The sequence below is a fragment of the Paramormyrops kingsleyae genome, chromosome 12 (assembly GCF_048594095.1).
Source record: "Paramormyrops kingsleyae isolate MSU_618 chromosome 12, PKINGS_0.4, whole genome shotgun sequence".
NCBI lineage: Eukaryota > Metazoa > Chordata > Actinopteri > Osteoglossiformes > Mormyridae > Paramormyrops > Paramormyrops kingsleyae.
In genome coordinates this window covers 13703772-13775261 of record NC_132808.1, presented here as the reverse complement: position 1 = coordinate 13775261, position 71490 = coordinate 13703772, and the positions used below count along the sequence as shown (strand labels likewise).

The following is a 71490-nucleotide window of genomic DNA, read 5'->3' as shown; positions in this document are numbered from 1 at the left end:
CATGGGTAACCGTATGCATCTTTGCACACAAGAGCTGACAGGCCAAGTACCAAGATAAGGAACCAGGTGGGAGAGAACGACAAAAGCGTACCCTTGCAGATCTGCACGATGCCCATGATGATGATGAGTGCCAGAGCCAGCAGCTTTCCAGCGGTGAAAATGTCCTGGACACGCGTTGCCCAGCGCACACTAGCACAGTTCACCCATGTCAGCAGCACTGAAGAAAACCGATAAGACAGAAGTTATTGTGAGAAGTTGGCATGTCTTTAAGTAGTACTTCTCGATTAACCGAAACCAAACTTTTACTTGATCAGTATTGGTTTCATTGTTTGCATCCTTTGTTAGATTTTTTTAAATAATTTTTTTAATAGTAGTTCTTAAAAAGCATCACAGTTCACTCAGAATGGAGGCATAAAAAAACAACGACCATAATCCTACAGCTATAAGGCGTAGAACATAACACGCTGATGCAAGACTGAATGCTAAATTTCATAAGTGGCATAATATATAATATACAACTACACCACATACATTTCATAGCACTTCACACACAATTTGTACTCAGCAGCATGTCATCTGCTTCAACAATATATTATAAAATACAAGCCACTGTTGAGAATTAAGTAAATGATAGTAAATAAGAACTATCATTGATTCATGCTACCTAGACAACATTGCAGTTGTGGTTCTTTTATTTGTCTTTTTCTTATGTCAATAGCACGTTACTCCTTAAGTTATACATTTTACAGTTTTATTTGATGACTTCATAACATTTCCCAGGCTCAGCTTTCACCGGCCTCAAACAGATAGTAAAGGTCTTCAGCTGCATACCTGCACTGTTATTTTGCACTTTCGATTGTCTTTATGTGTATATATTGTCTATATACACACTGTCCTGCACAATTTACTTTGTGTCATTTTTTCATTGGTCAACTATGCAAATACTGGATATTTCTCCTAGCTTTCCAGTGCTCTGCAGAAATGCACTATTATTTCACATGTGAAATGACAATGTGACTTAAGAGTTAATTTTCAAAGAAATTTTCAAAGAAATTCAACTTAATATTTAAAAAAAAAAGTTAAAAAAAACAATTTCAAAACCAAGCCACATTTTTGCAACGCAGCATTATTTCTTAAAATCTTTTTTTATTCCAAAATGCCAGAATGCTGACACACAGGAAAGTAACCTGACAAGTTGCTTCCTCAACTAACAACCGTTTCCTCTTGCTAGTCTGACCCCAGCAATTCAGAAGGTATACTGGTGCAATTTTGTCTCTGCACAGCATTAATTGATGACCACTTCAATACCATTCCTATCCAGAAGGGGTCAGGAATCGCAGCAAAAAATAGTGACAGGGACAAAAGAAAAATTAACTGTTCAATAAGTAATAAAGGTTTGATTAGAAATGGCTCACAGAATGACTTAACCATATTACAGAGAGATGGCATTAATATACCCACTACATTAAGTAGACACTATAGAATTTTAGTGTCAGGGTGTGCACAAGATTTGCCATAAAATAATTAAGTTTTGTCCTTTGCTCATTCACGGTTCTATTACAATGAACTTTATCACTCTTTATTGTACATAACAGCAAACCGTCACTTTATGAACAGTGAACTTGTTCACTTTTCAAAATATTAGCCTTTGTACTTCAGCCAAGGTCATTAGTTATTGTTGCTATTAACTCTACTACAAATGACACGTTCTTGAACTACTTCCTGAGCTGCACGCTTTTAAGTAAGATCACACACGGAGAGCAGATTTAACATATGAAGACGTGAGGGTAACGTGCAGCATGAAGGGTGACCTACAGCGAAAAGCTGCACAAACACGAGACTTCACCCGTCATTATGCTGTCGATTCATCTAATCTGAGGATGCCTGCTGCAGCCTGGCAGACATGCAAATGCCCAACGCTCCTTTACAACTTCTCCATAATTAATAAAACCCTTTTGTTGTTTGGGCAATCAACAACTATCAGTGAATCATGTTATAATATCTGTCTTGTGAAGAGATCACCTCCCCGTAACATCACACACCAGTTCTCCAGCACAGTAAACAAATGTCGTTTATCTGAACATGGTAATATGGAAATATGGATTTCAGTACCCAACTCTGTGACGAGTAAAATCGGCTGAGCAGCCACTGAGGTTAATCTGCCGCGCTGCCAAATTCCACAATTTTAGGTCACGCTCACTATTAAAAATAGACACCCCTTTGAAGATCCGAATCAACATGGAACAAAGCATAGCGGAGACAGTATGGGGGGGAAGGAAGCGTCCTTTGTGGTCAGGAGTAACTTTTCACCTACTTTCTGAAGCCACCTAAGGGGAGTAGGGGGATGTATGTAAAATGTACTACTCAGCCTTTTTCTTTCCATATACAAAAACTGTCAAACAGACCCTATCCAATTAAAAGCCAGCACTCAAATAACTACTAATAACCAGGCCAATCAGAACTAGGTGTCCCACTAGTGCCACTAATCCACTGGTCCCACTAATCTACATTTCAGAAAGCTACAAAACAATATTGCATTGTTAACTTATCGGGACAAGTACCTCTAAATCAATGTCCATGTTAATCTGGCCAGAGGAAAAAAAAACAAAAAAAAAACAGAATTAGCAAACCCATGTTGAGTCACACAAACGTGGAACCTTTAAGCACTGCAGGATGAATACGATCTAGTGGTGATCATTAAGGCAAAGATTAGAGTCTGGTGGTATACCCCCCACTCAAAGTCCTCATGAGATCAAAGGCCTGTTTATTGGGAATTACGCCAATTTTGGTGGTGGTTTAATTTAAAGACTGTAGTGGTTGCATGACAGCTGCATGTTTCAGAATCAGAAGGTAACGAAGGTGATAGAATTCCACTGGCAAAGACTGAACTGCTAATGGTGCTGCTTTCACATTACAATGTCAGTCTCAGTCCAGCTTCTCTCTGTGATATTCTTACATGTGTGAAGTTTTCAGATGCTCATCTCCAAAGATCACAGCTAGGCGTGGACGACTTAGATTATCCGCAGTCTCTCTGTCTTACTCGCACAGACATATACTAATACACATGCATGCGCACACACACCTTCCAGCCTAAACCCAACCTGGCCCTTTAGCACTTCTCTAAACATTTCTATCCCCTTCCAAACAAGCCTCTAGCAACATCCCCCTTCACTCACACAAGCAGATGGCGGCCAGCAGCCGGAGCCCGCTCTCAGGGGGAAAGCAGGTCGGGAAGAGGGGCTGCAGGACGTAGTTGGAAAAGGTGAGAGCAATCACAGCCTGGTTGGTGGGGTAGATCACAAGCACGGCGATCCATAGGCGCAGGAATCTGACAGAAGTGAGAGCACAATTAATGACATTCAAAGAGGAAAGCAGCAGGTCTGAGAGACAGACGCTTCTAAATAAACAAACAAAATTGTTTGCACTAATTGAACTCATCTTTATTCAATGTTCCATACCAGATACCCAAATGTTTAGACTAGTCTGATTCGCGTAATCGCTCCCTAACAGCCTTTTGCTCTCACCCAGCGAGTCCTCCAAAGATATCCTTCACATAGGAGTAGTCTCCACCAGACTTTGGGATTGTGACACCCAGCTCAGCATAACACAATGCCCCGATGGCTGTGATGATTCCGGTCACGATCCAAACGATCAGCGCCAGGCCAACTGAACTCGCATTCTCCAGAACTCCCTTTGGGCTCACAAAGATCCCTGACCCAATAATGTTACCTACAAGACAAAAAAAAAGTAAAGAAAAATGAATGGTGATAAGACACATACTGAACACCACACAGTGGCATGAGCTAAAGTATAGGCCTACAGTAGCTGTGTATTTGCAGTTTGTGGCATAACCTTCTTAGCATGGAAGTTCTTAGCCTCAGGTCCCCCCACCCCAAGCAGTTTTAGGGGGTCTGCAGAAACATTTCATAATTTATGAAAAGCAGCTCTCCATATTAAGTGCTCCACGCAACATAAGTAATATTCACAGAAGGACACTTCTTGTTTGGATCTTAAATATTGATAGCGGAAGCTCGTCAACCCCATTTAGAGAAGAAGAAAAAAAGAAAAAGAAAATACAACATTCAAGGCTGAAGTTACATTTAATCACACATTTGCAATATGGGGTCACTAGCTCTGGTGTATTTGTCTTTGGAAGTTTAAGAAAGGTTGAAAAGCATTCCCTTAACAAAATGTTGGGACTGTCTCCCGGGTATATGGGAAATCTTTAGTGTAAAGTCTTGCTTTAAATTACACCGAGTGAGACTAACCTATATGGATAATAAAAGGAAAATCAGATGGGAGAATAAAGGATTGGGGCTGGTGGACATGGTGAAACCCAATGAGATTTCTTCATAAGATGCCATAAATGCTCTAAAGGAAGTTGGACAAGTAATAAGGAAAAAAAAAAGAACAGACAGTTTGATCAGGACAGTGGGAAAGTGAATATGAAGCAAAGAGAGGGGGTGGCAGGATCCCCAAAGAATCCTGAGACTCACAGAGAAGGCAGCTGAATTGTAGGCCCTGCTGAAACAGGAGGGAGAGATGGTGAAGTCAAATGGTGCAAGGCAAAGGGGAGCCTCAAAAGTACACAGACAAGTGATTAGTATTGACATGACAGAGATAGTGAGGTAAGGCGGCAGGTCAAAAGGTTAAGTGTAGTCTGGCAGGTAGGAGAAGAGATGGGACCTTATTTTGCTGACCTGACAGGAAAGGCTTGAGAAAAGGAATACGGGCAAGAGGGAATCAGAAAGCCAACTTCCATAACAAAGTGGCGGGTGATTTCTAGCTCTATACACTTCAGAAAATGTGGGTGCTATGAACTGAAATTGACAAAGCAGAAGAGTAACAGGGAGCAGTTACAGTGAGGTCAAAGCCGCAGGCCCGCGTGCAAGGCTGCAGTGCGTGTTTGTAAACTTCACTTGCTGAAAAACGTAGAGTGGGACAAGACATCAGTATTAACACCAAGTATATTCTATTTCCTTGACCGAATTATAAAATCTGCACAATGATGCTGCAAAATGAAGTGGAACGACCACAACACACTTTCCCTGCAAAATAGGCTGTTTTATAGTTCACTGAAACAGGTGCCTGTGGGAATGATTATTTTAGCTGGCAAACAACATATGTCATATGGGTCTCTATTTTCTTATGGACAGAATATATTTCTAATAATACAAATTACACCACTTGCTTATGTAACCATATGCCTTACTTAGCTATGGACAAGTGTGTTGTGCTTGATTTTCCAGTTGGGTTGCACTGTTACTGCTGGTAAGAGAGTGGGATTAACATTTAATTTCCTTATAAATACAAAATCTCCAAGCAAATTCCAGACCATACACCATTACAAAACCCATCACAGTGCTATAATAAAATTTTAATTCTATGGTGCACCAGCTAAGAGAATGCGCAAGCTGGAATTCCATCATCACTGCTAAACCCCTTTGATTGGATTTCTTTAAGACATTTTGGTCTCCTTTCATTATGTCCCACGGATTAATAGCGCGTCAGTAGATATTCTGAAAGTTGCTGACATTACATTTCATGCTCTTCTGTTCACCACTGTGAGAATTGTGGTAGGAAGTTTAACGAAGCACATGTGGCTACTGAAGGCAGTCTGGCTGTCAGGAGAGCAGCTCAGACAAAGACCATGGAGACTAAGTACCCCGATGTTTGCTAAGGTTTGAAAAAGGGCCCTGGGTACTCTGACAGTTAACACTCAACCAGATAGGCCTGGTTCATTTAGCAAAATGTATTAATTCTTGTCTGTACACCATGCAGTGGGTACAGGTGTCAGCCGTCGACTCCCACTCACTGCTTTTCAAGAACAACATAGCACCAGTTCTCACACAAACCATTGCACCAGCGATCTTGTTACTGACATTCTTTAATCATGGCTCGTGTTGTGGTCTACATTTGGTCTAGAGTGCAGGGACAAGAGTCCACTGGCGTGAGGATGCCATTAAGCAGTGAAAATCACAAGATACCTATCTGGTATTATCTGCAGGAGCATTTCTGCAAGCAGACCATTCTATGCGGCAGAAGCTGATCATAATGCATTTTATCACTCACTGCTTAGAGATAGCTGAAGAAACACTGCTGGGGGATTTCAAAGATAGGTGATTTATGTGGAGAACAGATGACTGAGGCTGACTGATTGCACCAATCAGTTTTAATTAAGCCTAACACCAGAGTGGGAATCACGCATCGCAAGTGTAGTTTAAAAAAACAGCAGCTTAAGCAGTCTTGGCTTCCGACTGCGCCAAAGTGATGTGTACAGCTGCTCTTAGAAAGCCACGGATTGAATTTCCCAGCTGCCAGGCTTTCAGGGAAACGTCTGCTACCAGAAGTGGAATAACGGTACACAACCGGCCTGTAAACGCGATTTAAAACGCATCTGCACGCTTCATATGAAACCACAGCAGCCGCCGAAGATCTGAGTAAAGCTCATTTCTCATCCAGACTTACCTACAATAATGCCACAGGCACTGACGAGGCCGATCTCCTTCTTGAGCGCCACGCCGCCGCCCCCGCTGTCCTTCCCGCAGTCCGAGGATCCGTCTCCGTCCACAGCAGCAGCCGCGCTCCCCCGATGCCTGGCGCCCTCCATCCCCGTCACTTTCCCCGTATTTGTGTGTCTACTGACTAATATGCCAACGCCTTTAATATTACCCACGTGTGGTATACCACCGATCCAGTACTTAACGCTGCAAAATTTTAATTGTTAATAGTGTTTTCAGTATAATTATCCATACCATAAATATCCATCGAAGCAGTGCATTTAGTTGCCTCGCTAGGTAAATCAAGGACGGGGCGTCTAACAGGCAGCTTTTCGCCAGACAAAAAGATAGGGGATACAATTTGGCAATAACATGTAAAACGCTTATCCACAGAATATTCTCACGGATTAGTATTACGCGGGTATTACATAAGGCATTTTGTCGGCAGCTGTCTTTAAATAGCTGGTTTACTATGCTTCAGTGTAGTGCAATTACCCTTGAAGCAAGACCCTGTGTTTTTATTTTACAAATAATGCATTATATGCGAGGCAAGCTTTGCCTACATGAAAGACTGGATAGGCAGCAACTTGTAACCATGAAAGGAAACGACGGTTAGAAAGCGAATCACGCACAGACGTCTAGCACCAACGTGTTACCGGCTTTTCTGCTACTATATCTTCTTAATGATATTTTACTTAAGTAAATCTAAAAGTTAAAATGAGAAAAATACAGAAAATAATTAATACTGCCAGATAGTCTAGAAACACGAACGGCGTTTTCCGATCGAATCTGGAGTCTCCGGCTATAAACTCTCAGCTTCTAAATCCCACCAGTCCTGAAACAATGCGTCGGCATTGTATCCGTGCAAAATTTGAGGAATGGAATGAAAATATATATTTAGTAGTGTCCAAAATCCATTCCCATATTAGAAAATGGGAATATCTATACGCCACTTCCTACGTTAGACTTGATCTCCACAATATTAGAGAACGACTGATTTCGCCCTATATGTGTATCCTTTCCTCCATGCACCGCCCACCCAACATTAACACCGCCCTCCTCGACATTGGTTGCTCTCCATGCTGTGTATGTGATAAGCAGATAAATACGCGTTTTAAATCTCCCCCATGTTCTCACTCTCTCTGTTTAGTTACGCTTGTTCTGGACGGGGCGCCTAATTTCAATATAGCAGCTCCTTTTCTGATTGTGGTGTCATGTGAATGAACATTTCTTGAGCTTTGGAAAGCAGCAGCGCCTTTGATCTGATGGTGAAAAAAGATACACAGATATAGAGATATATGTCACAGAGAGCGAGGAAGGTGCAATCAATGACAATTTTCAAGTCACAGAGAGAGAAGAAGGTGCAATCAATGACAATTTTCAAGTCACAGAGAGAGAAGAAGGTGCAATCAATCACGATTTTCAAGTCACATATCTTTCTGGATAAAGATGACAGACATATTACAGAAGTGCACAGTTATCTAAATGATACCGACAGAGGTATAAAAATGCCCATGTGCTTTATGCTCAATCATCAAGAATTTGGACCTTGTGTTTCTTCCTCACAGACATTGGATGCTGTGCATTTTCTTACAGTGGTGCTAGCTAGGAGGACAAAGGTCTGTAATAATTGTCTGGCAGCATGGAATTCTAAGGGCCCCTGACAAATGATAGGCTGAGAAACATGCCAATCACAGCTAATAGGACGTATGCAGCACCCACACCAGCTATTTGATCAGAAGGTGTAAAAATGCAAAGGGAATTGGATGGGGAAAGCCTGTAAGTCTACTCACAACATGGTACAATCAGTCTCAGGCAATGAGACTATTACCAGACCTTGCTTTTGGTATTCTGTCCAGTAGTTTGGAGTTTTGTGCGTCTGTGGTCAAAGCTGTGAGGGGTCTTCTCCTCCAGGAAGTTATGGATCAGTTGGAGCTTCCTGTTTTGCCTGTTTTTGTCTGGAGCTTAAAACCGGCATGGAGTTTAACAATATCCTAACACTCATTGTGAACTGATGGCATGCATGGTGGGGCCAATGGTGGTTTGTTTAACTTGTTTCTGAATTTGTTTGATCTTCCTAGTCAAGAAGACTGGATGAGTGGTTCAATGATGAGGATGTTCCTGATTAAACATAGTGACCCAACCTGGAGGGAGAAGGAACAAGTCTGTTTCTGCACTTCATTGTTTGGGGTGCTAGATAAGCTGAGACAGTATGTGTTTATAGGAGCGGGGGGTCAAGATGCATTTAGGGAGAACAATTGATTGAACAATGCAAGTAAGTCTACTGAGAAACTGGGGAGAGAAGGTTAGGACGATGGATGAACAGGAGAGTAGAAGTGGATTATACTAATTTACTCTGAGATAAAACTGATTTACCCAAATCAAAAGTTGAAGACATTTCCTAATACTAATACCAAGCAATATTCTACTTCTCTGGTGCATGCTGCTGCAAAAGTAGCATGTTGATTTCTAATATTACTCACAAAGACACAAATGAAATAAAATGAAATTTCTCAATTTATGGGTATGCACCTGTGTAATTTATTATTTTTTTTGCTAACTCCAGCCGGGCTGATCCCTGTTTCTCATTGATGAAGGGCTCCTTCCTTGCTTTATGGGACTTCAGTCCTGCTTCTAGGAGCCAGTTATGAACTGTCCTAGCAGTGCACTTCACACCACTTAATGTTTCCCATTATTTTTGAAGGTCACTTTGAGGTCATCCTCTGATTTATGTATCAGTGCTGGATAAATTGACAGTCTTCTCTAGCATTAGAAAGCTGCTTCTGCCCTCTACCTGGCTGGTTTTCGGTTATTGCCAGTGTCTCCTGCTTCTCTGTACTGCTGTCTTAGAAACTCTGAGCCTGGAAGCAGCCTGCCTCGCAGTGTAGCCTTGTGCCGGCAGAATCAGGATTAAACCAGGATTTAAAATGCAGATTTTTAAAAAATATAAAATGGTCTCTTAATTTTTTGCAGAACTCTGTCATTTTTGAGGCAGTCATTGTGCACATCTAAAAACCGTTGATTGAGAAACATAAACCCGAGTTCTTTCAAAGTAATTTACATCTTTATACATGTGCAGAAGGAACTGGAGTTTATTTGTCGTGGATGTCTGTTTTGCTGTTAGCAATCCATTGCCTGGAAGATAGGGACAATAGGTTGTAAACACATCGGTAATGAATGAGCACAGAGCCACTAAGCCAGCACTAGGGGATTTCATGGCCCCATGGTTTATGGTGGAACAGTGACATTACCATCCACTTGTTTGGCCTGTATGTAGGCCATTCATGTTGTCATCTTTTTGATTTCCAGCTGTCTTCTCCTTCAGTGTTTTCTTTCTCTTCTCATAATCTCTCTGCTCATTCGTCTTCCTCAATCCTTTTCTCTGGGGCGTTTGTGCGGTGCTGTTGTCCTGCACTGTTTACCACATATTCTGGAATTAATGATGTTAGTCCATAAACTTTATTTGCTGTAATAGGATATGGGCAAAGACCTCAATGAGACTGTTGCACAACTGAGTAGAGATCTGACAGCAGGGCCGGCTGGAGAAAAGGGAGTGAGGAATTTGAGTTTATTGGAGGAAACCAGAAGAGAGAAAACATATCTTGGGGGGGGGGGGTTTGCATAGTATGGAAGCAGAAGGTATATGAGAAACAAAAACATGCTGTGGCTGTAGATTGAGATGGAGAAAATCAGGGGAACGCTATGCACTTACACTGATGGGACGGCAGGATGGAAGAGAGCAGTGGGAGGGATGATGAGTGAGGGGCGTGTGTACTCCAAGCTCAGTGTAACATGAGCTGCGTGTTTACCAGGCATGCTGAAGCACATGGGCCGCCAGTAGAGAACAATGTGTTCAGGCATGCGGTGTTTCTTCGAACTTCTCCTCATGGCAGACGTGTGTCTATCCATTGGCTTGTTCCATGTTGTTTTCCTCTCGGTGTCTGTTCTGCTAGCCTGTCCATCTGCCTTAGCATTAGTAATGGGAGATTTGCTGCTCCCTGTTGCATCACTCGCGGTTACTATGTGCTGGTTTGCAAAAGATGTGCTGTCACCATCAAAGCATCTCCACACTCATTTTCCAGCTGCTTTTGTGATAAAAAATTGCTCGATTGCATCGGTGTGTAACTTTGTCACGAGGTCACCTGACTGTTAGCCAATGTATAAACATTTCCTTCCAGGCTGATTTCCACCCTCCCATTTCAATCGCATCACATCGGGGTGCATGTCCATGACAACAAATGATGAACACAGTGAAAGAACCGCTCAGTTCCAGGTAACTGATAGACATGTGTGAAAAAAAAACATACATAGGCCTAGACATATGCATTAATTTACTTGACTGCAGTTTCAGCTAATATCACTGGTACGTCCCCTCATAGTCAAACCCCTCCCATGATAAACAGTTTAACATGACTGTTTTTATGGAAGTCTGGATGGATCCAGTTCTTACCGCCTTCCCTACCCCCTCACTCCCTCCCCCTCGTGCTATGTGACTTTTGCACCACTGTGAAGATCTCTTGAGTCAGCGATTTGACAAAGTCTATTCCTTGAAAAAGAGACAAAAGCCAAAGAGAGAGAGAGAATTTAATCCACTGTTTTTTTACATTACTGGACAGTAGTATGCAGAGTGTGTCTGTGTCGTGTGTCTATTTATGCCGGCCGCATGTGGCTCTCTGTACTTGTCCTAGTTAGCTGAGGCATGTTTCTGAGCCAGGGCTAGTTATGAATTTAAACATGGTAGGCTTCCTCCAGAACATCCGTATCTCTCAAAAAGTAGATGACTCTGCAGCTGAGATGTTTTTCACATTTTGACATCTTTTGGGTGCCATACCTTCCTTCAGTGTTTATTTATGTGTTTATGTGTCAAAATATTTTATGCTTTGCTCTTCTAACTGCCCAATTAAGTATTCCAGCTGCCATCTGACCAAAATCCCAGAAGATCTCTACATCAGATCTTTGTAAGACAACATGTTGCCTGATTTTCATTATGTCCTCTGTTTGCTTTCATGATTAGTCTTAATACTGTATAATATTGCTTTTTACAAGAGGTGTAACATCTGTTTTTCCTAGATTCAGCCTTTTCTCACCCTTGTTCATTATATTTGCTTTCCTTTTCATTTTTTTTCCAGTTTAAATTCCTTCCACGTCTGTGTGGCTTCACCTCTGCCTTGTACACTGCTATTCATACTGCCATATTGCATTTCATTACATTTCACTGCAGTGTCATGTGAGACATTCAATTCTTAATAAAGTATTTCAATTGCTGTTTAATTAAACCCAATTTAAACCCGAATTTTTATTTTTTTTGGGGGGGGTGGGGGGTGGGGTTCTTAGTTTGCTGTTAAAACAACAACAACAACCTACTTTTCAAAATAGCATTTAGCCTTCAGAATACATCAGTCTTTCACAACACTCCTTTTCTTTAAATGTCATCTAGTGGATATTGTGTGTTACTGCATCATGACATTACAACAACTGTAATACTTGATTCTTTATCATAATCATATTATTTTCTTTTTCTCAGTCTCTTGCTTGTGCTTCATTACTTAATGATTTGATTGTTATTTTACTTACTCTTACATTTCTTTTTTGACTCCTCCATACAAGAACTGATATCTCTCCCTTATGTTAAGGTATCAGCCTTGGTATTGACATATAAATGTTCAGAGAGCTCACCACATGTTACCTCTAAGCATATAACCCTTCAAAGTCAGCACGTTTCTCCTTTCTTAGGGTGTCAGACCTGAACAGAATGCCTGTCAGCCTACAGTCACATTTTCTCCATCCTCCCTTCTGCCATACAGTACAGAATGATAAGCACCTCCGAAACGTTTCTTGCACACAGGGCCGTAGCCAGGATTTGAAAAATACTGAGGTCAAAAGTGTTAGCCCTTCCTAATTGTACCCCATAATGGACTGCAGTTATTGGAGGACTTGAGCTCAGTGTCCTCAGTGGTAGGTACCAACATGCTTGTACTTATACTTGCTGTGCTTCTTTGTCTGTGGTGGTGGTATTTTGTTATTTATTGTTATGTTTTGTATGATTGTATTTGTAGTCTTACACTTCTCTGCCAATGCAGGCTATAGGAAGCACACAAGTAGGAACGTATTGTACTATGTACACTTCAAAATGAAATACCTTGAACCTTGAACTCTTAGACTGCATGAGGCAATTAGGGTGCAGTGAAGTTGCCTTTGTCTTTTGTTTGATGTCATTATTATCTGCACTAATATGTAAGTCAATTTTCCGATAAGGGACACAGATATTACTTTTTAGAAAGGAAATTAAACACAGAAAAAGATACATCCCATGACTCCGACCAGGATAAGCAGTTGGAAAACAGATGAGTGCATCAGGACAATACTTGCACAGCATTTTAGTTTACATTGAGTTCTTGCACGACTGTGATGTCTTTGTGTCCCTTTTACACTTATATTGTATAGTATGTAGCTTATTTTCTAAACCAACGGCGGCCAATCTTTTCCGCAAAGGGCCGGTGTGTATGCAGGTTTTTGGAGTAACCTTTAGGTCAGCTGTTCAAACCCAGGTGTGAGGACTCCTCAGCCAATCAGTCCTCTAATTAGTAATATGATTAGGGAGCTGCAATGAAAACCCACACACACAGTGGCCCTTTGCGGATAAGATTGACCACCCCTGGTCTAAACAGTGCGTAGATGTATTATGTGAAATATATTGCCTAGGCGATGTGTAAATGTTAGTATATTGCTTAGTAAATGTGTGAATGTAGCACCATGAGGAGACAATAGTGCATCCCGGATGTACACATGCATATTGATGGACTGAATAAAGATCTCATGAATCTTGAAACTTGGATGTTTATCAATATTGTAGCAATGTGCCGTATACGTCTGTGTCTGAGGTTCACATGTTCTCCTGGTCTTCACGTGGGTATTTTCCTCGGCCTTGTTCCCTGTGTTTCTCCAGACAGGGTCAGTCCTGTGATGGAGCTGGCCCCCCCCTACTGAGTTTGATCAGGCATTTTGCATCACCTGAATTCATGCTGCTTCCCCAGCAGGTCACAGCATAGTGAAGTATGCCACTCATTGTGAACTGGTAAAACATATTCAGCAACTTGCTCGATTATGGCAAAAATCATAATCACGATTATTTTGGTCAGTACTGAGATCACGATAATTTAGCACGATTACTCATTGACTTTGGAAATATTAATTTATTGAACTTTTAAAACACGTGTCTTTTTAACAGGGGATTTCCTTGAACCATAAATAAAATTCAGCTGAGAAAGAGACTAAAAAGAGGATAGAAAGGGTGCGTTGGGTTTATAACAAGACAAAATGAGATCGCCATTGCGAAATGGAATGCACACAATAATCATTTTATCTCGATTATTTTGTTTTGATAATCACTGGAACTCAAAATTGTAATTGAAATTACACTGCGATTAATTGCCCAGGCCTACTTGCTACACGCATCAAAAGAACTGAATCGCCTCAAAAGGTAGAGGCTGTTGTTTGTTCACCTCTGTCTGCTGTTCAGGTGGAACCCCATGTAATTATAGGATTGCACAATCTTCACTGCCTCCCTGTTACCACCAGCTCCTTTGTCTTGCTTATGTTGAGCTGCAGGTGGTTTCCTACTCTGACTCATCTCCACTGCTAATGCAATCTATAATGGGAATGAAACAGGAAGGGGGGCAGGACGATACCCTGAGGTGCCCTAGTGTTGCTCACCACCATCTCGGACACGGAGTCCCGGAGCCTTGCAAACTACCATCTGTTAGTCAGCTAGTTCATGTTCCAGGAAACTGCAGGGGTATCAAGCTGCATTTTCCTGATCTAGTGCCGCATTCCAAGAGGCTGGATGGTGTTAAAGGCACTAAAGTCAAAGAACATGACCCTAACTGCAGTAGCAGCTTTGTCCAGAGTTAGATCTGTGGAGCATGTAGCAGAAGGTACTGGAACAACCTGCACACCTATGTGTGTTTGGTAGGCAAACTGTGGGGGGATTAAAGGTGGTCTGTTGGCAGAGGCCCCAGCCTCTCAATTTCATAACTTGTGAAGTGAGAGCAATTAGTCTGAAGTCCTTAAGGGAACTGGCTCTACAACATAGATGTATTCCAGAGCTGGGGCAGCTTCTGAAGACTTAGCAAGAGGAATAAAAGGTAATGTAGGACCTCACTGAACAGGCAGGCATATGTCTTCAGCACCTTGGGGCTAATTCCATCAGGCCTGCAGCCTTGCCTGTGCAGAGCTTCCCCAGCACTTTCTTCATCTGGTCAGCAGAGACAGACAGACTGAGAAGCCGAATGGAGCTGGAGACCATGGGTTTGGTGTCTTTAAGTCGTTTTCCGCTGCACCGAGACCCTCTGCAGTTTGCATATCAGCCCCACGTGGGTGTGAAGGATGCATTAATATATCTGGCATACTATTTCCTGGACAGACTCAACACTACAGTTTGGTCATGTTCTTTGACATCACCTTCAATATCATCCAGCCCAAACTGCTGAGGGCTAAACTGCAGGACATGCAGGTGGAGGCTTCCCTGGTCACATGGACTGGCAGTTATCTGATGGGTGGTTCACAGTTTGTGAGACTTCAGAGCTGTCTGATTGAGCATCTGACAAATAACATTGGGCCCCCCAGGGAACTGTGCTATCTCCCTTCCTTTTCACCACCTGCTCTGCAGACTTTAAGTACTGCACCAAGTCATATCATCTGCAGAAATTTTCTGATGACACGCCCATTGTTGAGTGTGACACGGCCATAGTTGAGTGTGACACGGCCATAGTTGGGTATGGCACGGCCATAGTTGGGTATGTGGAGAGTGGACAGGAGGACGAATACAGGGACCTAGTTGACCGCTTAGTGAGGTGGTGTGGGTAGAATCACCCACAGTGGAACATGATGAACACAAAAGAGATGGTGGTGGATTTCAGTTCCCGCCCTCTCCAGTCAGCGTCGTTGGGACTGACATGGAAATTGTGACATCATATTGGTCGTTCAACTGGACAATAAGCTGGAGTGGTCTACCAAACTCAGGGGCGGTCTACAAGAAGGGCCTGAACAGGTTTTTCCTGAGAGGGCTCAGGTCCTTCAATGCATGCAAAAGGATGCTCCAGATGTTTTATCAGTCTGTTGGTGCTCGCACCATCTTCTTTGCTGTAGTGTGTTGGGGAGTAGGCATCAAGGTAAAGGATGCCAACAGAATCACCAAAAAGGCAGAGTACGTTGTTGGCTCCAAGTTTGTCACTCTGGAGGAGTTGCCTAGGGACAGAACACTGGCAAAACTGACGGCAGTTATGGACAATGCCTCTCACACCCGCCATAAAACACCTGAGGAGCTCAAGAGTAGCTTCAGCAACAGACTCATTAAACACTGCTGCTTAAATGAACAATACAAGAAATCATTCCTCCCTAGTACCATTAAACTCTACAACTCAATGGGCTACAACTCTACAACCTGTGGACATTAAACTGGACTAAGTGACTAAGGTATGTCATTTGGCTTTTACCTTGTGTCTCCTCTGCACTGATTGTTTATTTATTTGTTAGTTTGTTTGTTTGTTTAATAATTTATTTTCCCCATCTCAGATTCATGCATATTGGCTGCATTTTTGCACTTTTGTCTATTGCAGTATTTTACCTCAGCATTTTTATTCTTTTAATTGTATTTATATGTATCTGGCTGCTGTGACAACTTAATTCCCTCTGGGGATTAATAAAGCTCATGTATGTGTCTGTCTGTCTGTCACCAAGAACTGAACCATACCTGAGCCGAACCGTAAAGAAACCGTTTTACATTGTAAATTATGCAAGCCCTACCCAATCCTCGACCATGCTGTCATAGTCCTGGTTACTAGCAGGACCGAAAGCATGACAAGACTGATCTGGTTGGGTCACCACCATTTGATTAGTTGAAATGTGCATGAAACGGAAAAAAAATGGCATCTGAGTTGATATACATGGATTATCTGAAGGAAAAAGGGCATATTCTATATATTGTTCATTATTAGTAGTATCACACATTGAGATGTGTTGATGCATTCCCAATAACTTGGAACTTGAAAATTTCAAACCTCCTACTTTAAAAAGTACTATAGAACAGCTAAACAGCGTGGATTCGTAATGCAAATTTATGCAAACAAATGCTAATTCCGCTAACATTTGATGGCTGAACCCAGCTGCAGTTTGAGCAACTGTACACACATGGTGTTACGAGCAACTTTGTGTTATTTGCACTTAGTAGATTCTGTTACTTTAAGACTCGTGACAAAATTTTTTTACAGCATGTGTAGAATGGTGATAGAAGTGCACTAGCAAGCATGTTCGGGGTGCAGATGGCTCAATGTTACAATTTTTCTTTATTGCTTTGGTGCATTTCATGAAAGATACTTAACATTCTCAAGACTATAAGAGCATTTCTCAAAACAGTTCATGCATACAGCATAGACCCATTGTACGGTAGTGATCATAACATGGTTAAATTCGAGGTTAATTTTAGTGTCCGAAGAGCAAAGTCTAAATTAAAAGTATACAATGTTAGGAAGGCTAACTTTAATGGTATGAGACGGAAATTAGAAACTGTAAACTGGACAGAGTTAAATAGCAAAACAGTTGAAGAGGCATGGGAATTTTTCAAAAGCACATTGTTGCAAGTGCAAGAGGACTTCATACCTGTTTCCAGCAAAACTAAATCTAGGAAACGACAACCAAGGTGGTTTACTAAGGAAATTAAGAATAAAGTCAGGAGGAAAAGGGCTCTGTTCCACAACTGGAAAATAACTAATGATTTCAAAATCAAGCAGGAGTATCTAAGTCTACAGGCAGAGTTAAAAAATGACATTAGGCTATCAAAGAGGGATGTAGAAAGAAAAATTGCATTGGAGGCTAAGCATGACAGTAAAGGTTTCTTCCAATATTTTAACTCCAAGAGAGCACTAAAAGCTGAAATCACTAATTTGCAGGATAGTAAGGGCCTTATAATTGATAACGAAATTGATATGGTAAACGAGTTTAATGATTATTTTTCAAGGGTGTTCACAATAGAGAACACAAGTAATTTACCACCAATTAATACGAATACAGCATCGTCTATGACCAATATATGTATAACTGAGGTTGATGTGATACTAAGCCTAGCTAAACTCAAAATAAATAAATCGCAGGGGCCTGATGGCATCTTACCTTTAGTCTTGAAAGAGATGAGGGATATTATTAGCCAACCTTTGACTTTAATATTCCAGAAATCGTTATCTGCGGGTGTGGTACCATCAGATTGGAAGCATGCTAATATAACACCCATATTCAAAAAAGGGGATAGAAGTAATCCAGCAAACTATAGGCCAATCAGTTTAACTAGCATTACTGGAAAAATAATGGAAGCTATAATTCAAGTGAAAATGGTAGATTACCTAGATGCAAATAACATTATAAAGGATAGCCAACATGGATTTAGGAGAGGTAGATCCTGCTTAACGAATCTGCTTGAGTTCTTTGAGGAAGCTACAAGTGAAATTGATCACAAAAAGGCCTATGATGTGATTTACTTAGATTTCCAGAAAGCCTTTGATGTTGTCCCCCACAAACGGCTCTTGTTAAAGCTTAAAGCTGCAGGAATTTTAGGAACTGTGGCAGCTTGGATCAAAAACTGGCTAACTGATAGGAAGCAGCGAGTAGTTATTAGAGGCACTATGTCACAGTGGGCCTCCGTTTATAGTGGGGTACCGCAGGGTTCAATTTTAGGACCACTATTGTTCCTAATTTACATTAATGATATTGACACGAATACATACAGTAAACTGGTTAAATTTGCAGACGACACTAAGGTGGGCGGGGTAGCAGATACTAATCTAGCAGCAGAGAGGCTTCAACGGGATCTGGATTTAATTAGCGAATGGGCTGATACTTGGCAGATGAAATTTAACACAGATAAATGTAAGGTAATCCATGCAGGGAGCAGAAATATACAGTACAGATATTTTATGGGTTCCACTGAAATAAAGGTAGCTGATTACGAGAAAGATCTCGGTATGTATGTTGATGCTTCCATGTCCCACTCTCGCCAATGTGGGGAAGCAATAAAAAAGGCGAACAGAATGTTGGGTTATATCTCTAGATGTGTGGAGTTTAAGTCAAGGGAGGTGATGTTACACTTATATAATTCCTTGGTAAGACCCCACCTAGAATACTGTGTGCAGGTTTGGTCACCATACCTCAAGAAGGACATTGCTGCCTTAGAAAAGGTGCAACGAAGAGCTACGAGAATGATTCCTGGTCTTAGAGGAATGTCTTACGAGGAGAGGTTAGCGGAACTGAATCTGTTCAGCCTTGAGCAAAGGAGACTAAGGGGGGATATGATTCAGGTCTATAAGATTCTAACGGGTCTGGATGCTGTTCAGCCAAATGACTATTTCAATATTAGTCTAAATACTAGAACTCGTGGCCATAAGTGGAAATTAGCGGGAGAACATTTTAAAACAAATTTGAGGACGCACTTCTTTACACAGCGTGTAGTCAGAGTATGGAATAGTCTTCCTGCTATTGTAGTGGAAGCTAAAACCATGGGTTCCTTTAAATCAGAGCTAGATAAGATTTTAACAACTCTGAGATATTAGCTAAGTTCTCCCCAAACGAGCTTGATGGGCCGAATGGCCTCCTCTCGTTTGTAAATTTCTTATGTTCTTATGTTCTTAACACTAAGGTTTAGCTGCAAAAGCCTGTAACTTACCCAAAATGATTAAGTCATGTCTCAAAAGCAAATAATTCCACCAATGAATTAGTCAGTGACACCAAAATGAAAAGTACAACCTGCATCATTTTAATTGTGAAAGTCAAAATGCTTAGATATATTGTCAATATTTCAGTGTAAGTATGTCAGTGTAAGTATGTCAGTGTAAGTCTGCTCCTGAGCTCCACAATTCTGAATGATAGTCGGTTTACACTTTCTCATTGTCACTGACTGATCATTCTTCTTTAGGAAACTGATACTTATTGATGTCAAAGATACCCATTTCAACTTTCTTAAGCTCCATATTACAGTATGTAAAATTCCCTGCTGACAGAAAGCACTCACCTGTATTTTTCAGATCTCAAGACAGTAAAATACCAAACAAAAAGTCGCACATAGTTTTGGGTGTAAAATTATTACAATGGGAAACTACATAATCCATTTTTACCAACAAGATCAAAGTAACTGAAAATTGTGCTATATGATGACAATTGTACAAAACCATTTGCATAAAGAGTTGAAACCAGAAGATTACATACACTGTATAAAAAGACCCATAACCTTTTTTTTTCTCACTGTCTGACATATAATCAGACAAAACTTTTCCTGTTTTAGGTCAGTTAAGAATAATGAGAGAGAACATTTTTAGAAAAATGTATATTACTTTTTTCTAAGTCAAAAGTTTACAACTGAAATCTCACTAAATCGAATTTCTCTGAGTCGGACTAAGACACCCAGATAATGCGACTGGGAGTCATTTTACTCCTGCATGTGTACCTTCAATTGGACTCAAACTGGCCTAGGCACTCAGCACATGCTCCCCAGTTTCCCCCTTGAGCTTGGACCTGGAATTAACAGAAGAACCCAGTACTCAGAAGAAGCTTGGAGCACAGCAGCATGTATGAAATGTACAGCACTGTAAAGCTGTCCAATTCACCACTCAACTAAAGGGTGCTTTTCCTCTGCACCAGGTACCATAATTTTGGTACTTCAGGAAGGTGTTGATTTTACACTGGCCTAAGAATTGGTACCGGCGCCAAATGACATCACAACGTGAGGTGGGGTATTTTGTACTGAATTCGAGAAATGGCTGTAGTAGGACTGAACGATGTGCTATTACTATCAACATTGCATGTTATTAAGCACATCCAATTCAGAAAATGTTCTGCATGTTGTTGCAGAACATGTGAAACAGGTTTCCCAAGTGTACACTCTGTACATGATTTACAGCCATTCTTGGGAAATTTTCCAAAGCTCTCCATTGAAGTAGATCATGCTTCATGCTAGGCATGTTCTGAATGAACTTGTTTCCTCCAGCTTTACATGTGGGTCTTGGCATTGGTCCACATGCATCACCAGGTGCTTAGCTTAAAGAACTAGATAACGCATATGGCAATGTAATGACTCTCTTTGCCTTAACACATACTCAATCAAGGATTGATAAAATTGGACACAAACCTTCACAGAAAGCAAAGCCCACAAATACCATCTCTTCATCCACTATGCCTACTGAGAGTCGTGGAAAGATAAACAAGTTCTGCGGAGATGACTCAAACATGCTGTCACAGTGTACCAATCAAGCTAATGCAGTCTGGATGCAGAGGAAGTTGTATGAGAGGCAGCGAAGTAAACCGAGCCGCCAACAAACATCCTCATTTTATTCAAGTTATCTGTCCCACTGAGAGCTGTTTTCCATTAAGATCACTTAGGTCTCATACCTCAATGCCCTTTCTTATTGTCCATAGTGTAAAAATAAGTTTACATGCCCTGCAATGGACTGACATCCCATCCAGAGGCAACCTCAGACTTTTGCCCTGAGGTGCCTGTGGTGTAACTTCAGGTTCTCGTCCCTGACCATGATCAGTGTTTTGAAGATAGAACGAATAGATGGAAGTTCACCCCGTGATGTGTAGTGAGAAGAGAAAGTGCATGGCTGTCTCACAAAGGTCAGTGTCCGCAACAAGTCATGTTACTCCCTCTTTTAAGATCAGTCCTGTTCTAACACGATTGATATATTGGCACCAAAGTCTAATACAACATAGAATCGCATTGTCAGGGTCAGCACCCATCTGTCCAAGCCTTTCATGTCTCCTCCCCGTTTGGCCAGCAGATGTCGCTGGCCATCCTGTCCTCCCCCGTTGTCGAAGTCTTCAGTGTGTTTCCCCTGCTTTTCAAATGGCCACATGGCTCAATAAGCTGAGTGTGTGGCTACCTGTAGACCCACCAGTCATGTGTTCAAATCTTCCTCTCTTTTTGTATTTCTCTACACTTTTTTTAGCCAGTGACTCCACTCTTCTCTGTACCTCTTAGTGATTCTGCGCCAAATGAACAGCTCCATTCCAGACCTCTAGATCAGTGGTTTTCAACCTGTGGGCGACGGTATTGCAGAGGGGCCGCCAATTATTATTAATAGAAATTGCAATATTGTTAATATAATAAAAAATGTCTAGTCAAAATCAAATAAATCATAATTTGATATATAATTAAATAGAGAAATTAAATAATAAACCGTTACTATGCGTTCACTATTCGAGCTCGCTGATTGGTTTAATAACAACCCGCCAACTTAGACTATCTAAAATACTTTTGATTCATACATGCTGAAGCAGATTTAAAAATGGATAAATGGTTGACAACAGGATCGCTGAAAAGAAAAAATACAGACGTTTCTTCAGCAACAAGTAAGCCTGACACTGAAAAGCCTCAAAATAAACCTAAACGAAGAAAATATAGTAGCGACTACCTAGCGCTGGGTTTCACATATGTTGGAGCAGAGAACGAGCAGCTACCACTCTGTGTTGTGTGCTCAGAAATACTGTGAAATGAAGCTTTTTTTTTTTGCCTGCTCTCGATTTGCGCTTGTCACTCGAGTCTGACTCTAGTCTTGCTTTGTCCAGTGCTCCATTTCTCTGCCGGTTTTGACTGCTCGTTTCAACCCAGCTCTGCCTGTTCCCTCTGACGGCTCTTCGGCTCGCTGACGTTCTACCCGCTGCCGACCTCTGCCTGGATTTCGTTTTCCCGTTTTCGAAATGTCAACCCGAGCCTGTGGGGGTTTGCTGATCCGTTATGTATATTTTCTGTTTATTCAATACATTACCAGTTTATTCAATAAAGACAATTAACAGCCTTGCTTCCGAGTACTTAGTTAACCCGACACAAAAAGCGGGATCGTTTAAATTCTTTTGCAGTGGGTCGCGGAAACATATGTGTTTGGCTGTGTGGGCCGTGAGTTAAAAAAGGTTGGGAACCACTGCTCTAGATAACACCACATGCTTTATTAATAACACTGGTCGAGATGATTTTGTTTCCCTTCAACATTTTTTGTGCACCAGATAGATTTTGTGATGCTGATCACAGAAATAACTTTGAAATCTTCCCAGTGGGCAAACTAATTTTCTAATAGTGGGGAGGCAGTGTTAGAATCGGAGTGGTTTGCATAGTAATGGGTATTCCAGTTTACATGCCTGGCAGTAGTAGGTCAGAATGATTGTATTTTTTAATAACTGATGTAATTTATACTAGAGACTCACTTAGATCAAATTCTTCATGGAAATCTGTCTCATCATATGTACTTGGGCACGTTCACGTTGGGCAAACTACGTCGGACAGGTTGAAAGTCTGCTCCAGGCATTCAAATCAATGAACTGCAACATGTCACTGAAGTTGCACTTTCTCCATTCTCACTGGGATTTCTTCCCAGCCGACCTCGGTGCAGTCAGTGACGAACATGGAGAAAGGTTTCACCAAGAAATTGCAAACATGGAGAAACGTTACCAGGTAAAGTGTAGTCCGTCTATGCTGGGGGACTGTTGTTGGACACTGATATGTGAAGCCCCGGAGAGTGACTACAAACGAAAATCTGCATCAAAACATTTCTAATCTTCTCTTGTGTTGCTTACGTTGCAATATCATAGCATAGACCTATGCCACTGAAGACGTTATAATGTTAAATGCATAATTGCAGTTTTCCTTAAAACCCTACCTGATTCAAAAACTTCAAATACATATTTGTATTCAGCACATTAACATCTATTGGTTTCACCCAAAATTATGGAACAAAAAATTTCCTAAAATTTGTTGGCCAGTGTAATTAATAATGTTTTTCAGTTAAATGATAGGAATCCCTTTGTATAATTAATGGATATCAATCATTTATTTTTAAGTAAATGAAGTTTTATATACTGTAGACAAACTACAAAGCAAGTAATACTTTCGTCTTCCAAATGATTTTGTACCTCTATGGAAGTGAATGGTGACAGTTCCACCTTCTGAGTCACTTCGATCAAATACATCGATTGTAACACACACAGTATGTGTGTGGAGGTTGGGCGAACCCAGGAACCCACAGTGCAACAATATGACTCTTACTGTTACCAGCTGAATGCGTGTTTAAAGTGTTTATTTATTTTTTTTGAATGAAAGCTGTCGTGATCTGGAATCCCATCCAGCTTGTCCCCCACCATTGTGCCCTGAGATTCCTGCGATAGCCTCAAGAGTCACGGCAACCTTGCACAGGAAAAACAGTTATGAAAAATAGATGGATACAAAGCATATATTGCTGTGGGAAAAATTCTTGTGCCAGACATGTACAAGACACTCAACAATACTGAAAATTGCAACCTATGTTTTATCTTAATGTTTCATGATGAAACACACTGGATTTTTGTTTGTGGTAGATGTAACTATTTGATGTAGGGTGTCTTGTGTCCATTCATTTAGAAAGCAATCAGGAATCTAGAATGCATAATTATTGTGCAGCACTATACAACAACTAGAAGCTGTTAGTATATTCCCACCTACATGCTAAGCTTTATAAGGCTAAACTTCAGGCTATTCTGAATAAAGATTTGGTGGACAAAATTTCAATTTCTGTCATGCATGTCTCCACGATTCTCTCTTTTGTTATTGTTTGTGGCTTTGGTGATTACAAAACAATTCAATTCACATAGAATGTTAAGGTACAACAGAAAACAAAGTGGTGCTAAGGCTGTGTGCGTTACAAGCGCAGAATTATGACCGTGGAAGCAAACAGCAGGTGGAAGCAAATAGCAGATAAGATATCGGTCAGTGTGAGCTGATGGTGTCACAGGCCGCCCTCAGAGCTTTGGATATTCACTTCCACATGCCCATACACCTGTCTCAGAGCGGCACAATCAAGACTGGCAATTAGCCAGGCTGGGCCAGGCCTCCAAGGGCTGAAGGGCTCTGTCCAGGTCAGGGAAGAGTTGGGAGGGATCACACTGCAACAGAACCGCGTAGGAGTTAGCGCTTATTTGGATGTACTTGGTAGGTATAGTCCAGACTTAGTTTAAAAGTTAAATGTGCAGTATGGACTAGCTATTGATTATTTGGTATTATTTGAGTCAAGCAGCTTGCTTAAGGGTAGAACAGCAATTTCCAGACAAAGGAATGGTCAAAATTCTAGCTTGTTCCAGAGCGGTACTGGTTTCATGGCTGTGGTTTACCTGTAATGTTTGCTTTTAGCCTTCATCAAGCCTGGCCCTTCCACACGCAAGGACACATTCTCCAGATTGTACTTGAAGGGGTTGGTGAACTCCACTGTGACAAAACTTTCTCCACTGACCTTTGACGACCCACTGACCTGCAAGGAAGTAAGTGAAATGTCAGGTGACTTCAAGAAACTGGTGACTTGGAACCCTGAAATTCTGTCAAAACTATCTAGAAACATGGCAGGGACATTTATAACAATACTGATAACACTATACTTGATGGGGCACAAATATAGTATTATGCTATTCCTTATGTACTAATTAACCGCAAGCTAAGTCTTAAGTTATATACTGATCTCAAGTTAATTCATCATTAACGAATTGAGACATGTTTTATCTCAAGCGGTTACTATATTTGTTACTATATCTTAATTCTATAAACCTTTGTGAACTACTGAAGGAACTACTAATGAAATACTGAAGGAAAAAGTAATGAATAACAAGTGAAATACTGATCTCATGTTTGTCCATTAATGAATGGTGATGCACCTTTTATCTCAACTATCTCTGATCATGTTTTGTTCATTACTTGTACTTCAGTAGTAGCTGAGGTATCACTAAGTATTTGTGGTCCATCAAGTAAAGTGTGAACACAACAAGTAGTGGACTCACCTTGACAGAGAGTTTAGGGGTGTGAAGGGCAACCACCTGCATGGCGCTGATGATTTGGCCGGTCTCAGAAATACGCCCTGTGATGATGAAGTTGAGGTTGGCCTGCTCCACCAGTTTGCTTAAGTACTCTTTGGAACTCACATCCAGTGTCACCTTTTTGTCTGAAATGTGAAGAGCGACACACTTGGCGATGCTACCTAAAGCCTAGCTGCAACCTAGCATGGGTCACTGTTTTTTTTTTCTTTTTTTCCTTGTGTAGCAACGACACTTGCAAATGCAGATCTCAAGGTGAGAATGTTATACACAGAGTTTCCCATTCACAGATTAAACAAAACCTCTAACTCGCATTTTGCCAGATTTCTACATAACGAATAATTTAAATTTAAAGCAGAATTAAAATCATGCATATTCTTAGAGAAATATTTCCATTTCATTAATGCCACTGTGGCCTTTCAAAGTCAAGAGAGGAAGAACTGTTATACGGAGATGGTTCCAACTCACATTCAAAGGGCTCCAGTTTCACCTTTTGGGTCTTGAACTTGAATTCAGAACTGGTGACACCAGTGTAGTAGACTATATTCCCACTGATGTACACGCTGGCTGTACGTTTCAACTCACTCAAGTTCTTGAACTCGAGGCCGAGCTGAAAATCGTTGCCCACCATCACATCCTGCACGGTGATCCTCAGCTCTACGTCAGCGGGTGGCAGTGTGGATTGCACCCGGCTACATCCAAACTCTTCTGCCTTTTCCAGCACCGTTCGCTCCTCCTCTGTGCCTGTGTGACCATACTAACAGTTAACAGGGTCATCATAATGCGGAGACTTAATGCAGGAAGTCACAGGGTTCATCTTGGGTTACTTGATTGTTTTGTATGTCTTTGAATGAACTATTTTAACCCAGCTAAAAAAAATGTAATTGTGCAACCACAACAAAATTGGGCAATTGTGTCAGCGTCAAATGACGAATTATACTCAGCGATTGACATAACTGGTACGCAAGTACCAGCATCCATTCTTCCATCTCCGCATTCACCTTTAAAAGTGATACTGTACGTGCGGAAATTGTTGTAACACCGTGAATGCGTACGTATATTGCATGTTAACCTTTATATGCTAATTCGTACTTCATTTGCGGTATGGAGGTTAAAATGCACGAAAATTTCTTGTCAAATCGGCGCAAATGCACATAAAATACGTACGTATTAACGCTGTTACAATAATCGATTGCCGCACGTATCGCTTTTAAAGGTGAATGCGGAGATGGAAGAATGGACGCTGGTACTTTTTTCTTTAAGAAAGATATTTTAAATGACTAAATATTATTTCTACAATATAATCATCATTACATCAAAGACAGAATGTGGTGGAACGTGCAGATGCAGCGGCCACTCGGGGTTTAACAACCAGCGCTAAATGTTTCGTTATAGTTTTTTCTTAGCTAGTCATTAAGCACCTGGAAACATGTATACGACCACAAGACGGCAATTGCACCCCCTACTGGTCAGATGAAAATCCTCTTTGAACATATTAAGTTCCATAAAATTAAATAACATTGTTTTATTTGGAAATGTGGCTTGTGTTAGTCATTTCAATGTGAAATAAGTTGTTGTAAAGGTATTTATTTGTTTATTACACATTTGTTTATTTAGATGAATGACTGGTTATACACACCTCACTGGCACTGGTCACTTAAATCAAATAGGCTTTTATTGTCAGTTCCCCATATGTTCCTAACATACAGGGGAATCGAAATGCTGTTCCTCTCTCGTCTTTATAATACAGTATAAAAAAAGGGTTAATGAAAATTAATCATTGTGTTCAGCTCCTTTGTTTCATAGCATCTTGAAGCTCTTGAACTTTAAATATCGTGTAACTTGCTGATAGTGTGTTACACCCTGGTCCTGGGGAATGTTATTTTGTGCCACTGTGTACTTGTGCTATCACAATAAAGCCCATTTGACTTAATTTGATATACCATACTCAAGAATGCAAATTGACTTGATATACCATACTCAGGCAACCTATAAGTGTCTAGATTAAGTTGAGTGAGAAGTTATACCTTCTGGAAATTTGTACTGGCTTGTAATATCCCTTGACTTGTCGCTACCAATCTCCTTGGTCAGCACCAAGCGGCCCACATGGGTCTTGTCCACCTTGACTTGTTCAAGAGTACCATTCTTGTTCCGCTTATAGAACACCACATCACTGTTCACCTGGAGGGATAGGTTGAGGAATCCATGATGTGTATAAATTTATGAGAGAAACTACATTTTCCACTTGAGGTCTAAAACTACATTATAATTCCCTTATGTACTATTAACTGACATCATATAGATAATCTGTCATATGAAATTTAAGCTTTTATAGGAAAATATTTTTTTGTAGTTTGTAGAATATAATGTCTCTTGCTAGTTTTGGGAAACAAAAAAAAAATCAAGACAAAGGAGAGTTAAAGTGATTTACCTCTGCAAAAACAAAAGGTGCATCAAAAGGATAGCAGACCTGCCCATGTTTGATGGCATAGACAGAAGCAGGGCCACACCGATACAAACCTGAAGGAAAGCAACAATAATGAAAGACAGCCCACCAACCTAAAAAATGCTGAAGTCTGAATACAACGGCTTCTGAAGTTCTAACCTTTTATGCAATGTGGATATTTGGGGTAGGAGGTTAGTAGACAAGCTAATTATGCAGAACGATAAGGTTCAAACATCCAAAAACAACCTTTTATCAAAAGGAGAGCCTATCAAACAATGCAAAAAGGAATGAAATAACCCACTGTAAAAAAAATAAAAATCTAATAAATACAAATCACAGCACGACCTGCAGCTGCTTACCACAGCAGGAGTATACTTACTCATAGTATACTATGGAGTATACAGCAGGAGTATAGTTACTCAGTAGATTCTTTATTGCCAAGAAATCAAAGCTGAGTGTGGGAATATCAATAGGCTACCAAACGAACAGCATTCGGAGACATTCCTGTTGCAAGCCAGCACTCACCATCACTGGTTTCTTGGGGGGTGGCATCCACTACCTGCCAGCCACCAAAGCCTTGGGGCAGGTCTGGCCTGGCCATGTAGCATTCATTCCAGCAGTGATAATTCCTGCAATCGTGAATCATTTCAGTTTCAGTAAACTCACCCTCAAACAGCAACAGAGATGTACGTATGAGTGATCTTAGCATGAAGTTCTCTCCTGTTTGAAAACTGAAATTTCATACACATCGACCCTTGTGGATTGTTGAGGGATTCTCTCTCTATACATATATTCATCCATGTGTAATAAGGTGATTAATCAGACCATAGTACTTCACCCATTGCTCAAGATTCCAGGAGCTGTGTTCCTTATACTAATGTGTCCTTGTGTACTTGCCGTCCATACAGGGCGTTTCCTCACTGCCATGAATTCCATGCTTTGTGAAGCTTATAATAATCATGTTTTTTTAAGATCGGGTCACAGAGATGCGGATTCATTTTCTGAGGCCACGCTTTGTGGTATTTAGTTATAACCCTGTTAAGTGCTTGTCGATGAGCTTTGGCTTGTCACCTCCGGTTCTTTTCAATGCAGCTTGTGTATGTTGTGAATGGCAATTGATATTTTGACTATGGTATTTTGGTATTCCAGTTTCATTCGGTTTTCCACTTTCAGTACATTATTCAGTAAATTGAGATATTCAGTAATTCAGTTCATTATAAAGTAGGCTTTGTGTTAATGATGTTGCCCAACTGTAGGCTAATGTAAGTGTTCTAAGCATGTTTAAGGTAGACTAGGCTGGGCTATGACGCATGCCAGGTCTGGTGTACTGTATTTAAATGCATTTTCACTTTATTTACACCATGCAGTAGGTTTATCGGAACATAACCCCATCATGTATCGTCTGTATAAAAGCACACAATCGTTCAGCTGAATCACTTTTACAGTCAAGACTGACCAGATGGAATCTTTGGTGCGTTCCTTGTCCACCTGCCCATCCTCATCCACGATGAGATCAGTTTTCAAGTTGCCGTTGTTATCGTGGGCGGAGTAGAAGTTGGTGACCACCCTGGCAGGGATACCTAGGCACCGCAGAACTGAAAAAATGGGGCAGAAGCACGTAAGGCCACATCAAAGAGCTGCAGGCTCAAACCCCTGGATGGACGCTGTTTCTGTGCCCTTAAGAAAGGTGCTTACATTGCAGAAATGGCATTTCAGTAAAAGTCAGTATGTGGATGTTAAAAATAATATTGAAAGCTAAATTTCAGGGAAGAGAGCATATTTCAGGCCTCTGAAGAGCAAACTCACATGTGTTGAACACAGCAGCATAGACCCAGCACTGCGCATAGCAGACAGGCATGCCACTGTTGGCGTAGTTGAGGAGGATTTCCACGCTGCCAGTCCAGGCCGTGGGAGCTACACCGTAAGTGTAATCTCCGCTCCAGTTCCCCACTAGGACCCCATCATCATCCCTGGAGTTCATCTTGGGTCCATAGACATCCAACAGGAAGCAAGTTGATACAAAAAAGAATCACAGACATAGGTTTAACAACCACAAGTGTCGACAGATCATGTATATATAAAGGGAAATATGAGATATTGACGTCACATGTCACATGGTCTTTTTATTGTTTCATCTAAGAATGAAATTCACCAGTGATCATTACTGTTGGTCCTGGACGAGATTTATGCAACATTCGGAAGTGACGGGTGATTTTTCATGTTTGTTGGGGCCCCATGAACAGGGGACTAACACTTCACAGTATACTGGTCCTTGGGACATGCATTGAACCCAGGTCACTGACAACCTCATAGACTAGAAATTGAAAACAAACTTGCTGTTTTCCAATTCAACTTCTCTCCCCAGTCACCTGAATGCATTTTATGCTGAATTTAAGCTTGTAAAAAAGATTCTCAGTGAGAGAATGCACTATAAAGGCATTATGAAGATGCAGTTAATGCAAAGCGTTACCTATTACTCATTGTTTGCATTGTCTACTGATTCTGCTGTTCTTATTGTCTGATTTACTGTTTACTGTTAGTATTTTATGTGCTAGTAACAGGCAGTCTGGCAGGAGGCACCAGAGCATCTCATTGTGCACAGGACAATGAACCTGAGCGTAGCTTACCATAGCTGAGGCCATGCGGGCCACTTTCACTGCATCTCCTCTGTTGATCAGAGGCATGGAAGCCTTGTCCATCACAAAAAGGCAGGCATCCAGAACGCCATACTCAAACTGCAGTCAATGGAGAAGAAAGGGATCAGAGAGGTGACCGTGGCACAAACATGGTATGATAACGGGAAGACAAAGCGCAAGAGAAGTATACACAGTGCAACCAAATGTAAAAAGCACACAGTAGACAAACAGAATACCCTAAAAATAATGCAGGCCTCTTTTTTTTTTCAATCTTCTAATTGGTTAGTATTAGGCTATACATAAAACGTGTGCATTCTACACTTTGACAGAGTTTACCTGGCCATAACTCCAGGGTCGGACTGAAATGTCCTTGACCTCCCCATGGTATAAGACCCCAGTTTCATTCAGGATACATTCCCCGAGTTCTGCCTCGTCATCCAGATAAACAGAGTCAGCTGCAAGAAAAAGACCAGGGGTGAGTATCCCGAAACCTTCGTAACGCTACGTTATTCGTAAGTTCTATGTCAAAGGATAGAACTTACGAACGGCATAGCGTTAAGGCGGCTTCGGGAAACTCACCCTACGTGCATACAGCAAAATGTTAAAAAAGCAAATTAACATGAACTGTAATCAAAGGATTATGCTTCATCCTCATAGCAATTTTACCTCTTATCTATGTTTGTAGTTTAAAATACTATTTTGTCTATTGCTTTTTGCTGTGAATTGTTCAATGTGTTTAAGTTGATATAAGATTCAGATTGTTATTCTAAGAATGGAATATCTGACATTTATTTTAAAATGTCTCCTCCATATACTTTTCAAAATTATACATAAGTCCCGTTTAACCAGACCTGTATTATGGGATCTTATTCTGGCAGATGAATGAATAATTTGTCATTTGAATGAGCCAAAACACCTCATTTTTTCAGCATCGCTAATGAGAAATCATACCTTCTGACCAAGGGTTGAACAAGATGTAAACATCTGAGCTGGGATCCCTCTGTGTCCTACGGATGCCGTAAGGCGTGATGACGGCCACATACACGCGGAACCTTCCCACAATGCAGTCTGGCGTTGCCGTGATGCCCACGGTTACCATGTTGTCCTTGGTTTCCAGGATCCTCCCTCTCCAAGACTGCGGTCTCTCCTCCTCAATGCGGATTGGGATGTATGTGCCCTTGCTGACCTGTGGGTACCTGCCTTAGGGGTAAGAAGAAAAAACAGAATATAAGTTGGTCTGAATCTGGAATCCAGGTCTCTCTATTTTTTGTGTGGTTGTGCTCATTTATGTATCACATACTTAAGAGTATGCGTGAGCTACTCATGAGATAAACCCAGACACACCATATACAGTACCTAATATAAACACAATATTCGCTTTTGAGACATCCAACTAAAGCTAATTGAACACCTTAGATCACCAGCTGTTTGGAAACAGAGCTACTTCATGGGTACTGAGCCATACGAAGGGCTACCAGTCTGTAACGGCCTCCTAAACTTATCTAAACTTCATGCATAATAAACATGTTTTAAATGCTTTTTTTAGATATTGTCATTTTCAAATCTATATAAATGCAAATGTGATTAAAGAAGAATAGTAACAGGATAAAATTAAATATTAGATGCTGCTCACTGGTGAGTTCTGCTATTTTTAGAACAGGTCCGCGGGCAACTCATGTGGTCCTTGGGGGCATCCTGGTGCCCGTGCACCATGTTGGTGACCCCTCCCTCAGACTTGAGGTAATCCAGGGTTTAACACGAACTAGAGTTCAACTGCCATTAGAGTTCAACTCTATTCACCAGGTCACCATTGCCTATGTGACAACATGCTTGACACCAGCCATGGAAGAGAGTCAGACGCCACCTCACCTATGACAAATTCCAGCAGGAACTGGTCTTGTAAGGGGTTGTAGGCCCGGTCAAAGGTGATCCGGATCTGGAACTCTTGGGCCCGGCGCACAATGAGGTTTTCGTTGGCATACAGATCGGTGTGGTGCTGCTTCTTGTTGATGTCATTTAAATTGTTCACATCCCAGATATCCAGGAATTCTTGCAGCATAAGACATTTAGAAAGTTAATTTACTGCTACCTACAGGGATATTGATTTTGCATATTAAAATATAGTGGTCATACCATGAAGATATTCATCATTTTTAACCATACATAAATACATGTTAAATAAGCAATGTTAAATAAGACTTATTATTATGGCCGATGATCACCTTTTATAGGTGATAATTTCATATTGAAATTCAGCTCTTCTTAATTTTTTTCCCAAAATGTGCTATGTCATATTATATGGCCTGAGCAATGAATTATGAGCAAGATCTTTCAATACAGCTACATCCCAACATGTGGGCAGGAAGTGACTCAGTCTGGTGGAACCTCTATCAGTTTATGTCCAGCCTAAGTACTGAGAAGTTCCATACTAGAACACATCTGGGGTCATTTGTGCCCTGATAAAGGGAGGAATGGGGGAGGTAGTGTTTCACTCTGATAAGTCTACCATGCTGGTAAACCGCCGGATAATAGTGCTTTCTCTGTGTGTGGACTTTCTAGGTCCAACAGTAATGTCAGCCACAGGGGCTTGTTGGTAATGTTAATAGATGTAAATACATTCATATATCATTAGACCTTTTTAACAGTAAACATATCTGTTAGCAATAGTAAGAAGGTATTGTTTGTTTTGGGGTGTGACAGTTAGATTGTCATGCTTCCAGATATGTTCTTCTCCAGTATAAAACCACAACACGGAACTCTGGAAGCAGCATGTGACAGCACTCACACTGGGGCTCTCACCTTTCAGGGGAGGGGGGCCACGAGGCATCAGCTGGAAGGGCTCAAACTGCGGGACCTCCCGGTCATCCGTATTGGAGCTGGCCATGGGTAGAGAGCTGCGGCCCCGGTAGGAGACTGGGCCTGGCCGGGGGCTGGGGTCTTGGGTAGCCATGGTGACGGTAGGTACGATGGTGTCTGACAGACTGTTTAACAGGCAAGAGAACCCAAACAGATTCAAAGTCAATATTAACGCCTGTGACGGCCCTGACCCGGGCAAAATGCTTTCCCCGAGCCGTCGTGCAGTCCTGGAAGAAAATGTGCTGCAAAAGGTGGACCCATAGTAACATTCAAGTGATATCAAGGTACTTAGTAAAACATGGTTTTATTGATTAGTTAAATGCATGGATTGAAGTGAAGAACAGTGGCCTGTACTACGAAGCGGGGTTACTGGCTTATCTGGGTAATTTGTCAGATTTAAGGTACCACAGTTTAAATTGACTTCATATTCGTTCACTTATATTTTAACCAGACTACCGACAAGTTACCCCGATAAGCCAGTAACCCCGCTTCGTAGTACAGACCACAGGTTAGTTCTGCAGATGTTTATCTAACTTACCAGGGAAGGTGCAACCAGCAAAGGAGTCCCATGGGGAAACGTGGATGTTTTATGGGGTACCAAGTAATTGGACTTTTCAATATGGTGCAGGTCAGAAGGGGGTATTTTGTTTGGTGTGTTGACAGGGGATTATGTGGTAAAATAAAATGTTGAATTTTGGTAGTGAAGTAAACTATGTGGATTATTCTTTTAAGAAAAAAAAATCTTAAGAGGGTCGTGTTTGTTTAATGTATGGTGAACTGTGTTCTTCACTCTCCCCCTTTTGGGGTTGTGATGGTGCTGGACACCATTATATAGGGAGGTTTGGTTAAGGTATAAGAAAAAAAAAATACTGCCCAGCGTTTATTGTAAAGTGTGCAGATACATCCCTCCTTTATTTGTTCTTTCACCTTCTTTTCCCCTTTTTGTATGTTGGGTTCTACAAGAAGGCGGCATGGATTTTGTTTTTTGGTAATAACAGAAATGTATTTTTGGAGTCCCGCCTGCTGTCCTCCTGTCTCTTGTGCCCGACCCCATTCTGATGGTGCTCTCGCTCAGGCCATCACAACGCCACAAAATGTGAATGAAAATTCACTCTATTTATACGACTGAAAGTAGCATCTGAAGCAACAACTGTACTTCAAAGTATAAGTATATTTCAAAGCATTACAAAAACATGCATACTTGAAAGTTGCCCTTCTTTGTGAATACTCTGCAAATTTGTTGCCCATAATATTAGGTGGTTTAAACTTGAGTCAATTTGGTGACCTTATTGAACCTATATTATTCTGCTAATTCTGACTACAGAGAATAATAATAAATACTTTTTAATGTCTTGGAACAGCAGATATAAAACTTTTACAGTTTAAAACTTTTAAACTATTACAGTTGTCTGAAGGCTTTTGAAGGATGCAATATGATTCATGTTATTTAGTACTCTTGAAACGAGTAAACAAAATTTATTGCAAAAATGGTTTTGGGGAGGGTTTGGTGAGGCAATGATCAGCTGCAGATGTTCAGTTATGCTGTTGTATTTTGAAATATGCAGAGAACACAGAGAGACTCTGCACAAACAGAGATTCTGCAGGAACTGAACCCCCAACACATTCTACAAGTTTCCTCTGGGCTCTTCCCACAGTGCAAAGACTGTGTAGTTAGGTGAACCAATGACCCTAAATTGCCCGTAGTGCATTATTGTGCCCTGTGAAGGAGTGAGATCCCATCCAATATACCCCGTCTTGTGCCCTGTGCTTCCTATAATAGGCTCCTGTTTGAGGTTGGATGGATGCATAAACAGCAATGCTTACAGAACAAGCACTTTTGCATTTCAGAATTGGGCACAGTTTAAAAATGTCTTGTGATACCTGAACAGTGAAAGCACTGTTTAAGCCTTGTTGTGTTGAGTTGTTGAGCTGGACATCTGGTAAACCTTTCAGAAATATGTACAATATGTAGAAGATTATTTACATAAAATTTGAGACATTTCAAGTCTATTATTGATATACAGAGTAATAAAATGACATTCAAAATTTAATTCCTCTTCATAATGGAATGTATACATTGTTTTTCTAACCATTTAGCAAACCTTGTGCAAACAACTATTTGAATATTACTGTGCATATTTTTTTAAAAGACACAACACAAAATAAAACACAAAAGCAAAACACAAAATAATGTTAGGACAATCATACACACTTACAGACACAAACACATACACAAAAAAAAACTAAACTAAACTTGCATATAAGCATGCAAAAATGTAAAACAAACCAAAAGTTGTGAGATTCGATTGATATTAAAACATTTTTGATGGCCTTAAATATCCAATATATACTGCACAACTGTTGGACACTGAAATTTTTAATTTGGACAGGATTTTCTTTTCCAGTTTGAGATGTGAAAAACAATGACAGCAGATAAAGTACATAGCAGAAAAATAAGTGAGCAGTGAGGCAAAAGTGAGGAGACATTATCTAAAGTCTTGATGAAGTGTGCAGTGACGAGGCATATCACCCCTCTTACCGTCGTAGTGGTCTGTTGGACCCCTGTGGAAATGCTTCCTTTGCTAGTAGTGGCTTCTGCTAGCACTTAAATGCAGAGTGTTTGGGGGGCGGAGAATAGATTGTGGGTGGAGGCTGTGGAGTTTTGGAACTGATCTCTGGTGGCTTCATTGCCCCAATTCCCAGAGAGAAGAGATGCATGGAGCAGTGACAAAATATGACCTCTGCATGGAATGTGGCACCTCTGCTAGATGAATGAGGCACTGCAGGAACGCTTGGTAGTCATGCTCACCCCGAGCCTCCTGGCCAGGTGGGGGACTGAATCTGGCAATGTGATTCTCCTATGGGGTCTTCCTTCTGTCCAAAATCAGCAATTTGACTTTGTCTTGTTTCCTTGCCTCGACTTATATGTGGATGTACTGTTGCACTTCCCATTTTTTTATTCATGTTTGATACATTGTGTGTCCCTGTAAAAAATTAAGGAGCACAAGATTTTACATAAGTTGACACAATAGAGCTGCTAACAGTTTTTTTGCAACCATAAATGGAGATAATGTTAATATATGCTTGAATGGCTTTGTGTTACTGTCAGATACTAAAGTCTTAGTCCTTAAAAATATGACAACTGTGGTTTATGGTTAAACAACATATATGTAAGTCTTACAGTCTCACAATCTCATTGTTCTCCTGTTCTTTTAATCAGTTATTTAAAGTAAATTGTAGTGTTTTCGAACTGGCTGTTGTATGGGCTAGTGCACTAAACCCCAGTGCTGCTAGCGCATTTGAACGATATTTGCACATTCTGTTTGTTATTCATTCACTGACTGTGTAATATATGCTTGTTTAGTGTTTCCCTTGATGTCTATAAAGTTACAATTACTGTAGTTCTTCTCATAGTTAACTTGACCACTTGACCCGAAAAATAAATAGCCCTCAGACATTCCATGAGATTCAGATCACCTTTGGTCACCAATAACTGAGTCATGGATAGAAAATAGGTACTCTGTCTGCCTGGCACGCTGGCTGTGGGCATTTTGGGCCCTTGCGTGTTAGACTGGCTAGTCATTTACCCAAAAGATGGGATTGGTTGCAAATGTCTATTTGCTCATCCTGTTTGTTGCCATGTTGTTGCCACATCTGCCCCATTGGTTGCCTTCATCTAATGTAAATTACACTCATTTCCTGAACAATTGTATGTCGTCGAACTTTTAGCAATAAGGTTAAATATTATTTAGGGTCTTAGTTTACATTTTTATCAAAAGTGGTTTACAGATTTTACCCATTTTACGGTAGCCAAGTTACAAAAGGCCCCACCTGGGACTTAATACTTCAGATTACCAGCCCATGTCCTTGATCACTAGACTTCTTGCTAGGAACTGCTGTTTAACCATGTAGTCCATGTATTTCTTCAGTCCCACAACATTTATTAAAGCCCATCACTTTGGAACAATAAACTTGGCATGTAAATAAAAACTTGATGTTAATTTAATACAGCGTTGCTATAATTCATGCACTCTTGCTCAGATTTAATACTATGCTGTATTATTTGTATTACTTACTCACTTTATAAGACTAACTAAAGAATAACCACAACACATTCATTCATTCATTTATCCATTCATTCCAATTCCCATTTGCCCTATGCAGCGTCCAGAGCCTATCCCAGCAACAACAGGTGCAAGACAGAGAACAGCCCAGAATGGGCCTCCAGCCCTTCGCAGGCCACTACACATATTTCCTTCTATGTTTTTGTCAGTTTACTCTGGAATCATAGCCTGCTGCATAAGAACAGGCCATCCCCATCCATGCAGCCAGTGCCTTATACTCCCATTGCAAGAGCACAAAAATTAGCAATGGTCAATATTTTAAAAATAGTTTATAGCAAGGACACAGACAAACAACAGATAAGTGCCAAGGCAAATAACCGTGCAATAGTGCGTGTAGCCATACTAATCTGGTTTCAGTTTTAGGTGGTTTTCCAATTTCTAGTGCACACTTAATATGGATTGTGTGCAGTTTATACAATTTACTTTGAGCAAATACCAGTGTTACAACACCTGTATGATTATAGTACCACTGCAGTGACTAGTAAAATAATCAGAGGAATTTCATCCTGTGAATGAATTCACAAAATGTAATTATTTTTATTGAATTATTTAATGTACTAAGCAAGAAATCATCATTCACTGTTGTGCTGACTAATTGGTAACATTTATTCGGTGAGTGTAGCTTCACCCAGAGGCACCCTCATGGGAGTTTCCACATCCGTTTGTGCCAACCCAGGAAATAAATAAGCAGAAGTCCTGGCACGTGAGATACTGTCATCCGTTATACAAAACCATGACACAGGAAACTTGTAAAAGAATAGCTTGCATTTTGAAAATGTAGAATTTTTTTTTGCTTACATTACAGAAATATACACTATATTGCCAAAAGTATTGGTGCACCTGCCTTTACACACACATGAACTTTAATGACATACATAGGCTGTAATATGGCGTTGGCCCACCTTCTGCAGCTATAACAGCTTCAACTCTTCTGGGAAGGGTGACCACAAGGTTTAGGAGTATGTTTATAGGAATTTTTGACCAGAACGTTTGTGAGGTTGGACACTGATGTTGGATGAGAAGGCCTGGCTCGCAGTCTCCACTCTAATTCATCCCAAAGGTGTTCTATCGGGTTAAAGTCAGGGCTCTGTGCAGGCCAGTCAAGTTCCTCCATACCAGACTCACTCATCCATGTCCTTATGGACCTTGCTTTGTGCACTGGTACACAGTCATGTTGGAACATGAAGGGACCATCCCCAAACTATCCCCACAAAGTTGGTAGTGTGAAATTGTCCAAAATGACTTCGAATGCTGCAGCATTAAGAGCTCCTTTCACTGGAACTACCCCTGAAAACCCCTGAAAAACAACACCACACCATAATCCCCCCTCCACCAAACTTTACACTTGGCACAATGCAGGCAGGTAAGTACCGTTCTCCTGGCAACTGCCAAACCCAGACTCGTGCATAGGATTGACAGACAGAAAAGCGTGATTTGTCACTTCAGAGAACATATCTCCACTGCTCTAGAGTCCAGTGGCAGTGTGCTTTACACCACTGCATCCAACGCTTTACATTGCATTTGGCATTGGGCTTGGATGCAGCTGCTTGGCCATGGAAACTCATTCCATGAAGTTCTCTACACACTGTTCTTGAGCTAATCTGAAGGCCACACAGAGTTTGGAGGTCTGTAGCTATTGACTCTGCAGACAGTTGGCGACTTCTGCACACTGTGCACCTCAGCATGCATTACCCGCTCTCTGTGATTTTACATGGCCTACCACTGCGTGGCTGAGTTGCTGTTGTTCCCAATTGCTTCCACTTTGTTATAATGCCAGTAACAGTTGACCGTGGAATATTTAGTAGTAAGGAAATTTCACGAATAATAATAATAATAATAATAATAATCAATTTAAATGTCTTGTTTACTTATAAAAATAATATGACTTGTTATACCTTTGTAAGAAGGCAAGTTACAATGTAATGCAATGCACAACATAAATAAATATTGTACATGATGGTTGTTATCTCCTTCAATGAATGAAAATGGAACACAAAATGCATTTGCTGAGTAGAATGCAGATGCCTATTCTAATAAGATTTTACTATGCAGTATTTAAATCAATGGTTAATGAATCAATTGCCTAGTTCTACTTCCAGTCTCCTAGTGACAGAACACTTCAGCCAAGGCTATCTTTCAGTAAAGATGGAGCTGTGTAACTCCATGTATGATGAAGGTATAGTTATTCATCCTTTTCCTCAGTGCTGTGCACAACTATACTTTGCCTGAAATCTGAATATGAATTCATATTAATTTTGCTTAAGTGTGTGTGGTCTGCTGTCATATGATAATATAAATGCGGATAGATTCCACATAAATCAGTAGAAACTGCACCATCAGCCTTGGTCCAATGTGATGTCATCATCGCTAGAATTTTGACACTTTCTAGACTTTCTTTCAGTTGAAGTTCTGAAGATGGTTTCTTAGGTCACTTCTTTGGTTGCCAGTAGTTTTACTTGACATTGTATTTTCCACCCAGGTAACTTTTGTTATGTGGTTACGGATGATGGATGATCACAAGATCAATTAATATAAGGTGGAAATACTCTAAATGCATATGGAAATGGGACGGGGTTCATTCGAGACAACAAACCTGGTGCATGCAATAAGCCAAAACACAGAGACAGGGGAAAACAAACAACGAAGATGGGAAAGGGGTCAGGCAGGTGAACAATTAGATTGTGGGTGGTAGAGTGTACATTAGAGTCTGTATATTAATGCTTGGCACAAGGTAAACAAGGAGTATCGTCACTGACATTAGACAGGCAAATGAAGAAGTTATTACTAAAAGTGGTTTTCTAGGAGAGTGAGCACAGCAAAGGAAGTGCAAAAGATCCATCTGAATACAAAGAACTGAATGACACTAGAAGGAAATGTTAAGACAACGGGGAAGAAAGCAGAAGAGCAAGTGAAGAATGAAAGGAGATAGACAGCGAAAAAGTTCGGAAACCTAATATCAGTAAAGAAAAACTATATAGAATCTGATCAAAATGCAACATATATATATATATATATATAAGAGAATGCTATGAGAGATATGCATGTGCAGATGGAAATGACAAATTTTGAGGACAAGAGGGTGTTTGCTTTATAAGTCAAAGAAAGTGTTGTTAGAAAGCTAATAAGAGAAGTATTTGTGTAAACACAAAGGGAAGATGAAATGAAGGAGATGGTGGAGAAGGAAGTGAAAGAGGCCAAAGAGATGTGTCAGGAGAAAAACAGAAAAGCCAAAGAGGTTATTTTAAAGGTTTAAAATGTGTCATTAATGACAGAATGAACAATGGAAAACCAGATTCCTCAAGAGGAATCTTGGCTCCGGTTAAATTCCTGGCAGTTCTTAGTATAACCACTTAAAATTTCAACTAGCATTAAAACCATGGTGTATTACTTTGGTAGCAATAGCCTTCCTGATGCAGGTACCCAGGTGCAGCATGCAGCTTGGGTTCCTTCGCTGTCAGTGAAAACATAGCGGTAGGTGGTGACATCGCTCCATAGACTTTCAATGTTAATGCACATTTGATATGGTTTTCATATGTTTGCACAAGGAACTGGCTATGTTTTTATTTTAATGATTGTATAAACAAAAAGTGCACAATACTGCAAATTTTATTTGTGGTTTTCAATACAAAACTTGGTGAAATGATGTCAGCTTGTGTATCAGTATTTTTGAGCATTTTCAGCACATACCACAAGAATACTGATGACCGTGATAATTGTGATCTCTATAATCATGATGTTAAATTTTTATACCATTTAATTTCTAAGTCGAATAGCAAGTGAGAATGGAATTAGAGACCAGAAGCAAAAAAAACATCCCACAATCTGACAAGGATAATCTGTAAATAAGAATAGAAAAAGTTTGACATTAAGGTTTTTTAAGAGAAATGGGGAAGAGCTAAAAAAGAAATGTAACAAACGTCGCTTGATTAAATGGACAGAAAAGGAAGAATTTGAGATTAAAAGTTAAACCTTTGAATTAATTAAAAATGCTTCCGGGGAGAAGACTAGGAGCAGAGAATGGAATCTGATCTGTGAGCACTCATGTCTCTGTGATAGAATTCACACCTCCCAGAATCATTTCCTCGACAATGCATCATTGAGTCGGGGATGGTGTATGATTTAGTGGGTAAGGATGCTGTGTTGCTAACTGGAAGGTCACTGGTTCAAATCCCATGGTCAACTGGGTAATTTTACCATTGGATCCTTGAGTGAAGTCTGACCCTGTTTTCTTGGTTGTACATTACTTTAGCCAAAAGTAGCTGCCAAATAAATGCATGCATGTAAAGCAGTGAATAAATGCATTCTTCAGCAGTGTTGATGTAAAATAAGAGCGGTGCCATCCAGATTGACAGCTGGCCCATCCAATCAAAAGTGCTGTATTGTGTCATTAACTATTAAAAATTTAATCTTGCACTGAAATTCAGGAAGTACAGAAAACATATTGCAAGCAGGATAAATCATGTTTATTACTTTTTTACTCCTGTTTGTTTAGCAACAAACAATAATGTTCATAAAATACTGTACGCAGGGTTATTCACAGTTTTTGAACTTTAGTCCATGATGTTAACGCATAAACTTCACTCCCCAGTTACAGCGCTGACTGATGACTGGCTTCTCTCTCTCTCTCTCTCTCATTCCCTTCTCTCTCACAATCATGTACTCACCAGTTCAATCTGTCTGATAAGCCACAAATCATCATTAGAATAATTATCTTTGTCAGCTCTAAATATTCACTCCCTTAGTATTTGACTACCTGTAATGTTCTCTAACCAAGCTAAATATGCCATAGTGATGCTGCATGTGACAATGTGATGGGTTGGCGCCCCCTCCTGGGTTGTTCCCTGCCTTGTGCCCATAGGCTTCTGACTCCCTTCGACCCTGAATAGGATAAGGGATTTCAGAAAATTGATGGATGGAATTAATCATTAAAAACAACTGCTAATCAAGAATCAAGTACTCACAGATTACATCATAAAATGAAATTAGGGAATTTTGCTCAGAAAATGATCAGCGACATTTATATGCACACATGCACATGCATTTACATGTATGTACATGTAGTTTTATTGCCTTGCAAATCGTCTGTAGAGTTTGCAAACTACCGCCAACGCGTTTGTTGTAGCTAATTATAGGTTTATAATGGAATAATTTAGATTTCCCGTGATTGTTTGCGTGAGTCAGAAAGCATGCGTGTCACGCCAAAGTTGGCTACCCTGCAGGCGCTTGGGGGCGTACAGCTTCCGTTGGTTAGGCCTCCTGCGGAAGACAGCACGTTTTTGCAGGGAATTTGATCTCTCCGCCCACCATACTAGGGGAGGGAAAACTGTGCTGATGTCATTCGCGTCAGCAGCAATAACAAGGAAGTAGCGCTGTGACGATGAACGGCGGTCGCTCCGGCTGAGAGATGCATATCCCTTGTATATATTTAGTTATTTTACAGATCGCATTAGTTGTGAAAAGCGATGGAGCGGACCCAATCCAAGCTTTTGTTATTCCTCACAGTCATATGGATGTCGGCTGGGTGTACACAGTTCAGGTACAGTGCATGTTAGTCCGTCGGCAGTTATTTAAATCTGTTTCTTCCGTACATACATTAAACGTAACATTTAATATGAAACCATCAGTATTAATAGAGGACCGAATTTCTGATCTGTTTTGTAAACAATTTTATTTTAACCAAAGTATAAAGCAAGACACGACACGGCAGTAGTAGTAAAACTTTCTTGGGGACATTTAAGTCGATCAGCTGACTGATCTTTACTGCCGGAGGACGTGTTGGGCTGAAAACGCTACCCAAGCGTTACCCAGTGTATAAATAAATCTATTAAATATTATCGCTTTGAAAAAATCCATACGTAAAGAAATGTGTGCCTGTGTTTAAAGTGAATGATGGAGATTAGAAAGAGTTATTTAAAATAGAATTGGCGAAAACTGATGGATCTCCAAGCAAAACACTAGTTAATGCTTTTTGTTAATATTGATTTAACGGATAGCGGTGCTTCTCCCTTTGCTCCTACAGGAGAGCATGCGCGCTTACGCGGTGAACGTGTACGACAGTGTGGTGGAGGAACTGAGCAGGGCAAAGCATCGCAAGTTCATCGCGGTGGAGCAGGAGTTTTTCCGCCTCTGGTGGGACTCCGCGGCCACCAAGGAGCACAAGCAACAGGTGCCGCAGCGCCAAGGTCTTTGCATTTGAAAAGGCACCGAATTACAGTTCTTTCACTAACAGTTCTGTAATGCGTCATTATTTACGAAACATTTTCTGAAAACCGGTAGATATGTTTGGGAAATTATTTGGTTTAAGTATACCGGCTCCTTAATTTGGATGATGCATTTTTCAAACGCTCTGGTGTAACACACAGGTAAGGCAGCTGCTCACAGAGGGCCGTCTGGAGTTCATCATCGGTGGTCAGGTCATGCATGATGAGGCTGTGACTGACATGGTTGATGACATCCTGCAGCTTACAGGTGCGGTGGTCCATGTTGGAGATTTCACTCTGTGGATATTCACCCAGGATGCATTTAATTGTTTGTAAAAGTATACACACTACATTGACTGTACCAACATCTTTCCATACATCCATTTGCAGTTTCTTGAATAACTTGTTAATATATGCTCAGTTCTCCTTATCTATGGAATTCACACCGGCCATCTGTGTAGAATTGCCCATCTCCGACCCAGACTGCTGCGTCCCTCTAACTCCATTCCACCTTGCAGAGGGCCATGGCTTCTTGTATGAGACTTTTGGGATCCGACCCCAGTTCTCATGGCACGTGGACCCATTCGGGGCCTCCTCGACCACAGCCGTCCTGTTTGCCCTGGCCGGATTCAATGGCCACCTGATCTCGCGCATTGACTACGATCTCAAAGAGACAATGCAGAGGAACAAGGTAGTGTGGCTCTTTACAGTCAGGGGTGTGTGCCTATGTGTGGAAGGTTGGAGGGCCCTACTTTTCTCACTTTGGACAGAGGTGTCTGCAAAAAAAATGTAAAATGCAGCAACATCTATGCAGCAACGTCCATACACCAGCAGACCTGTAAATCAATAAGCATATCTGTGCATGTGATGAGCATAAGTGTATTGCCCTGTTCCCCATCTGTGTTCTGAATGGCAGAATACTGCTGAGTTTATGGTTTTGGATTGGTATCATATGTTAAACTTGTTCAGCTGAAATGGCGCTGTAGCTGGCTGTGTTTCAGATTGGGAAAAGCCTTTAGGAACTATATTTTGAGGGCTGCTGTTAAGAAGGACATCTGGTCACAGAGGGACATGAGGGCAGGAGCTGGGCCCATTATGCTTTATCATAACTAAGTAAAATAATGCTTATTAAGCATTTACATTTTCGATTCTCATAGCCAATCACAAATTGTATAGCAAAACCTTGTGATGCCATCAAGCTTGACAGTGAAAAGGTGGACACTTTGATTTTTGTTTATGGAGAAATAAAACCTATTTTTATTATTACTGATATCATATATGTAGGGACCTCTAGAACATGGGTATTCATATTTCTGTATATTTCTCTGTGTACTGTGCAACTGCACTGCCCGGTTTGCTTTACTATACTGTTTTTTTAAGGCTGTATTAACTCAATTTACCAGCATGCTTTGGGGTTCAAATGACGTCAGTGTTGACCAATCCTATTAATTTGTTCTTTGTATTTTTTTATTTTAACTTCATTATCAACCAATGATAATCAGAAAATGTGGAACGTCCGCGAGATCGCGGAGGATCTTCTGCCGGAGCAGTAGAGGAGACTGAGGGGATGGTTTTTTTGGTTGTGGTTGGCTGCACTGATTTTGGTGAGGAAGAACGAAAGCTTTAAGCCCTGGAGTGGGACTGTCGAGGGGCGTGAAGTGTGTGAGGAACTCCGGTGTGATTCCTGTGATGTCTCCGGTAACGTTTTTTTTTGTTTTTTACTGGCGGTAGCTAACTTAGCTGCCAACGTTCGCAAACTTAATTTGCGTGAGGACTAAACCGTGCACTGGGCTGGTTTGCTAGTCACCGCTAGTCTAGCTCCACCGCTAACGTTGTCTTGGAGCGCCATCGTCACCCGAAAGCCATCATCATTTAAGCGGATCTATTGTGTCGTCGGGACACGGCCAGCTGGCTGCAGATTTGGAGATCGGCAGCAGCTTGCTGGATTGACAAACCCACAGCTAGACTGTTAGCCCAGGAGCATCTGCTGCATGACTGTTCGTTACTACGATCTGATTCGCCTGGTCTGGATGATGCATCGTTAGTAACGAGAACTGACAACGATACACACGGACGTTTTTTCTGTCTCACCCGGAACAGCTGCGACTTGGAGGGGCATTGCAGCGGATGCTTTACTGCCCCCGGCTCAGAGAGTTGCCAACTAAATACCAGGGCTCCAACGGCGCGCTTATTTTGTTTCTTTTACTTTCCTTTTTTGCTCTTTAACACTAGGAGCGCCGGTCATTTGACCGCAAGGACAAAAAAAAAAATCTTTGCACTCGATCAAATTCCAGGACCCTCCTTTCATGACTATTCCTAAATTTGTGCGTTGTATCGCCCAGCACCCTTAAATTTTAAAAATCGCACTGGTACAAGATAGCTTTAAACTATTTTGCTCATACTTGTGCGAAATTGCGGATAGTTCGACCATGCTGTTTCCCAAGCTGCCATTCTCTTCTCTTTCAGTAGATGGCGCAAGGATCATATATGCGCGCGCGCCGTGTGTGTGTGCGCAAATGATTACTAACTTAATTTTATAAACTATAACCCGTGGATTTTTGTTTCATGCAGGTCTAAATGAGCGTAACTATTTTCTCTACTTACATATTTACAAATAAATTAAGCATTACGATCACGTCATGACATGCCAGTATTTTACAGGAGCAACAATTTACAATGGTAAAATGCAAACATTTTGAAAATTGGATAATATACACATTTATGTTTCACACCCTAATATTATTCTGATAGTTTGTGTGTAGACTATGGTAAGCTCAGTATCGGTCTGTGTATCATCCGGTCATTTTCCTGTATGCACCAAAATAGGGCTGAGTTAACCATGCATTTTTGTGGATGCTCTGACTTATCTCTATATATTAGCAACTCATTTTGTGTAAACTGAGTTTCAAAAAAATAATGTTAAAAATCACAAATTGGTCAATAGCCATCGTACTTTGGAATACAGACCAATATAGGCACAAGTGTTGGCTATATAAATAAGTCATTCAGAAATTCCTTTCAGATTAATAAAAAGAGAGCTATTACTTAGGTATTACTTATTGGTATATCAATAGCGAGTCGTGCTTGAGGGCATGTCGATCAGTAGAATGCGATCAAGAAACGTATAAGCTGATTGTTTTATTTCATATAAAAGCGGAAGTTTGTGTTTGTTGAGAGTGGGCATATTCCAAAGAAGACACATTAAGGTTTGTAATGCTAGAGATATTGATGTTAGTTTCACACATTTAAAAACATTTTCTAAGTCATTTCTAACATCTAACATTTTCTAATGTCCTTTGAGGGCAATTGGCAGGTGATAAAAGGAAATGACAGCATGGGCGGAGCTGTTATGATCATTAGCATTCCATTATGATCGATGGCATTTCAGGGACATCGAGAGCTATAAATTAGTCCACCTCACTGTGTAGTTGGGGCAGCTGAGTGGTTGCACGTTGCATTATTTACCATGACTTGGAAAGAGCACTATACCCCAAAAGAAGTGTTGGACTTGCTATGTGATATTGATGAGATGAAATCTGAGGGCGAACAATGTGAGGTGTCGGATGGAGATGATGAGAGAGAGGACGGGAGTGAGTTCAATCTGAATCTTGAATCTGATTCAGGTTCTGAATCAGACTCTGAAATTGAGTATGCTGCGGACTCGATTCAAAAGGGAAGAGATGGCACAGTATGGGTAGAACAACCAACAGGAAACCCTCGGGGTAGACTGCCAGTATGCAGTATAATGAGAGAAACCCCTGGGCCCACATGTTATGCCAAGGACAATGTTACAGATCCATTGAGCAGTTTACTGTGCTTGATTGATACAGAAATGTGGGAAAATATTCACAAATACACTGAAGCGGAAGCTGATCGAAACAATGCCGATAAATTCAAGCTGACAGCCTATGAGCTAAAAGCATTTGTGGGTCTCATTTACTTGAGAGGTATTACAGGTGGCAAAAGCATGAAACTGGATGACTACTGGTCTGCTGACTTGGGAAATCCAATTTTCAAAGAGACAATGTCTCGACAGAAATTCCGAGATATTATGCACTTTCTGCGTTTTGATGACAAGAGCACTAGAGCTGCCCGAATTGTGACAGATAAATTTGCCATCATATCTGAGATATTTGAGAAATTTGTGAAAAACAGTATTGCTTCTTACACCCCTGGTGAGAACATAACTGTAGACGAACAACTGTTTCCTACCAAGGCACGCTGTCGTTTCACACAGTACATGCCCAATAAACCGGACAAATTTGGCATAAAATTCTGGGTTGCCGCTGATGTTGAAACAAAATATATGTTGAACGCAATTCCCTATCTAGGGAAAGATGACAGTAGGCCGGCTGGTGAGCGGTTATCAGACAATATTGTCATGCGTCTCATGGAGCCTTTCCTGGGAAAAGGAAGAAATGTAACGACAGACAATTTCTTCACCTCACTGGCACTGGCAAACAAGCTTCTGGAGAACAAAACCACCATCGTTGGTACAATGAATAAAAAAAGACGAGAAATGCCCCCATGTACACAGGCGCAGTCTGAAAGATTTTCCACCAAGGTGCTGAAGGCTGGAAAAGTCACACTCACGATTTACCAGGCAAAACCAAAGAAAAATGTATGCCTTCTGAGCACAAGGCATCAGACAGTTTTAATTGATAATGGCACGAAGAAACTGCCCAAGACAATTGCGCACTACAACCGCACTAAAGTTGGCGTTGATGTTATGGATCAAATGGCACGGCTGTATTCGGTAAAGGGAGGCACCCGGCAATGGCCCATAGCTGTGTTTTACAACCTCTTAGACCTGGCCGCAATTAATGCACATATTCTGTATAAACAGTGCATGAATGTTACCATAAGCAGAAGGAAATTTATTCTGGAGCTGGTGAAGGAGCTGTGTGCACCTCAGAAAGAGGCAAAGGCAGCAGAGACAATAGCGTGTAAGCGACCTTTTCCTGAAACTCCTTCCCCGTCTGCGAAAAGGAAACAGTGTCAAATTGGCAGATGTCCAGGGAACAAAACTTGTTACATCTGCCAGAAATGTAAGAGATTTGTCTGTGGCAAATGCTCCCAGAATGCACCAAAGCTGTGCTTGGAATGCTGATAAAGTGATGCAAGTATCCAGAGCAAAATTTACTACTCTGTAGGGAACTTGACTGGAGTTGGTCAGCAAATCAAGCTGCCAGAGAGTACTTCTCCACTGTATCAAGTCGGCAGATGTTCGGGGAACAAAACTTATGACATCTCCCAAAAGTGGTGAGGAGACGAGCTTCCAAACTTGTGCTTGGAATGCTGCCTCGTTAAGAGGGCGTTGGGATCTTTGTGGATGATTGCCCACCCCTGTTCTAGACTGTCGGTTGAATGCCTCTCCAGATGAAATAGAAACAAATCGGTGAGGTGGAAGCTTGACATTCCCTGCTTGAGCAGGCTGTGTAAAGGTGTTACTGCATCTCGACACACAGGATACTAGCAGAATAGCTCATAAAGTGCTTATGTATATAATTTTTTTTTACATTTTTTCATTTTATAGATTTCCTCTGGTATCTATCTTGTATAATTTGTTTTCTGACGAATTTACTGTAAATACACACTCCATACAGCTGTTGATTCACCAAAAAGAGCTTTTGTGTTTCGTGCTGTGATTCACTTTTAATAAATGGTAAAAATGCAGAGCCTATGCTATTTATTGTAAAAGCCTACACTTACACATGGCTTTATTGACAAAAATCCATTGCGACACATCGTTTTTATAAAATGCATTGCATATTCATTCATTAACAAGCTGTGCCTACGTTTTTCTATTACATGTGTGGAATTAGTTTCAGCTAAAACTAAAACTAATAGATGGTGTTAGACTACTCGTGATATGAATTAGATTCGGTGTTGAGCCTTGATTATACTTTCCGCGTCCTTGTTTATAACGCTATGCTGTGTGGGCACCAACAGCCCATACACTGGGAAACCTGTTATGAAACAACTTAGCTTCTGTACTGTCTTAAAAATTTGAAAACCTTATGAAAGTATAAACCAAAAAAGAATTACTATGTTTTACCTCTTCTATGAGGTGTTTAATGGAAAACAATCAGTTGTTAATCACAAGCAGCTGTTTATTAAGAAATTCATTACGCAAATGTCACAAGCAACGCTGTTACTGAAATCTTTGATCCTGTTCTCGCCGAGCGGCCACAAACACCACTTTCTTGCTTTCCGCGCTTTTAATGTTAAATGTTAACGTTGTCAGAATGAACAACCGAACGAATCAATGTCTATGGAATATAATCATATAGTCTTTCCTTTGCAGGTGCTTAAAATGGTTAGCGTTGTGATTTATTGTGCTATGTAATTTTCCCCTACTGTTAAATAGAGTTCAAAGCCTTCATATATTATAGGCCGTAAATTTTACAGATTTTGATGAGCTTCTCTAATGTATCATTTAATATGTTCAGTATAATGCCTAAATAAATGTCTTCATCCAGTTTCCTCAAAGTTCTCTGAAGTTGGTGAATCTGAATACAAAAGAAAGTCGAGTTGTCACAAACCTTCACTTCACACAAGATAAAGATTAAAAACAAATACTATGAAACTAGTCATTTTCAGATGATTTTCTCAGTCGACTCAGTCAGAGACTATCAACATTGAAATGAATGACACTTTAGCCGAACGCATCCTGATCTTATAACCAAACTATTTGCTTTGTGCAAAAAGCGCCATCTAGCGATCGTTATGTGTCAGTAACAGTGTCCCTGCCTAAAGACTTGGTCTTATGACCGTCTAGCCACGATATAAGTTGGTCAAACCAGCACGGGGCTTCTAGTGTTAACTGTTGTGATTGTCTGTATGCCCTTCTACCTCTCAATTTTGCTTGCTCCCACTATTGCACAGCTGGAATGTCCAATAGTGGGTTGTTAGGGATTTAGCCTGCTAGGTTAACCTTCGTTCAGTAGGCTGCAGCCAAATAGTTTGAGTTTTTCATTCCCAGTTTACTGTGATCTTTATTATTATCTTTACTATTATTTTGATGAATCCATGCTATGTTTCTTATTACTTATTATTGCGGATTAATAAATAATGATATATAAATATATTATTGAATATATTATTATATTAAAATATATTAGTAAATTTCATTATACCCCGGGTGTATTGGCAGCTTATTTCACACATAGCGCAATATCTAAAACTTCTGCCTTGTACATTGGTGAGGTCCGCTACTGGACCAGCTTACACTCACCACTAGATTAGTGCACATTTTACATTTTGCACAGTTACATTCTGGGAGATGCCTTGGGCCTAGTGCACAAGTGTGAGTGTTGTATTTCCACAGTAGAGGCACAGCGCAACTAAATTTAGGTTGTTTTTCTTAACATTTACCATTTCCAATTCAGCTATTTAATTTGTTATTTTATTGTATTGGAGTTCAGCCAGCTCACCATTCAACTGCTGAGAATCCGGGACCTTGTTGCCACTTACATTATTGTTTAGTGTAACTCTTAAATAGCCAGGACTGTGCTGGGTTACTATCACCCGTTAAAAAAGGCATTACACGTAGTTTGGGGATTAAGTGTTTCTTTGTAGTTTCACATTTTGAATGTGAGGTCAAATTTATTTACATCATACATTTAAAATCAACTGAAGTTGTACCAAAGTGCTGTACAGAGTAAGAAAGAAAAATAAGTAAATAGATGAATTTAAAAAAAACAATATAAACAGAACATAAACACAAACTAAGAAAAGCCATTAAAGGGACCTAAAGCCAGTGAATATTAATGTTTTTAAACGAGACTTAAAAATCGCAACAAAGGGGGAGTAGCTAATGTGAGCAGGCAGGTTATTCCACAGTGTAGGAGCAGCAGCAGCAAAAGCCGGATCTCCTTTTGTTTTTAACTTAGAATGAAGAGCAGGCAGATGAAGCTGGTTACTTTGATCTAAGAAGGCAGGCAGTAGAATTGATGTGAAGCATATGAACAATTTAAGGAAGAGGCTGACCATGCAATGCCTTAAACTTTAAAGCCTTTAAGATTGACTCTATTTCTAACTGTCAGCCAGTGTAGTGAGACCAGCAGAGGAGTAAAATGCTCTTTTCCTGGTACCAATCAGCAGTCTGACAGCGGAATTTTGCACCAGCTGACAACCAGACAACAATTTTTGATTTGATTAGTTTATTATCCCCATATTTTTGTAACAGGATCGTTTACCCTGGTTTTAGCTTTTTATTATAAATTGCAAATCGATTTCAAAATTCAATTTCAATTCAATTAATTTTTTATATGCCTCTCACAACAGAGTCACCCCAAGGTGCTCTATATTGGTGTGATGTGATACATTACAACATAGTTAGAGAGAGTAATACAAAACAGGGAAAAGGGAAGACAGAGAAATTAAAGAAAGGCAGATGACAACAGAGGAGAGGAACCAAAAACTCCCAAGTAGGGAGAAGAAAAACCTCTGTGGGTCCAAAGTCAACTGGCTGCATAACCCCCCCCCCCCCCCCCCCCCCGCCCCCCCGGGCGCTAACATAGGGTAAAGAAAAGAGTGGGCTTGCTTGCTAAAAGCATGGCGTAAACTGTGATCAGGTCAAACCAAAGTCCATCAATGAGTCATTTCTCCATGCCGACCTCCGCAGGGTGTGTATTGAAGTCTGCACCCACAGTGTCACAGTTTGTAGGTCACCTTCGCAATGTCACCCTTCCATGGGTCTATAAATTAGGTATCAAAGAAGCTACTACGGACATGACAGAGTCCCAAGATCAGTGAAGTCTTGTGTGTGTTGGCAGGAGCTGCAGTTTGTTTGGAGGGGCTCGCCCAGTCTAGGAGAGCAGCAAGCGATCTTCACGCACACCATGGACCAGTTCAGCTACTGTACCCCCTCTCAGCTTCCGTTCTCTAACAGGTACAGTCTCTCCGTCTGGCTACAAATACCGTGAAACTCACACTTGGACCAGCATGGAAACGGTTTGGTCACATTTCTCAATTACTAGCTAGTGAGAGTTTCTCCTTTCTCTGAATCCAGGTCAGGGTTTTACTGGAATGGTGTGGCAGTATTCCCTGATCCGCCCAAAGATGGGCAGTACCCCAACATGAGCCTCCCCGTTGCTAAGGACAACATCCACTCCTATGCTCTGACCATGGTGAAGAACATCCAACAGAGGGCAGCATGGTACAGGACCCGGCATGTTCTATGGCCCTGGGTGCGTCTCGTAGGGAAAGACATAGACACCTCCTTCAAAACTTTTAAAAAGTTGCATTTTAGTTTAATATTAATCTCACAGTATCTGGAAATGTTTAATCCTGAAAGAACAGTTAGTGTAGTAATTGCTTTAGGTCTTATGCTGATGCATTCCTGCTACCTCATGATCTCAGGTCAGTGACTTCACAATTATTATTTTTTAAGTGGAAGGTAACGTATGTTTTTCATCTTGTGTTTTTCTAGGGCTGTGACAAGCAGTTCTATAACTCATCCGTGCAGTTCCAGAACATGGACCCCATACTGGAGTACATCAACCAACACGGGGAGCAGTTTGGAGTGACTGTGCAGTATGCCACCCTGGGTGAATACTTCCAAGCTGTTCACCAGTCAGGTCTGACCTGGGAGGTCAGGGGAAACCAGGACTTTCTCCCATACTCAACTGGTAAATCTGTTTCTGCTGGAGATCATCCTTTCAAGGCTCGCAGTGGACCACGCATGTGCAGGTCTTAGCCCTAGTCCATTTTTGACTGCTTTTAAAATCTAATGAGTAACAAGTGATTATTGCAGTGCTCTGTGACACCAAAGTACAATATGGCAAAAACTACATGATAGTGGTATGTTTGGCTACCTTCTTATTGATTGAGGTACAAAAGGACACTGGTGTGGAATGAAAACAGACACGTGAGTCTTCAATACCCCAGGTTCTCAGATCTGTAGCATTACTGTATAAAGAGCTCTAGACCCCTATTGTCTCTCCTCAGAACCTTTTCAGGCATGGACTGGGTTCTACGCCTCCCGGAATGTTCTGAAGGGCATGGCTCGACGGGCGAGTTCCCAACTGCATGCTGCAGAGTCCCTGTTTGTGCGATACTGTGTCAGCTTCCCGGATGGACCCGTTCCCAAGGAGTGGGCCCTTCAGAAGCTGAGAGACCTCCGATGGGCCGTCTCTGAGGTGCCTGATTGATAAGTGGGTGAAAGCCCACCACCGTTACCGTTAACCACTATCCAAGTATCTGCTATTCTATTGGCAAAGAACACTGTTCCTTTCTCAGGTTCAGCACCATGATGGCATCACGGGTACAGAATCCCCCAAGGTTGCTGACATGTACCTGAAGCATCTCACAAGCGGCATGACAGGAGTTGAGGAATTAACTATTAATCTGCTTTCCCTGAGCCAAGATGCTGACTCCTTTGGCTTCACGTACAAGCAGAACACAGGTAGCGTGCTTTCATTTCCATATTTAGTTTGTTGCTCTACTCCTTCTTCTTTTGATGGACCATATTATGGAATGTACTGCAGTTTGGTTCCATTTTCAGTTCCTGTCATGATAAAAATAGGAAAGTACTCGACTTTCAGTTGCTGTCAGAGATTTATTTAAGAGTCGGCTATTATTATTTTGGCCAAAACTAATAAATAAAGTGTTTTTCTCGACGGTGAGTTACATTTGCCCTCCTTCATCATGTATGAGATATGTTTGATAGGTATTGATTAGTGTAATGTATAATAAGGTCAGCAGAATGTTGTGACTCGTTATCAAATGTTCATCTGGCCAATGTCTCTGTGCCAGATTTCACACAGGAACCAGGAGAGCAAATAGTTCTCTACAATCCCCTGGCCTGGAATGTCACCACGTACGTCAATGTCACAGTAACGTTTTCCATGGCTACCGTGTATGACGACAAAGGGCAGCCTGTTCCCTCTCAGGTGAATGCACAATGCTCCCTCATAGTTAGCCACATAGCACCTTGTAGATCACGTTTTTCGTTTTTTTTTCTTTCTTTTTTTTTAGCTTGTTCTTCATTATTTGTTATACTGCTGCGCTGACAGGGATGAGGTATCCTCAAAAACAACGTTTCTCAAATACCGTATTATCCTCCTGCTGCAGGAAGGTACCAGTGTGTTTGTACTTATGTGGAACATTTGCTCTACATAACCAACGCTTTAATTTTCGATGTCGCCCAACAGATCCAGCAAGCAGCAGAGTCCGTCTCTACGTACGACCTGTTTATCGTGGTCAGCCTGAGCGGCCTGCAGCATAGGAGGTACTTCATCCGGCCGTCAGCATCACCTTCAGGACACGACTCCGCTCACGCTGCCAGGACGGTCACCTTCCAGCGGCAGAGCGTCAGCGGCTGGCCCCTGAAGACCACTGGCAGGAGGCTCCTCCCCGTGATGAACGAGTGTTACAAGCTGATGGTCGACCAGGACACAAACCTGCTGCACAGCGTCACCGACCTGTAAGCCTGACCCCCAGTGAGGGATCGCAAAAGGAGGGTCACATGATGTGAAAGCTGCCCTAAAGTGCTACGCACAGCTATGACTTTAAGCAGCAAAGCCGTCGTAGTCCATCCAAGGGCCTGGTCTGCATCCCCCCAGCTGTTTGCCCAGGATTTGGACCGCGTGCTGCTAGCCTGCTAATGTGGTTCCATTCACCTCGGATTTCTGTAGTAGCTGAGGCATGTGACATGAGGTGTTTTTTTCACCCTGCAGGCAAACAAAGGGGACTGTGAGGCTGACCCAGGACTTCGGGGAGTATCACGCCAACGGGGACGTCAGCGAGGGGCCCATCTCTGACAACTATATCTTCAGCACCAACGGGACGGCGCAGGCTGCATACAAATCTGTGGGGCTGGAAATCATTCCAGGGAAGATTGTGACTGAGATCAGACAGTATTTCTACAGGTAATGATGGCCCATTTTGTTGCCCAGGAGTGTATAACTGTCAGTCAATCAAATATTTATTTATTATGTCAGATTTATATAGACGGAATCTAAAGCACAGAGAACTTGACCCTTTTCCAAGATAAAGATACATCTCTGTGTTTAAAGTTTACAACGTATGTGTTCCAATCAGAGGTGTAAAAGCAAAATGATTTAATTGTCCATGCACCATATCATTAGCTGTAGTGAAGAATTTCAGTATTTTTCCAACACCAAATTGCATGAAATTATATTTTCCTGTGTGTTTTTTAGGTAAGAATAAAATCTATATGTATACTAAGGAAGTGTTGCTTTAAACATCTTAGGGCTGCAGTCAAATTAAAACGCGGAAGGCAGGAAGCTCAGAAGTAAATAAGTGTTGCTGAATTTAGGGGCTATATAATGTTATCCTCTGTATTAATAGCCCCATTCCCTGTAATTCACTTAATATTTTTGTGTCCTCCTAGAGAGGAGAAGGAGGAGGATTACGTGTATGCTGTGTACACCCGAGTGCCTGTGGGCTTCAAGGGCATGATGCCTTGTCACAGAATTGAGCAGAGCTATAGAGTAGGCCCCCTGGTGGTGAACAGGGAGGCTGTCCTGAGGACTGCCACTGACCTCCGCAACAACAAGACCATCTTCACTGACAACAATGGGTACCAGATGCAGAAGAGGCTGCACAGAACTTTCACCAATAACACTGTCGCCAGAGTATGTAGAAACAGAGAGATGTTTTTTTTTTCTCTTGGGGGGGCATCATTGGTTGGCCGTTAGAAGGTGGATGGATGTTGCCCACTCTTGCAAACCAACATATCACCTGTTTGTTGAAAGAATGGCTTAAATTTCAGAGATTTTAATTGATAACACATTACACAGAATGTGGCTGCCGATGATTCCGTTTAGTTTTCCAAATATTATTCTATTAGTTCCAAAATGTAATTGGTTTTGCACCTTAAAATGAATACTGCCAGGGTTACCATCAATTAATCACAGATAAATGGAAGGTCACATTCTATACCACCATTCATCTAACATTTCTTATCAAGATTCACTTTTGATGGTATATGCTCAAGTAATGTATCACACATTATAATTCAGCCAACAGCTCAATAAAGGCCAAATTAAATTATGGCACAGCCTGGCTGTACACCAGCGTACTAGCGAGGATCAGAGGAACCACAGTCTGATTTAGTCACTTGTGTATTATTATAACTGATTTTTAACTGACTTGGCAGATTCTCTTGTGAAAAAGTAAACATCCATTTTAGAGCAGGGTGTTCAGCGTAGACCTTTAACTTTTTATGTTTATGTTTTGATAAAAAAAAAAAAAACTGCGGTATGTCTGTCGTTTTTTTGTGTTGGGTTTGTTGTTGAAGAACTTCTACCCCATGGTGCGGATGGCGTACCTGGAGGATGAGCTCACCAGGCTGGTGTTCCTCAGTGAGCGAGCCCATGGAGTGTCCGGCCAGTCTGAGGGGCAGCTGGAGGTGGGCGAGAAGCAGGGGGGGGGCAGTTCGTACTGGCGGTCCTGAAGGCGGCCGTCTGACTCTGTCTGTTCTGAGTGGCAGGTAATGCTTCACCGGCGACTGTGGAACAACCAGGAGTGGAACCTGGGCTACAACCTCACACTGAACGACACCTCAGTGGTGCAGCCTGTGCTGTGGATGATGCTCGGTACAAGGGCTGCCATGTCTGAACTTTACCAAAAGGGGGCGCTTGCTCTCCAACATCGCCCTGTAGTCATGTGCACCTCTTCGACCAGTAAGTTCACAATTCCCTTTTGCTTACATGTATTTTATTTCGCAGACGCAATACACAAGTGCTGAAATAGCACATTACAAACATACGACTATCGAGAAATCAGTTAGGCATACTTGTAGCAAGGCTGAGCTTCCAATGAATGACCAGTTACACATAAGCAGCATCACAGCAGGAACTGTACCTTTCAGACACAGCAAGAACCTAAGGCAGCTTTTCGGATCAGCAAAGTGCAGCACTTCAATGCCTTTTGTTTATAGTACGTGAAATCGCATACCAATCAGCCATCCGACCTCATTTTATACAATGTTAAATTTCCTAATGTATAATTGACATTTAATGACCTAGATCTTTTAGCTGTACTGCCGCTGTTATCGTTTTAATCTTTATTCATTTTTTTCCTTCAAATGATTCATCACAAATGTAGTTGTGGTGTCTGGAATCTGACTAGTTTCATCTTTGAAATAAGACTGGAAACTAGACTGTTAATCCCAGCCGAAGTTTGCCCAAGGCAGTTTTGTAACTGTTGTGGTTCTGTGGTGTTTTCCTGCAGAAGGAGGGCGAGTTCCTTCAGCGTCCCACAGCAGAATGTCAGCCTTGCCGGTGGTGCTGCCCCCAAACCTCCATCTGCTTAGCCTGAGCGTCCCAGGGTGGCATTACAGCTCCAACCACACCAAGCACCTGCAGAGCATGCAGCAGGGTGGGGCAGCTCAAAGCTTTCATATGTATATTTCTGTTCTTTTTTTACCCCCCCGTGGAGCAGTCTTTGCAGATGCTGGTTTATACTGGATGTGATTATACTGATATAATCATCCTGAATTACGAAATCATTCTTCGTCCAGGTGAGGACCGGAAGATGCAGCCAGACTTTAAGCGTGTCCTAATCAGGATCATGCACTTGTTTGAAGTGGGAGAAGACCCGGTTTTGTCCAAACCGGTCACAATAAACTTGAAGGTAAGCTGACCCATCACTGCCCACGTGTGGTTCTGTGGCTGTCTAGGTGATGACTTCCGGAAAGGCTGGTGACCAGTATTTTCACTGGTAAAATGCTCACTGCCTAAACAGGAGGTCCTCAAGGGCCTGGGGGAGCTGACGTCTGTGGAGGAGCGCTCCCTCACTGGCACGTGGGCCGCGTCTGATATCAAGCGATGGAAGTGGAAGACCACAGAAGACGCAAGCAGTGGTGCAACGGATGTCGCAGGAGACCGTAAGTCCACATGACTGAGTAGGAGTGCTGTCAGTTAACGTGATGTGTCCTGTTCATTATCAACATCTCAGCCAGTCGCCACCTGATCAGGACCTCTCTGTTGCACTGTGATTTAAAGTGAACTGCTATTGGATTATTGACTAAATGGACTTAGGTGATACTGAGGCTGAAGAACTACAGATTAAGTCATTATTCTGTATTTCAATTGCTTTGACGCACACGCAAAAACAGGTTTGGTATTGATCTGTAATGTATCAGTTCATTACGCATGACAGGCTGCTGTGCATATTAAATCAGAATAGTCCGTTTTCATTACAGTCTAAAAGAATACACAAATATTAGATTTCCACAAGCTGATTTTTCTCTTCTTCTGTGTTTCAGAGGCTGGGCACTCGTTCCGTGGAGTGAGGGAGTATTTCTCAATAACTATTTCACCAAAGGAAATTCGGACCTTCTTCATTAGCTTTAAGTAACACTCAGCCGAATGATTCTTCTGCGAAGAAATTTTAAATCGGATGTTTCTTTTTAATTAGCCCATTTAAAAATGTGTCTTTTCTGACATTAGCTGCGATTCATATTTGGTTTGATTCTGAAATTGTGTTAAATCATCTTCACACACAAACTTTTCTGTACCTTAATTGGTCAGCCTGTTGATGGGTATATTGTGGCAGTCTAGATAGCAAGTTTCAGAAGAGATTGATTAGTAATTGATACTGGCACAGTGATACAGTGTGAACATCCCTGCATTTTCCCACTTATTTAGTACAGGGGTTTGGTGGCCTTGACCAGCAATGGCTCAGAATCCCATTTAGGGTGCCGCATAATTCATGGGATAATCTCCAGACCCTCCTTGACCTTGTACTGATAAGATGTTTTGATGGATGTTATTTCCACTGTTAATGCCTAAATGTGTAATAATAAGGAAAAAAATGGCATGTGGTCTTTTGGTGGGAAATGTGAGTCCAAGCTGAAGCCCAGTCATCAGTCTGTGGAGTTCCTGGAACCATAATAAAGATCAAGATATCTACAGTCTGTAGGTGACCTGTCTGTCATCTTTGAGTCTGAAGATCTGCAGCCTGAAGACCTTGTTCTGTAGCCTGCATTTTGAGTAGAGTTACCATGCATCTGTCTCCCCGGACACATCCTCTTTTTGGGACCCTGTCTGCATGGTTTTTCAAGAATCAGCGGTTTGTTTGTTGAGCGCTGCAACCCGCATGACCCACTGCAATTTACAGTGAAGAACCAAGAGAGGGAAAAGGCACCAATTTTCAATATATGGCAGCAACTCAGTATCAGTATCTCACTGTTTGCAAGGCTCATGCACACTGAACACTCATGCAAATTAAACGATATGCACATCACTACGTGTCGTGCTGCATGAAAAAGACTCGTATACACCAATATTGTGTTAATTTTGTATGTAGATTGTAAAATTGGAGTTAACCGTCAAACAGCGGAAATGCCAAAGCATTGTTCATTTACGTATATGGCTTTTCAGCCAAGGTTGTCATGCCTAAATATTTCTTGATACACTGCCCGTCCAAAAAAAAAGTCGCCATTTGAATTTTTCGTTGGACCGCCTTTAGCTGTGATTCTGGTGCACATTTATCATGGCATTGTTTCCACAGGCTTATGCAACATCTCACCCTTTTTTTTCATCCAGATTTGCATTAATTTCTCACCAATCCTGTATTGACAAGTGAGTTTATCCACTCCGTAAAGCCTCCTTCAGCACATCCCAAAGACCTTCAATGAGGTTAAGGTCATAACTCTGAGGTGACCAAGTCATGCTTGAAAATGATTCCTCATGCTCCCTGAACCACTCTTTGACAATTCGAACCCAATGAATCTTGGCATTCTTGTCCTGGAATATGCCCATGCCAACAGGGAAGAAAAAAATCCATTTATGATGGATGGAGGTGTAACCTGGCCATTCAGTAGATTCAGGTACTCAGCTGACTTTACTTTATTGCTGCATAATGTTGCTGAGCTGTAATAATGATCCAGTCATTGGCTCTTAAGTATTTGCTGATATAAATTCAAATGGCGACTTTTTTTTTTGGATGGGCAATGTATATAGGAAGTGACATGCCAAATCAGTGTATGGTGTGGTCTGATTCTCACAGTCACATCCTGTAAACAGCATGACTTTCAAGTGCATGCTGGAGATAGCAGAACACCTTATATGTTACTGCAATCGGTACTTTTCCTGTAATTCTTTCTCATGTGTATTGCCGCTTTTATATATCACTACATCATTCTGCATGTCTGCAGTGGCTCAAGAAATATTAGAAAGTTATATATAACGGTTATAGAAGTGCTATAGGAAAAAAAGGTTTGAGCTTTGAAAGGAGCTGATTATGCAATAATGTATGTGGCAAAGGACCTTGTGTCTGAAACTTCCGGCACAGGCCCCTGAGCCCTCATCAGATTAGTGGGTATGGAAAATGGATGGGTGGGTGGTGTATGGTAAAGGGGGCAACCTATGATGTCAGTTTGGGGGAACAAATAACCAATATAGGGGAGCAGAGTTTAACATCTAAGGGCGTGTGGTATCAGAACAAAAAAAACTGGAAGGGGAAACTCATGGGTGGTTTAGTGGGGGTGAGATCATCACTTCCTAGCAGAAGAGCTCGGTGAGACTCAATCAGCAGAGCACAGTGATCAAGGAGAGACATGGACCGATCTACTGTCCTGATGGGCCGCCTGATTCTGTTTCTGATATGGAGAGTGGGTGAGTTTTTGTTCAAGTAACTATAGCTGTTTTCCAGTTTTGTCGTTTGTTTCATACAATCTTGTTTAGGAGAAAATGTTGCCGCAGTTCTCAGTAAGGTAGGAGATAAGTGACCCAAATACTGTGCATTGCGATCTGAGAAGGGGATTTTTAACACACAAAAAAGATCTGCATGAGCATGTGTCAAAAATACTAAGGATGCCTGTGTCTTCATTGGCGGTTGTTTAGTTTTCCTTTTGGGATATAACCAAAAATGGTACTGTGTTAAATTCACCATGACTATTTAACCAAGTGATGTTCAAGGCCAGTTATTTCGGGTATTATTGAGGAATGGCACCAAAATGTGATTTTCTTCTTAAGTAAGGTATGTATTAACAGATACTTTATTGATCCCCATGGGGAAATTCTCTTTACACCTTCCCCAACTTGCTCTCTGTAGTTGAGAGCAAGTAGGCCATGAAGGGCAGCCACCCATAGCAGCACCCAGGGAGCTGGGGGTTAAGGGGCTTGCTCGAGGACCTGTAGATGTGCCGAGGCTGGGCTTGAACCAGCAACCATCTTATCACAACCACAGAGGCTTAGCCCCGAAATTGTGCATGGCAAAGATCTTTTAAATGGAGCCAAAAAAAAATATATATATATATATATACATACACACACATACATAAATTAGGGATGTGACAATACGATTCACGATTCTGAGTTTATGATACGATTTTCTCGCGATTTTTTTGCAGAATGACCTGCAGACAAATTTATTCAAAAGTATTTGTTTATCTTTGTAACTTGAGCAAAATGTGCCCTCTTCTTAACAGTGCAACCGAAATACAAAAAAATACTGTTTTTAAAAAAATCCTTAATCAAAATAAGTAAATTAAAAAAAATCTTCAAATAAACGGTAACGCTTCACATTAACTGCACCTTCATAATGTATTCATTAAGCATTCAAAAATCATTCATAAACATCATGCCTGTATACCTTTACATCCTAACATCCCTTAACAGCTTTAATATCAGTCTTTTACAATGTTTGCACAGTTTTTATCTTGTCTGTGCTTTTCTCCCTGTTTTCGTTTGTGATTACCGGAAAGCTAAAATGCTGCCACATCGACGATATAAGATCGGGTGGTGTGTGCATCTATCCATTTTCTGAAACTGCTTAATCCCAATTGGGGTCGCGGGGGGGGGACCGGAGACTATCACGGGAACAACGGGCGCAGACGGGAACCAACCCCGGGCAGCCGCCTACAACACCACAGGACGCACACACTCACACAGCCATACACACACTCACACAACTACAGGGCCAATTTAGACTCACCAATCAACCTATCCTGCACGTTTTTGGAACGTGGGAGGAAACCGGAGCCCCCGGCGAGAACCGGGAGAGCGTGCAAACTCCACATAGAAAGGACCTACTGTAGGACCGAAAACAGCACCTTCTTGCCCCCGAAATTGTTTTTCTTTATTTTTTGTAAGTACTTTTGTTTTTGTGTTAAATGCATATATACACATATCGCATTAAAATCATATCTCAAACCCTCTCCTCTATTAATTGGGGCTCTTTGTAAATCTTGGGTCAGACATTTAGGATAAAATGGCTTTTTGCTTTAAAACGGTTGCTGACCTCTGATCTATACTTAGTTATATGACTAAGTAATATGTAATTTAGCAGGTCAACGTGCCAATCTGTTGTTGGGCTTGAGTTTTGAAGGGTTTTTGATGACCTTTGGACAATCTTTGTTGATGTTTATTTTTGGTAATTGATTTCCAATAATAAATGCATGCATTTGCATAAAGCAATCATGCCTTGCCAACTCTAATATTGATAAGAAAAATTTGATCTATTGACAGCCCTAATATATATATACACACACGCACACACACACAAAGCAATTTTGGTTTCATTTGGGCGTTAAGCATTTTATGTAGTCTTATTGTTTTATTCATTTTCCAAATCTACCATTGGTTTTTCGTTTATTTTAAAATCCATTTATAATAGTAGCAAGTAAGGTAGGGGATGTTACTCAAGTGCTCGCTGCAAAGGTTGTCATGTCCTCTTTGTCGTCTGGTTTCCCATGCAGGTTATATTGAAGTTCTGAAAGTGATACAGAGTCCTTCCCAGTTGGCAGTACCAATGGGACACGCAGCTTTCATGTCCTGCTGCTGGGAGGAAAATTCATCTTTTACACGGCTACGACTTACATGGATTAAAAACTCTAACAAAACTAAAATTGACAGTCGTCTTGTATCGAACAACCAGACTGAAACAAATTATTTTAATGATTCAGTTGGTTATAAATTCGAAATTTCTAGTAATTGCTATAATATGACCATTTTAAGGGTCACTTCGAAAGATGTAGCTTTATACACCTGTGAAATAAAGGGTGAGATACCCATATTACAAAACTTCACTGGACCAGGGACACGTTTAAGCATTCAAGCTGATGATCAAATAAAAGGTGTGTACAGAAATATCTCTTTAAAATTGTATGATTTACAGAGATTTATTTTTCATAAACAACTTCATGATCATATTGTATTCTTTTAGTTAGAGTTCTGTATTATAATTAATACAGTCGTTAAATCATCAGTCATTTCCACATCCGCATCTGCATGTTTATTTTGCGAAAACAAGATCATGTTTTTTTTTTTTTGGTCTGTTAGTCCATTTGCGATTGTTAAATGCAACTGAAAAATGTCCACCTCCTTTGCATGTGGATTTTTTTCTCCTTTGATATGGTACTTATTGTTTATTATTTTCTTGTTTTATTGGGTTAACTGGGACCGTGTGTACGCATCGTTCCACCTCATGCAAATGGGATGCGAATGACAATAAACTTCCTTGACCTTGACCAACTTGTTTTGTTTTTTGGCTGAAGTCATGTAACTTAGCTACTTTAGCGTTATAGCATGCATGTGGGATGAACCTCAAAGTGACATGTTAATAAAAATTTTAGGGTAGTCTAATGGAAGCCGAGTACATACTAATAGTATATATGACTAAAACGTGTATGATCTGTCACACAGCGTCGTCATCAGGCATCGGTGTTGCCGTCCCACTTGCTGCAGCTGTCATGGTGCTGTGTTTTACCGTGGTCTTCTGCCTGTGGAGGAGATGGACACTGCTAACATCAGGTTTTGGTGAAATATTTATGAAATAAGTATAAGTCACCCTTCTTGAAAAAATGTTTTAAGGGACAAGGCACATGGCACTATTAACTAATCCCCAGTGCTGCTTCACATCTCTGCAATGAGGGATCAGTTCAACATCAATCCCAATGTTATGTTTCTGAGAAACAACCTATTAATCGTAAACAGAGGTGGAAATTTCGGGTCCAGAAAGTACAAATCCAGACCAAGATTTCGTTTCAACCAACCAATTGAGTGCTCTGTGACTGTGACTCTGTATGCTCAACTGGTTGGTTGAAAGTAAATTATGGTCTGGATTTTAATTTTCTGGACCTGAAATTGCCACCTCTGATCGTAAACAATATTTACACCAGTTAGGAATATTCAAAGATTTATATTTTTGCTTCAGAAATCAGGATTGCAGTTCACATTTGGACAATTGCATTTAAACAAAAAAGCAATCCTGAAGGAGGGATTATGTACTGTAAGCATTTCAAATTTTACTAGTATTCTGTTACTTTGAGACAGTCTATACTTTGCAGTTTGCACTGTTACAAATGAATTGGCATAAGTGTAATCTAATTTGAGTCTATCAGTGCTTGTGTGTACGCTTTTTATGTTCATGCACACACACACACACACACGGACAAATTTGTTGGTACCCTTCCACAAAAAACAAAAACTTGAACAACTCTTTCTGAAATATCTTGAACCTGACAAAAGTTTGATTCCATCCCTTATAGTTTATTCCATATTTAACACAAATCAGACTTTGCTTTTGATTATTGATTCAGCTGAATGTTTTATATAATTAAACAAATGAAAATGGCACAGACAAAAAAGATGGTACCCTTAATATAACATTTTGTGGCACCACCTTTTGCATCAATCACCTGCCAACAAGTGATCTCTGTACTTCACAATGAGGTGTCTGTATTTTCCAGCAGGTAGTTTGGCCCACTCTTCCTGAGCAAACTCCTCAAGCTGTCTCAGGTTTGAAGGGTGACGTCTCCACACTACAATATATCAGATCTTTCCAAAGACGTACAATAGCATTAAGACCCAAGCTCATGGAGGGCCATTTAGGAATAGTCCAATATTTTTTTATTTTTGGCTTTTAGCTGTGCGTTACGGGTCATTATCCTGTTGGAGGACCCATGACCTGCGACTGAGGCTGAGCTTTCAGACACTGGGCAGTATGTTTCACATCCAGGATGCCTTGGTAGTCTTGAGACTTCATTGTGTCCTGCACAGATTCAAGGTTCCCCGTGTCAGATGCAGCAAAGCAGCCCCAAAACAAAATCGAGCCCCCTCCATGTTTCACAGTAGGTATGGTGATCTTTTCTTTTAAAGCTTCATTTTTCCTTGAATGGAGCTGATGTGACTGGTTAAAAAGCTCCAGTTTTGTCTCATCAGTCCAAAGGACATTCTCCCAGAAACTTTTTGGCAAATTCCACTCTGGCTTTTTTATGTTTTTCTGTCCATAGTTGAGCCCTCCTGGGTCTGCTTCCATGGAGCCCATTATTGTTCAAAATGCGACAGATGGTGAGATCAGAAAGTGACGTATCTTGACCCTGGAGCTCAGCTAGAATGGTTTTGGATGGTTTCCTTGAGTCTTTTTCTACCATCAGCACTATCCTTCTGATCAACCTGGGGTTGCATTCCTTCTTGCGTCCACGTGGCTACAGTCCCATGAACCTTATACCTTATATATTCCTTATACTTTTTAATAATATTGACCCTGTGGTCCCAGGACCATGAAGCTGCTTGGAGTTGGTCTTATAGCCGTTACCTTTAACATGTTTATCTATTATCTTCTTTCTGAGCTCCTCAGACAGCTCTCTCCCCTGCTTTTTCTGGTCCATGTTCAGTGTGGTGCACACAATGATACTAAACACAGTAGCCTGTTCTTTCCCTTTAAATGGCCAATGAAAAGCTTGAAGGCACCTGTGATACAAATTAAGGTGAAACACTTAGTTTGTAACATGACTATAATGCAAGGATAAAATCTCTTTAGGGGTACCAACAAATCTGTCCATAATAGTTTAGCATATCTTTGTAAAATAAACAACAAATCATTTCTTTCACAACTTTATTGTTTTCTGTATCACATGCTAAATGCATGCAGGTATACTTTAGACAATTGTTTTTAATTTAATCACTTTTCAGGAGAAATGAAGCATTGTTTCAATGAGCTGTAAGGGGTACAACAAATTTGTCCATGTCTATGTGTGTGTGTGTGTGTGTGTGGTCGGTCCAGGTATACCTTACCTTGTGGGGGCCAAATGTCCCCATAACGTGATGAATTTTTTTTTTTTTTTACCTATGGGAAAACTCTATTTTATAAAAATCCATGACCGCAATGAAAAAACTAAAAATGCAAAAACTCTTATATTTTGTTTGGTTACTCATGGTTATGGTTAGTACTGGGTAGGGGTTAGGTTTATCATTCATTTGCTAAGACTGTTTTCGTTGTGGGCAGTGGTGGCTTCATGGTTAGGGAAGTGCACTTGTAATTGAGAGAGTGCAGGTTTGAATCCCTGACCAGCAAGGCATCACTGAGGTACCCTGAGCAAGGTACCGCCCCCAAGCACTGCTCCCCGGGCGCTGAATTAGCTGCCCCCTGCTATGTCACAACGTCACATATGAGTTAAATGCAGAGGACGCACTTCAGTGTTGTGTGCTGTGGTGTGTTCACACTGATGTCTAGTTCTAATAGGCTATATATATATATATGAATGACTCTGTCCAAGAAAAGTGGTTAGTAGATGGAGGGATATGTGCATTGGAGACTATAACAGGGTGTATGTTTGTCATAGGTCATCGTGGTGGCATGGTTGTACGAGAGGCACTCCAGCGGTCAATGGAGGAGATGAATGAGATGGACGAGGCAGTAGAACATCACTCTAACTCTTCCCGAGGGTCGGAACAGTGGGTGAGTCCATCTTGGTGAAGCAAATGGAACTTTTAGGTTTGTGGTAAGCACTGTACCCCCCCCCCAGGGGAAAAGTCTAGGGCTGCTTCTTAATCCCAGTCCCACCCTGGTGACAGTTATGGTCCCAGGAAGCATGGAGTAAATCTCCAGTCAAATTTTAAAGCGGCTTTCATTTTTAACCTTAAAGTTAGATCACATTTTCATATTTTATTGCTCCCCCCTCATTTTTTATATCTTGATATAATAAGTATACACATATTTAATTATGATTATAATAAGTGCAAACGTATTTCATTACGATTCAGATGCACTTTATTGATCCCAGTGGGATATTCTGGTGCATACGACAGCAAGAACATACATATAGTGCTAAACGTACAAGCCACAAAGACAGTGCAAATAAGTAAATGCAGTGCAAATGAATTTAAAGAGCACACAGTACATAAATTAAATATCTTGGGGGGGAAAAAAAAACAGAAAATTGCGATACTACAGAAATAAATATTTAGAGATAAGTATAATAAATAAATCTCACTGCTATTTTTCTATTTCAACATACTGGACAGAAGCAGGTCATCAACTTGTTTTCAACTGACACTGTACATATGTAGCAGAAGTGTGGTTTTCTGGGCAGGCTGACTGCATTGGTGGTTACGGACCTGGGAGGTAGTGAGTGCTCGGTTGTTGACTAACAACTCTTTACCTTTCCCTCCTCTGCAGTGTCCGGTTCAGCTATACGAGTCCATAGATTACTTCATTGTGCAGAACAACGTTGACACGTAACAGAGGGAGCTTCCTCCTGAAGGACCTGAACAACCTGGTAGAAGCTCTGCAGTTTGCTTGGGGTTATCTGTGATTGTTAGACAGTGGTCGGTCTGTCTACACCTGGGTAAAAAGGCTCAGGGTAAAGCTAGCTAAGGCAAAAGGTGGCTGGTTTACACCACAGTCTCATCAGAATACTAATTTGACCTTCACAAATAATCTGACTTTAGAAGTTTGAAAGTTGCGATGTATTATTTCCAATGCAACAGTCAGGACAGATACAAGTTGAACATTTGAAGGTTTTATGGGGTTTCTTCTGCCTCTGAATGCCTCAGTATTTAAACATGGGCATAAAACAATACAATTAGCTGCTATATGATTGTAATGGTCATACACAAAATTTGGACAACATTTCAAAGTATTTAGGTGAGGATCCACAGGTCTTTATTCTTAATTAGCTCAAACAGAGTAATGGCTGAAGCCAATGTGGGGAAAAGTGCCACGTATAGCGACTAATTATAAATCCTCATCCATTCTTGGGGATGATCTCATGCTGTTTGCACCGTCTAGCTCTGTTGAGTGACGTGGGGTGTGTTGAGAAGAAACCAGCAAATACCTGTTAAAGATTCACGCATGATAATGCAAATGCACTTTAACCTACTGCCATCAATAGCACTAAATAGCCCGACACCCTTAAGTTCAATTTAAGTAAATAAATTCAGTAAATATTTCCACATCACCCCCCCCCCCCACCCTCACCAACACAGCAGCCCCAAGCATGTAGTCTTATTGCTCCTTGGGACATGTGGAAACAGCTAAACTGCAATGTGGAAAATGCAAACTACAGAACCAATGAATCCTATGACCATGCCGGAGATGGAGGTAGTAGAGAAGAAACTCAAAGGGGATGCGTGCAAAGCACAGGTGGGGTCATAACCACAGCTTTACCGGATCTTTGTGGGTTTAGCCGTGATACTTTATGCAAAAATATTCTCTTTGCAGAAGCTGCCCTGTAGCTATAAAGCTTGTACAGCCAGTTCCAGAGTTATTGGCAACCCCCTGAAGACAAGTTAAACATTAATATACTGTATGAGATGAACCACAAATGCAATAAGTAATATTTTGTGCTTCAACGATGGTGCAAGCCCTGTTTTATCTTAACACAATTTAGTTTTTTTCAAACAGATTATTATTTAGTAATGCAGTTTTTATGGAGGGATCTTGGACCATTGCTTCATACAGTATTACTCCAGTTCCTTTGATATTTTTGGGTTTATGCTGGTGGATGCTACTCTTCAACTCAAACTACAGGATCTCATTTGGGAAATTCAAATCTGGAGCGTGAGTTGCCCATTGCAAATCCATGAATTTGTGTTCTTGCAACCATCTCTGTGTTGATTTTCATTTGCTAAAATGTCCATGCACAGCCTAGTTTCCACCTTCTGCTAGAGGCAGATAGGTTTTTGCCTAAAATGATCTTCACTAGAGCCCCTGGGCTGCTTGTAGCAAAGCAGTCCCATAGTATCTGCCATAGTATGTGACAGTGGGAACCAGCTGCTATTGTTTGCATGCAGCGCCTTCATTTGTCAAGCATGTTGGTGGTGTGCATGACCAAGTAGTTCAGTCTAATTTCATGTGACAACTCCACAATGCAAATTGTAAATACAATGATATCTGGCAAACTTCAGGAGCTGCATTTAATGGTTTCAGTGTTAGGAATGTCTTCTTTTGGGAAACTCTTCCAAGAAGCTTTTAATGATGCAGGCAATGTCTGACAGTAAATTCTGAAATATCACAGCCCCAAGATTCCAGCAAACTGTGCTGTCCAAAAGCTGTGATTTTAGGTTCTTTTAACCTCTCTCACAAAAATCTCACTGTGTGTGGGGGCAGTATGGTGATGCATCCTTTTCCAGGCAAATTTTCAGCTGTTCCATGCTTATAAATTTTGTGGTTAACAATATATTTTTTAACAATTCCTCAAACTTTCCACAGTTGTTACCTAATTTGTAAAAGTTAACAACCTTTGATCTCTGCTGGTGAATGATGAAGGGACTTTGCATATGTGTGATGTCATATACACACCCCAGGGAAACAGGAAATGGTCATAGACAACAAATGATATCTTGTGCAACAGGAGCAATATAAATAAATTTTTTCACCTTCGATGCAAATTTAAATTTAATTGGTGAATCCTCTCCTGCCCCTTCCCCACCTTAGCTACTGTGTGATGAGCGTACTGGTGCAGAATGGCTGCTGTCACATCACCCAGGTGGGGGCTACACAGTAGTTGTGGGTAAAGTGGCTTCCCATTGCTTCCGTAAAGCACTTTAGGTGTTTGAGAAGTGTGATATATATATATATATATATATGTAACTTTCATTAATTTATTCATTCATTCATTCAAATTTCCTTGGAGTTACTTGGGATATTTTATTTGGTGCCAATAATTTTGCACCAAAAATAATTGAAAGATTAAATGACAAGCAATTTCTAATTTTTTTTTTTTACATGTTTTGAGTCTTCTATGGTTATATGCATAAATTTTTATATGCATTGTTCATTTTATTGTTTTAATCCCCGCTCCCTTTTTTTTGAGGGTTGCCAATAATTCTGCAGGTGACTGTATTAATTGACATGGTTGATCTGTGATTCTCACTGTATAAAAATCATGTGTCATACCTTCATATGAATAAAGGCTCTTTTTCCAGCAGTCTGTTCGGGTTGTTTCACTCTCAAAGGACTGTTTCCGATGCACACACCAGCATCCCAAAATCTCAGTGTCTTTGCTTTTTTCATGAATGGTTATCACAAAGGTAAATATTTACATAATTTAATGTAATAGTATGATAAAGCAAATAAATTCCACAAAACTTATTAAACAAAGCATCTAATATTATTATTATTATTGTTGCATTATGTTAGTACATCATTAATAGTATCCGTTCTAGTACAACTTAAATAGCACGGGGTTACAGAGATATTCCTATATAAAACATCTTGACTGTCATTCCCCTCAAAAACAGATGCTGGATGAATACTGGCCTTTCATATTTAAATACTAAAATACTATTTCAGTTACCCGTGGAACTTTAAAATGCCATGTAAATGGTCCTCTCTCTTTCAAACTTGTCCAATTTTTCAGGCATGAAAAATGAAAAGGGCTTTAGGTGAAACATGAAGCCACTAAAGCCTTTTTTCTTCTTTATTTATAGTGAAGCACAATATAGAGCATGTCATACAAACTGCTAAATTATTTCTTCTGATATTTTTTTCTCTTTACTACTTCATGTGATTACTGATACCCATTTAGTGTTGTGTTTTTTTTTTTTTAACTCACTTGGGATTTTCTTTAAAAACAATTGCTTCACACTGATGAAAAATTTGGGTGCATACTGCAGAATCTCACCGCTCATTTTTTAGAAATATATAAAATAAAAAATG

At 40.8% G+C, this 71490-nt stretch overlaps 4 protein-coding genes across 11 annotated transcripts in view; 2 read left to right on the top strand and 2 right to left on the bottom strand.

Annotated features, from left to right (window-relative positions):
* The window catches only part of LOC111856463 (large neutral amino acids transporter small subunit 2-like), a 16809-nt gene extending 9309 nt beyond the window's left edge, over window positions 1-7500 (bottom strand). The window contains exons 1-4 of the mRNA XM_023836445.2: window positions 6469-7500; window positions 3525-3729; window positions 3177-3328; window positions 92-217 (exon numbers count right to left, since the gene is read on the bottom strand). Coding sequence (XP_023692213.1) covers window positions 92-217; window positions 3177-3328; window positions 3525-3729; window positions 6469-6610 — 625 coding nt within the window. The 5' untranslated portion in view covers window positions 6611-7500. The remainder of the gene's footprint in view (window positions 1-91; window positions 218-3176; window positions 3329-3524; window positions 3730-6468) is intronic.
* A 16091-nt stretch (window positions 7501-23591) lies between these two features.
* Window positions 23592-35960, bottom strand: f13a1b (coagulation factor XIII, A1 polypeptide b). Of its 2 annotated transcripts, none has more exons than XM_023836462.2 (15): window positions 35842-35960; window positions 33246-33427; window positions 32316-32495; window positions 31398-31646; window positions 30783-30901; window positions 30438-30545; window positions 29617-29791; window positions 29267-29405; window positions 28336-28439; window positions 27796-27884; window positions 27392-27545; window positions 25833-26108; window positions 25332-25492; window positions 24675-24811; window positions 23592-24449 (listed from the first exon to the last, which is right to left on the bottom strand). In XM_023836462.2, exons 2-15 carry the CDS (start codon window positions 33394-33396, stop codon window positions 24293-24295), a joined length of 2199 nt encoding a protein of 732 aa, XP_023692230.1. In that variant the 5' UTR covers window positions 33397-33427; window positions 35842-35960; the 3' UTR covers window positions 23592-24292. The 2 variants fall into 2 exon arrangements, with proteins under 2 accessions (XP_023692230.1, XP_023692229.1); XM_023836461.2 differs by having other exon boundaries at window positions 33246-33431; window positions 35842-35906.
* A 6796-nt stretch (window positions 35961-42756) lies between these two features.
* man2b2 (mannosidase, alpha, class 2B, member 2) lies at window positions 42757-59518 on the top strand. 3 transcript variants are annotated; one of them, XM_023836441.2, is made up of 19 exons: window positions 42757-42962; window positions 43446-43592; window positions 43789-43894; window positions 44145-44317; window positions 52407-52522; window positions 52643-52820; window positions 53063-53261; window positions 53581-53771; window positions 53872-54037; window positions 54388-54524; window positions 54786-55057; window positions 55311-55502; window positions 55988-56231; window positions 56897-57007; window positions 57089-57281; window positions 57832-57978; window positions 58121-58233; window positions 58345-58486; window positions 58868-59518. In XM_023836441.2, the coding sequence occupies exons 1-19, from the start codon at window positions 42831-42833 to the stop codon at window positions 58957-58959; spliced, it is 3051 nt and encodes a 1016-aa protein (XP_023692209.2). In that variant the 5' UTR covers window positions 42757-42830; the 3' UTR covers window positions 58960-59518. The 3 variants fall into 3 exon arrangements, with proteins under 3 accessions (XP_023692209.2, XP_023692210.2, XP_023692211.2); XM_023836442.2 differs by lacking the exon at window positions 42757-42962 and having other exon boundaries at window positions 43473-43608; XM_023836443.2 differs by lacking the exons at window positions 42757-42962; window positions 43446-43592; window positions 43789-43894; window positions 44145-44317 and adding an exon at window positions 44351-45324.
* Window positions 59519-59653: 135 nt separating this feature from the next.
* LOC111856441 (uncharacterized) lies at window positions 59654-70762 on the top strand. Of its 5 annotated transcripts, none has more exons than XM_023836396.2 (5): window positions 59654-61220; window positions 63305-63682; window positions 64251-64358; window positions 67172-67287; window positions 68008-70762. In XM_023836396.2, exons 1-5 carry the CDS (start codon window positions 61163-61165, stop codon window positions 68068-68070), a joined length of 723 nt encoding a protein of 240 aa, XP_023692164.1. In that variant the 5' UTR covers window positions 59654-61162; the 3' UTR covers window positions 68071-70762. The 5 variants fall into 5 exon arrangements, with proteins under 5 accessions (XP_023692164.1, XP_023692163.1, XP_023692166.1 ...); XM_023836395.2 differs by having other exon boundaries at window positions 64251-64364; XM_023836398.2 differs by lacking the exon at window positions 63305-63682.
* Window positions 70763-71490: the final 728 nt, after the last annotated feature.

Coding starts and splice junctions, on each gene's coding strand:
- f13a1b (XM_023836462.2), bottom strand. CDS start 33,396: ATGGCTACCCAAGACCCCAGCCCCCGGCCAGGCCCAGTCTCCTACCGG. Junction 31,647..32,315: donor CCTGCTGGAATTTGTCATAG/GTGAGGTGGCGT, acceptor CTTACCCCTAAG/GCAGGTACCCACAGGTCAGC. Junction 28,440..29,266: donor CGCACCAAAGATTCCATCTG/GTCAGTCTTGAC, acceptor TCACGATTGCAG/GAATTATCACTGCTGGAATG.
- man2b2 (XM_023836441.2), top strand. CDS start 42,831: ATGCATATCCCTTGTATATATTTAGTTATTTTACAGATCGCATTAGTT. Junction 43,593..43,788: donor CCAAGGAGCACAAGCAACAG/GTGCCGCAGCGC, acceptor TGTAACACACAG/GTAAGGCAGCTGCTCACAGA. Junction 53,772..53,871: donor TCCGATGGGCCGTCTCTGAG/GTGCCTGATTGA, acceptor TTCCTTTCTCAG/GTTCAGCACCATGATGGCAT.
- LOC111856441 (XM_023836395.2), top strand. CDS start 61,163: ATGGACCGATCTACTGTCCTGATGGGCCGCCTGATTCTGTTTCTGATA. Junction 63,683..64,250: donor AGCTGATGATCAAATAAAAG/GTGTGTACAGAA, acceptor TCTGTCACACAG/CGTCGTCATCAGGCATCGGT. Junction 64,365..67,171: donor ACTGCTAACATCAGGTTTTG/GTGAAATATTTA, acceptor TGTTTGTCATAG/GTCATCGTGGTGGCATGGTT.